This window comes from Magnolia sinica, chromosome 12 (assembly GCF_029962835.1).
Source record: "Magnolia sinica isolate HGM2019 chromosome 12, MsV1, whole genome shotgun sequence".
Taxonomy (NCBI): Eukaryota; Viridiplantae; Streptophyta; class Magnoliopsida; order Magnoliales; family Magnoliaceae; genus Magnolia; species Magnolia sinica.
In genome coordinates this window covers 1,633,402-1,705,490 of record NC_080584.1, presented here as the reverse complement: position 1 = coordinate 1,705,490, position 72,089 = coordinate 1,633,402, and the positions used below count along the sequence as shown (strand labels likewise).

Genomic DNA, 72,089 nt, shown 5'->3' with positions numbered 1-72,089 from the left:
ATGATTCAACGCTTGAAGGTGATTTTCATCCACACCGTTCATTTTCCTTGAGTTTTTACTTCCCCATCTACTTTTGCCGACCGCACTCACATGCCAACCCTCTACATCTATTGGACATCTGAGCCGTTCATCAGGCGGGACACATGGTTGAAATCATCAGGCAAAGAACTCGGTCTATCTAGTTTACGGACACATGTTCTTTGCCTACACCATAATTCAATGGTCTGATTTTTTGCCCAGATCATCTACAGGACGTGTCCCACCTGATACACGGTTCGGATGTCCCACCCAAGCCTAGTTTGGCAGATATCTCCACGTGTAGATGTGTGCATGGAGAGGTAAGTGCAGATCACCACTAGCAAACCTTTCATTTCTTTTAATTGAGTTTTTGATTCATATGACATGGAAATGTTAGATACGATAATTCCTTTTGGTTTCTTTTATAGTTCTAAATACTCATCCAATCAAACACCTAAAATGGTCAGATTTCTTCAATTTTTGAGCCACGGCTCATCCATTCAAGAAGATGTTTTACAATATGCAATAGTGATGTATTAACTCGTCGCTAATTAGCTATACTTTATAATAAGTTATTAGGCCGTCGCAAATAATTAACTCATTGATGATGGTCGTATTTACGACGCAATTAGCAACGAGCAGAACTCGTCATAGAAAGATTTTTGCGATGAGTTCAAAAATTTTAATGACAATTTGACGAGCAGAACTCGTCATAGAAAGATTTTTGCTATGAGTTCAAAAATTTTAATGACAATTTGACTCGTCCGAAAAAGTGTGAATTGTTGTAGTGATTGATTAACCTAATATTACTTTCAGGAGTGGCAGCCAGTGTCAAGCTATTACTAAAACTAGTCCAAGAACACAACGATGCGGCCGCATCCAACAAAGACATCGATGGCCGAAAAACCCAAAGGGTGGCCAGCATGATCGGTGTTCTCGATGACATTAGGTCTCGCATCGAGAAATCTCAGCCATCCGGCCGGAAATTAAAAAGAGAAGCCGAGCTGCGGCGGTGCAACACTGATCTAAGGCGGACCCAAAATCCACAGAAGGAGAGGAAATTGCAGGAGCCTATCCATGAAGAGAATCAACGGCTACGAAAGGAGCTGTCCACAAACTTGGCGGCCCGCAAGAGCCTGGAGAGGATGTTCTCGAGCTTAGGCAAGGAAAAAGAGATCATGGCCACTGAACTTGCAAGGAAGGCCCAAGAACTGAATGGGATGGAAGAGCACATCAATGATCTAAAGGCCCAGAACGAGATGTTGCTGGCCAAGGTGAAATGCTGTGCGTCCGAACACAAGGAGAAGAAGATCAACGGTGGAGGAGATCTCCATGGGAATGTGGCCCTCCAAGAACGTAACAAGGCGTTATCAGATCAGCTCCTTAAGTCTCTTGAAGGATACAGATCGTTGAAATGGAAATTGAAAGATTCTCAGGAAGAGAATGCTGGGATTCGTGCCAAGTTGGTGGAGATCAGGAAGGAGGCCTTGGTGGGGCTTGATAGAATTCATGATCTACGGCAGAGGGTTGCGGAGAGGGATGATCCAACGGTGGATATTGAAGAGGAGCTATCAGCGGTGGAGAGCATGTTCAAGTGCTTTGAAGCGAAGGTTGTGATTGGTGGGCCCAAGAGGAGCGAGGGCACGAAGGCAAAGGCCGCAGATGTGGTGGCTGAGAAGTCTCCGGTTCTTGCATGAGTGGGAGAGGTGGGCCACAAATCCAACGGTTGGATTTCTTTTTTCTTGGACTGAGGGTCGACACAAATTTTCTTTGCTTTTGGACATCTTATTAATAAAAATTCAAACAGTTTGTTGTACAGAGAAACTTTCACATACAACGCCTTCTTTTCTGAGTGTTACTTCGGTATAATTGCATCTGAGCCGTGTAAAAGGTGGGCCACGCCATAAAGATCACTTGAGAGAAAATGGGTCCGAATATCGAACTTTGGACCCATGAAAATCATCGGGTATGGGTACCCGTTGATGGGTGTATATTTTGTTTTCCACCGTCGATTCTACGGCCACTGATCAGAGACCATGTCATCTTGGAGAACTGATTAGGTGCGGCCCTTACAGTGGGGCCCACCTTGATGTATTTATTCTCAATCCACGCCGTCCATTCGTTTTTCCAGATCATTTTAGTGCATGGGAGTAAAAATGAAGCAGATCCAATTTTCAGATGGACAATAACATAGGAAACAGTGGTGATTGACCGTTAGTGGGCCACAAAAGTTTTGGATCAAGCTAATATTTGTTTTTTTCCCTTCATTCAAGCTTATATGACCTTATCAACAGGTTGGATGGAACATAAACCTCACCAAAACATTACGGTGGGTCGCAGAAAGTTTTTTAATGGTAGATGTTCATCACCACTGTGTCCTATAGTATGGTCCACCTGAGATTTCTATCTTCTTAATTTTTTGAGCTCATTCTTAGAGTGATATGGAAAAACGGATAGACGGTGTGGATATAGACTAAATACATCAGGGTGGGCCCCACGGCAAAAGCCCGACAAGCTTGACCAATGGCTATGAAAACATCACCGTTCTTGACCAGATGATATCATGGGCCCACCCACAACACACTAGAAATACCCACTTGGGTTCTTCTCAAAACACACACATATAGCATACGTGCAACAATCTTGACCGTCTAGCTAGAAGTGGACCCCACTTCAACGTCCGACGATCACTGCTCATCTCATCCGCATGTTCTGGCCCCACATGCATGCTCACCTACCATGCATGCAAAGATTGTGATCGTTAATTCGGTATTATTCTTTAAACATGCACAAATCATGACCTTTTTGTAGTTAAATATCAATATCATCTGATTATCCTTCAACAGCCCACCATCGCCTTCTGATAGAGCTCCGAGTTCTGGACGGCCAGGATTGGATGATTTGATGGGCCACATGGATTCAATCACATCAGCCCTTCCAGTCATTTGTGTCATCCTTTGTACCATGATCATATACTGGAGGCTCACCATCAAGCCCAGTAAGAATGAAAGGAGGCTCCCACCAGGCCCACCAAGATGGCCCATCTTCGGCAATCTTCTCCAACTGGGCTCACTCCCACACAGGGACATGGCCACCTTCTGTGCCAAATATGGACCGTTGGTTTATCTCCGTCTCGGCAGCGTAGATGCGATCACGACCGACGATCCGGAAGTCATCCGCGAGATCCTTTTCCGGCAAGACGATGTGTTCGCATCTCGCCCGCGGACCCTCGCTGCGGCCCACCTGGCATACGGTTGCGGCGACGTGGCGATGGCCCCACTGGGCCCACAATGGAAACGGATGAGGCGGATATGTATGGAACACCTACTGACCACCAAACGGCTAGATTCGTTCATGAACCAACGGGCTGATGAGGCCCACCATATGGTCAGAGATGTGTGGGCCCAGGCCCAGTATGGGGAGGCTATCAACCTGAGGCAGGTGTTGGGTGCATTTTCTATGAATAATGTGACTAGGATGTTGTTAGGGAAGCAGTATTTTGGGGTGGGGCCAGGTGGGCCCCAGGAGGCGATGGAGTTCATGGATATCACACATGAGCTGTTCTGGCTACTGGGCCTGATCTATCTGGGTGATTACTGGCCCATCTGGAGGTGGGTGGACCCGTTTGGGTGTGAGAGGAAAATGAGGGATGTGGAGAGAAGGGTGGATGATTTTCATGAGAAGATACTTGAGGAGCATAGGAAGGCAAGGAACAGAAAAATGGACGGTAGAGATGATGTTGATGATAAGATGGACTTTGTTGATGTTTTGTTGTCACTGCCTGGTGAAGATGGAAAGGAGCATATGGATGATGTGGAGATCAAAGCTCTAGTTCAGGTAGATTTATTTCATTACCATAAGATCCTATCCGTTCATTCTGTGGGGCCTATTTCAGATGGGCCATGACTAAAAAATCATGCTGATTAGGAAATCCTAACCGTTAGATGGCAGAATTCCTCCAATCAAACGGTTAGGATTGTCCATGGTCCCATCCGAGATGGAGTTTACCAGAGATTGGCCTGGATCTCCATTCATTTATGCCACGTGTATGAAAATAAAATCATTGACAAGCATTTTACCTGGCCCCCACCATCAAAGGTATGTTTGGAGCCAGGAATATCACAAGCTACACCTATTTTACCTGGGGGCCACCAGTGCATCAGAGCCGTTAAAAAGGTGGTCCGCACCATGAAGATTACCTAGCATGAAAATCAGGCTAATCCATCTGCACATCAGCCCAACATTGACCGTCTATTGATTTCGATGGTGTATACCGGGAACGGATTGGCTACTCCCACTCCCACCAGCCCGGTGGCTGCTGGTCGGTGCTCTGTGGGCCCCACTATGATGTATGTTTTTCATCCATGCCCTTCATCCATTTTTAAAGATCATTTTAAGAATTTTTCCAAAATTGAGAGGGATATAAATCTCAGATGGACCACACTAAAGGAAAACAATAGTGATTGGATATCCACCATTAAAATCCTCCTAAGGCCCACTGTACTGTTTATTTGAAATCCAATATTTTAATAGGTCATACAGACCTAGATGAAGGGAAAAAACAAATATCAGCTTGATCCAAAACTTTTATGGGCCCAAAAAAGTTTTTAATAATTGACGTTCATTCAACACTCTTTCCTGTAACGTGGTCCACTTGAGATTTTTATATAACTCATTTTTGGTATAATATCCTAAAATGATCTATAAAAATATATGGACGGCTTGGATGAAACACATACATCATGGTGGGGCCCACATATCACCGACAACCAGCCATCGGCTGGTGGCAGGGGTAGTAGCCAATCCGTTTCCGTGTATCCCGCCTGATTAGCGGACTAACCTGATTTCACGTATCAGGCAATTTTCTTAGTGGGGCCCACCTTTTGGATGGGACAGATGTCCCACAGACGTTGCTCATTAGTGTGAGAAAACGTGCAACAATCCAACGGTTGCTAACTTCCTATTTCCTGACTTGTATGGACAGGATATGATAGCTGCGGCCACAGACACTTCTGCAGTGACAAACGAGTGGGCCATGGCGGAGGTGATCAAGCACCCACACGTGCAACGTAAAATCCAAGATGAGCTGGACGAAGTTGTGGGCCCGGATCGAATGGTCACCGAATCGGATCTGGCCCACCTAAACTACCTACGATGTGTGGTCCGAGAAACCTTTCGGATGCACCCGGCGGGTCCGTTCCTGATCCCACACGAGTCTGTACGGCCCACCCAGCTCTTCGGCTACCACATTCCAGCCAAGACACGTGTTTTCATCAACACGCACGCTTTGGGAAGGAACACACGTGTGTGGGACAGCACCGATGAATTCCGTCCGGAGCGGCACATAACATCGGACGGTAGCCGTGTGGAGATTAGCCACGGGTCTGATTTCCGGATCCTGCCCTTCAGTGCTGGGAAAAGGAAGTGTCCTGGTGCACCCCTGGGTCTGGTCTTCGTTCTTATGGGCCTGGCTCGTTTATTTCATTGCTTTGAATGGGCCCCACCAAATGGGCTGAGGCCCGAAGACATTGATACCACTGAAGTTTATGGTATGACCATGCCCATGGCTAAGCCGTTGATCGCCGTCGGTAGGCCACGTCTGCCACATCATATGTACTGCTGACGTGGACGGATTGATGGTTAAGATGATATTTGTGTTGTTGGTGTGGACAGTGATGTATGGTTATGATGCTGTTTTGGTTGGTAATTAAGTCAATGGGAGTTGTTTATATAAATGTTTTATTCATGCGATTAACGATAATAGTACGTTACAGGTTTGGACCATCTCTGAAAGTGAGATCTCACTGAGATCGGGACGAACGGCACCGTACATGGCTAGATAATGTAAGCCTACAAAATGCCGTGGGGATGGATCATTGGCTGATTGGATATGATGATGAGTAGGATGAACGGTTGATATTTCACGGTGTGTAAGTAGAGCGGTACATTTTGTGGGACCATTAACCTACAAGCAATGAATCGATTCCAAACCCATAGGAGTGCAAGTATAGGAGATGGAAGCTTTGTGGGGCCACGATGATTCTGTGTTTTATCCACACCGTCTATCTGTTTTGCCAGCTCATTTCAGGCGGATAACTAAAAATGAGGAAGATACAGAGCTCAAATGGACCACACCACATGAAACAGTAAACATTGAATGCCTACGGTTGAAAACTTCTTAGGGGCCATGGAAGGTTTGGATGAAGCTGATATTTGTGGTTTCCCTTCATCCACGTCTGTGTAATCTTATCAACAGGGTGGATGGCAAATAAACATCATGATGGACCTAGGAGGTTTTCAACCGTTGGTCATTGTCCCTACAGACTTGGATAAAGGGATATATATATATATATATATATATATATATATATATATATATATATATATATATATATATATGGTGGGCCCCACAGATCTTGGTCTGAGGGTCAGGAAAAGCAGCTGAGTCAAGATCGGGTCACTGTAACAGGTTAGAGGAAGACCTTGTGATGGAATGTATGATACATAATTATCTAAGTCGTCAGATCGAATGGACGGTTGAATTTTGTTGGCTGTGAATCCAACCTAATAGGGCCCACCTAGTGAGGTGACATTTACAGAACTATCATTAAGGATAAAAACTACAAAAATGGCCGGGTATAAAATGAGCAGATCTGCTAATATTCCACACGTGTGTACAAGGGACACCAAGTGGGGCTGGCTGTTCAGTTCTCACGCAAAAATAAATCTAGTCCATTCAGTATCAGGATGTTGAAATGGACGGTTAAAAACTTCAGATGGATTTATGGGTACATTTGTTTCATAAACTGCAGCCCACTTGATGAATGGGCTGTGCCGTATCATCTGAATGAACGGATTGGATCTTGTGCCAACATGCCACGGTGGCACATGTTGCGTCTAGATGAGTTCCCTTGGGCGCAAGCGCGAAAAGCAAGCGCGGAAATGGGCCCAGTAGCTCATGAGTCCAACCGGGATTTGGGCTGGGCTTGGACCTACTAGCTAGTCATTTGGGTGGGCTTGGTCCGGGCTTGAGCTTTACCACTTGCTAGTAGGTCCAAGCCCAGACCAAATCCTGGTTGGGCTTTACCGAGTTCGAGCTGGGGCCAGCAAGTGACTCGGCTTGGCCACATGCTGACCCTAGCTCGAACTCAGCTCCGCTCGGTCCTCGAGCTTGATTGGCCAGCACGGCTCGGTTCAGTGAATAGATTGGGCCAATTTGAGCTAAGATCGAGCCGAGTTTGCTTGGGCAATATTTTCACAAACATAGACCGCACCTTCAAAATCTCATTATATGTGAAACAACAATAGTAGTTTTACATGTATTTCATTGAACATCTTATAAGCAATATAAAAATCAAGAAAAAAAATAGTATTTATTTCATATATGTACCTTCTTTGCCACCAACCACACTTCGCTGAGTCATTTCATCAAAGCCAGACTTCGTTGAGTCATTTCATCAAACACTTGATGAGCAACATCAATATCAATATAACCGAGTCACCAAACTGGTTCGATCCGAGTCAAGTCGAGCTCTAGCAAGATTGGACTCGAAAATTTTTCAAGCTCAAAAAAGCAACTCGACTCAGCTCAAACTCAAATTCGAACAGAGTTGAATTGAGCTTTTCCGAGTGAGCCGAGCTAACTTGGTTCGTGTACAGCCCTAGGCGACATTTTAAGGAGCGGATTAGGTGGGCCCCGGCCTCACCCAAGATGGTGCGGCCCTCATCATCGAGCCCACCATGATGTATTTATACTGTATGCATGCCATCCATCCATTTTAGGCCATTTCAAAACTCAAGTGGGCCACACCATAGATTGAGAGTGGATACCCACCCATTGAAACTTTCTTGATTTATATATGGCCCCAGTGAGATGTTGTTTAGACATCTAGCCATGATTGTGTGTCCTACTCATACAAGGGGCCAAACTGTATTTTAGGCCATTTCAAAACTCAAGTAAGCCCCACCAAGTGATTTTAGATGTATTAGGCATGATTTCCCATGATTTCATATGGTAAGTCCACCTGAGCTTCGAAGTACGGTTGATTTTTGGTACATACACAACCTAGGGGACCTACCAAATGCACAGCATGGATGTCCACCACACATCACGGTGGGGCCCACAGAGCTCGACCTAATGTACCGTTTCCCTATATACACACACACACACACACACAAATGTTAGTGGGCCACACCATTGGAAAAATATTGGTGTATGCTGATTTTATGGGATCAGCTGATGAAAGGATTGGATGGCACATGAACAACACAGCGGCCTGAGAAACGTTTCTAAGGTAGGCATTCCACTCCCACTGTTTAACGTGGTGTGTCCCACTTCATTTTTTGATCGGCCTAAATTTCAAACCCAAGTCCTAAAATGAGGTGCTACAAGTGATGAACGGACTGGATTTGGCACGAACTTTATAGCGGGACCAAATACATCGGCTATTGCACGATCTTCAGAAACAGATGATGCAGATTTTTTTGTTCCATATAAGACGAGTGGCTCAAAACGTTATTCTTCCGTGCACCTTACACATGTAATCGGATAATGCCTGTGAAAAAAAAAAAGAGGAACTCTCTCTCCTCCATGTTAGCTGAATTCATTCTCCAAGGCCACTGTCCATCTAGTCTCAATGATAAGGTAACCATCTCTCTCTCTCTCTCTCTCTCTCTCTCTCTCTCTCTCTCTCTCTCTCTGTAATGTGTAACTCTTGTATAGGTCATCTGATCCATACGAAAGGTGGGCCAGACCATGAACATCACCCAGGGAGAGAATCATCTGGGCCCACTAATTGGGTGGACCACATTGTTGAACCCAATGGACAGCCGTTGGTGTGACTCAATTCACATAGTGACCCACTAAATGAGTGAGCCAAGCTGTTTTTCATGGAAGATGATCTCCATGTTGTTACTCACCTTTTGCACGGCTTGGATGTCATACGCACACAGAAAATTGGCGGGAAAGATGGGTTTGCATGTGAAGGTTTACATACAATGCCTGCAGTTATCATCTCTCTCAGCTCCATCTTTCCCACCAACGTGTCATCTCTGTAGGAAATCTGATCCGTTCAAGTAGTGGACCACAGCATGAACATCACCTAGGATGGGAATCAGGATGGCCCACCAATTGGGTGGCTCGCAATATTGGAATATGGACGACCGATGGTCTGCTCCACATGCAGTAATGGCCCACTAATAACTGGATCTGCCTAATTTTCACATTTTGTGTTTTTTCCGAGTTTTTTGAGTTGACCCTTCTTCAAGTCTTGATAAAATCTGGTCGAGGTGAGTCAACTCAACCACTTCGAGTCATGTTTTTAAACCATGGAAGGTTCAGACTGGGTCTGTGTCACTCTATCTCTGCCGCTCATCAGGTGGGCCCTGCCCAATTTGTACTTGGTCCGAAAAATTAGATTCATCCTGGTCATTGATGGGCCACACTTGTAGAAAAAACGATCAAAGGTCCACATTTGTCATGCAAATGTAGCCCACTTATCCATCAGGCCATCTTATTTTTCTCACCATAGCACATCAAATGCATCTCCCATCTGATGAACGGCCTGGATCACGCAGACGTATCTATCTGGAACATGTGGACAGTAATTCTTTTGTGGGATTTTTGGTGTAGGTGAATGCAATGAAATGTTGGAGTTCTATCACCCCAAATCCCCCCCTACAACTAATCCAAAATCAATAGAAATCCAACCCAAATGTGCTGATTTTTTCAATTCAAGAACATCCCATTCGCCTAAATTCCCACCAAAAAACAACCATTCAATCTCAATCAAACCATCAACAGATTCAAATTTCCCTCCAAAACACATACAATCCCCACAAGAAAACACCCACCTTTTCTCAACAACCAATTCATCAAGCTACATAGATTTCCCGGTGAAAATCGAACATTCAATCCCACCTAACCAATCCACTCATTCGAATTCGCCGCTCAAAATTGCCGGTTCCGTCCCAAGAAAATCATCGGGGAATTTGAAATTCCAATCAAGGCCTACCCATAAAGGATCCAAACATTTTCCACCAAATACCAAACAAATCTCCTCACTAACATTGCAAATCCTCACTCAAATCTATAAACTAGGCCCCACTCCTGACATAATCACATACACAACCTTCATCAAGTACTTAGGTGATTGTGGCCATGCCGACGAAGCATCCGAGCTCTTCGCGATCATGAAAGAAACACACGACCCCGATGTGATTTCATTCACTGTTCTCATCCAAATCCTCTGCAATTGCCGACAGCTCGATCGAGCGCTGGACCTCATTCAAGAAATGCCCTCCCATAACTGCAAACCAGATGTCTTTTGCTACAACACCTTAATCAACAAGCTCGGCGAAGCGGGCCACGAGGATCACATCCGGACCCTCTGGTCAGAAATGCAATTGGATGGAATCCGTCCCAACATCATCACCTACAGCTCATTGGTGAAATCCCTTTGCATTGTGAACAAGATCAATGAGGCCATTTCAGTCATGGCCCACATGGAGACATGTGGAAACATCAAACTGAATACATATGTTTACAACACGATCATGATGGCATATCTTGACCGTGGACAGATCCGTGAAGCTCTAGGAGTTCTTGGGAGGATGGAGATTCGTGGGTGCTGCCCAGATTCGTGTAGTTTCAATCTGTTCATTAGATATTTTAGTGATTTGGGCCATGGTCTAACAGCTTATGTGTTCTTGAAGGAGATGGTTAGAAGGGGAGTTGAAGCCAATGAGATTAGTTACAAGGCATGTGCTCTTGGCCTAATCAAGGAAGGAAAGGTCAGAGAAGTTTTTGAATTGATTGAGGAAACCAGGATTTCATGTGTTTCTCTAAGTGTTGGTTTTTGGAACAATCTCATCTTGTGGTTTGGGAAAATGGGGAAATTGGAGGAGGCTTATGGTGTTTTCATGAGCATCAAAAACCCTAATGAGATTACCATGAATATTGTAATTAACATGTTCTACAAGCATGGAAGGGGTGATATTGCTTGGGATATGTTCAACCTCATGGGAGAGATGGGAATCCGACCATCCATTGTGACTTACAACATATTGGTGCATGGGCTAGGGAGGGAGGGGAGGACCCGCCAGGCGGCCCAGCTGGTGGGCCGGATGGAATTAGACGAATGCCTGTCGCCTGATGTGGTCACGTATAATTGTTTATTGGATGGATTGTGTAGGGCCGGCGAGATCGACGGTGCTTGTCGGCTTGTTTTGGAGATGGTAAGAAGAGGGTGCGGGCCAGATTTGATTAGTTATAATACATTGATCAACGGTTTGATTAGTGTTGGGAGGCTGGATGATGCATGTAGCTTGTTTGAACATATGAGAGGGAAATGGGATGCTCATGTTGTACCTTTGGAGAGATTGATTATGGAAATGGTTGAAAGAAAATTATCCATTTGATTCATTTTTCTTGGTGATTAATAATGATAGAGTTTTGTATTTGAGATAAAAGAAATGATGCAATGCTCTTGGCACTTGGATAGTTCAATTGAATGATCTGGACCATCCATTGGGTCTATCATACATTTCATGGGCATCTAAGCAAAAAAGTCATGTCAATCAAATGATCCGATTCATCAAGTTGGCTGTTTTTTATATAAATGATCTAATTCATCGAAACCATAAGCTTGATGGACTATGATGAATTGATTATTCAAATTGTGAATGGATTTACTTTTATATAAACAATCTATATGTTGTTGATGGGATTGTTAGAAAGGTTGTATTTTGTGATGCTTGCAATGGTAGCTCATGAAGAGGTGATAGACCTAAAACACAACCTATATTAATAAAGCAGTTTTTAAAATTTATTTTTATGCAGAGCTTCTATCTCCTCTTTCATCGACTCTTTCTAGTCATCAGCATCTATAAAAAGATCATACATGAATTTTTATCTCTAGAACTAATTTGAAATTACACGCCTACTTGTAAGAGTATATCTTTCATACACAATCTAGGTGGGGCCATAGAAATTCAAGGGTGAGCATCCATAAAGTTCTTTTTCTTTAAGAGAAGGTATCTGAGTCCAACCAGTTGGACAATAATGAGTTATGGTCCATCTAGTGGATAAATTCCAAACTATTGATCGAATCAACATCGATTCCTTCTGATAGGTTGGCGGATCACCTATGTGAAAAATCAACTCTATCTAATCATCTGGTTGGCCAGGCCAAAGAAAACAATTTTAACTGTTGATAAATAGTAAAATACAAGTGAGGTCTAGTAAATAAGTAGATGTGATTGATTTTTGCAGGAAGAAATCATCATCCTGATTCCAACCTATTGGACGGGTTGGATGTTTCGTCAGAGGTATCTTTTGGATGGCGCATAATTTCTGGTTAGACGTGCAACTTTCTCCTTTTCAAATACACTGAGGGTAATTTATTAAACCAGTAACAGATGGTCTACCACCATTGATATTTTAGGGACCCACTGTAAATATATATTTATGTAAAATTCACTCCAGCCATTAGATGTGATCCTACTTTTGGCTTAGGATATAAAAATATGTGTGATTTCAAGTGGGCTGCACCAAAAGAAATAATTGGGAGAGGCGTCCACTCTTGATTTTTACAGGGCCCACTAATAATGACTGTATGAAATCTACTCTTGTGATGATTGCATGAAATCTACTGGGACCATTAGATTTCAAACCAAAATTTAAGGCTAGGGCAAAAAATCAGACCTATTCATGATTTAAGTGGGCTACACGGGTTTGTTTGGCCAGCTGTATTAGGTAGGATTAAGGTGGAAGGAATTACAAAAGTTAAAATAAATGCATATGTAAGGTATTGTCCTTGGATGGATTGAGTTTATCCCATGTTTTCTAATACTATGTTTGGAATGTATGCATTAAAAAGAAAATCCTAAGATTTACTTTCAAATTGCATTTGGATTGAACATGAATGCAACAAAAATCCATCATCCATGGGATTAGTAATCTCATCTCACACTTTCCAACACAAGGCTCATTTTCCAAAGCCTAAAAAGTTAATTTTAATCCCATCTCACACTTCTTCCAAACATGTCATTCTGAATTTCAAAGTGGGATTAGTAATGCAATCTCATTTAATACAATTTAATACCCTTGTCCTAACTGGCCTATCCGTGATTTAAGTGGCCTACACTAAGGAAACAGTGTAGTGGGTGAGCACCGCCTAATACATTGTTCTGATCATGTGGTCCACCTGAATCCATACATTGTTCTGATCATGTGGTCCACCTGAATCATGGATGGTCTATTTTATTTTATTTTATTTTATTATTATATTATTATTATTATTATTTTTTGGAAGACACGGGGTGTCCCCACCTCTTTCAGAAAGTAGTCAGATGAGAAGACTCAAATTAGTGGGGAAGCTTATTGAAAACTTTTTAAAAAAAAAAAAAATGCACTAGAATGTAAATACCTAATTAACAATGTAGTGATGTGTTAAATTCCCCTTTTCTTACTACTTCCATAGGTTCAGCATTTACCCATGTGGGGTCATGTTTTCTTGACATAGACCATTGAGCTCATGGGCCACACAATGCATTGGGATTGCAAAACTATCTTATAGATTGGAAGATATGTTACCCTTTGATCCTTGACCTATCTTGCGTTTAATTTAGATACAAATTAATTTATTTTATAGGCTGAATTAAAATTTAAATAATTAAAAAAAAAAAAAAAAATCATTTCTTGACTCACCTGGTTAACCCATTGAGTTTCCAATTGAACTGGAACCAGTGACCGATCGAGTCTCGAGCGCCAAATCGGCCTATATGTAGTTCTTAATATATATTAATTTATTTATTTTATAGTTTGAATAATAATTTAAAAAATCATTTCTTGACATACCTGGTTAACACACCGAGTTCTGGGTCGACCTAGAACAGGTGACAGATCGAGTACCGAGCCAAGTCCTAGTAGGCCAACTAGGCCAATGTGACTCAGTAGACCTAGCCAAGTCAAAATAGGCCGGGCGAGTCTTTTTTGCCCTATATGTAGTTTTTAATAGATATTGATTAATTTGTTTTATAGTCAGAACAATAATAAATAAGAAAACAATAAATAAATAAAAACATTTCTTGACCCACCTGGTTAACCCACCGATCTACGGGTCAACCAGAAAGTTGTGATTGATCGAGAGAGATGGAGAGAGATTGTGTACTTAGTAAACACTATGGGGCCACCATGGATGCATGCGTCTTATCCATGCCGTCCATTCGTTTTTCCAAATCATTTCAGGGCATGAGCCCAAAATTGAAGCATATCCAAAGCTATAGTGGACCGCACCACAGGAAACAATGTGAATAATGATGTCCACCCTTGAAACCTAAGGCCCATAGTGATGTTTATTTGTTATCCAACATGTTTATACGATCACACAAACATGGACAAAGGGAAACACAAATATCAGCTTGATCCAAAACTTCTGTTGTCCCTCGAGAAGTTTTCAATGGTAGTCGTTCAATTCACACTGCTTCCGGTGGTGTGGTCCACTTGAGCTTTGGATATGGTTCGATTTTGGGCTCATGCTCTAAAATTATCTGGTAAAATGGATGGACAGGGTGGACTAAAGACAAATCAGTGGACCCCACAGTTTACTCAGTACGCTATCTGCTTCCTCATGAAATTATGTGTTCCTGCAGTAGTGTATTTGGAAAGTTGAAAGAAGATGAGTGCGACTTCAAGGGCCAGCTTATGTAAAGCTTGTTTGAAGCGGCGTATTTAAGAACACCAGGAGATATTGGACGGCTGGCAAGAACCTGAGAGCAATGGTGGCCCACCTTGGACCTCTCCTCTCTACTCAAAGCGGCCCATGCTCTAGAGTTACAACTGCGTAAGGGCATGCCATGCCTAGAAGCGATCCCAGAGCAATGTTCTTGTAGATCTGGCCAAGTTATTAGATTTCAATCTACTACAGTCGTTGCGCCAGATGAGAGATTGGAAAACTCTCCAGGTAAGCTTTGCCGCCTATGTTGTGGATCGTTTGGTTGTACCCCAAAATCATGATTGAATCCGACATCGGTGGAGCGTTTGCGTTGGGCATTTTGCTGTCCAATTTCAAAATTCACTTCCAAGTTGGCCAGGAAGAGTGCATCCTGTCCGCTCAAACAAAGCATAAATCCAAATGTTTTTGGTGCAAAAATGATCTAGGGTTCATGAAAAAAATAAATCCTCAAAAACCTGAATTTATATTAATTAAAAAGGAAAAAAAAGAAATACCCTAACGGGCCACACACCAAATTCATATGATATAACAGAGTGCAATCAAATTCTAATGCAACTGACAACCAATCCAAATTCCAAACAGAACTTCCATGAATTCTGACAGCTAGAATGAAAAGGGAAACAGAAATGGTCCGAACCCATAGTAAAATTTTCTAAACTAAAAGTAACACGGCAGATGAACTCACTAAGCACCCTTCTCTGATTTTGCAGCGGTTGCAGCAGCCTGCCCACGGAGACGACCAGTCCTCCTTGCAGCGATGAGACCAACCTTCTGGCCAGGCGGGGCATCGCGACGGACAGTGCTGGCGTGCCCAATGTGCTGGTGGTTACCACCACCATGGGGATGCTCCACTGGGTTCATGGCCACACCACGGACCTTAGGCCAGCAGTTCCTCTTTACCCTATATTTGTGGTATGCGTTGCCTGCCTTGAGAAGGGGCTTCTCCGTCCGGCCCCCACCTGCAACCTGGCCAATCATGGCACGGCATCCACTTGGAACAATTTTCTTGGCCCCGGAAGGAAGCTTGATCCTGTCAGAAAGAATATAACCATATAAAAAGTTTAATGATGTTAAAATCAGAATCATTTGAAGGTTGAACGTTCACTGCATTTTCATCCCTATGCAACAAACTCCATATGTGTGAGTGTAGAACATTGGTGTGAGAACTGTGTAACTGCCCTGACAGAAGCCAATCCACTGATTGAATGAGCTGCATGCACATGTAAAGTGAGATGTTGCCCTTTCTTTTTTTGTTTTGGAAAAAAGAAAGTTATCATTTTATTAAAATAAGCAAACAAGCAAAACAAGACCTGTAGACGAGTTGACCCTTGGGGGTGGCAATGGGTAGGTTCGTGTCAGGTTCCTGGGGGTGGGGGGGTCGGCCCAAGCCTGACCCATTTACTAAAATGGCTAAGTATTCCAACACGAACCCAGGCCATGACCCATTACCCTGTGGCCCGACCCAACCCACTTAAAATCCATTGAACCCTAACTTGATTGACCCAACCCAGTTAATTCTAACTGGCTCCGGCTCGACCTCCCCATAGGGCCAGGCCCAGCTTTGACCACCCTTGGGTTTAAAAATGTAATACAAGGTTACTGGTTTCCCAACCCTGCCCAGTTAGTGGTTGCATATGAGCATACATACATAATTTGTACGTATCAATTACTCATCATCTATTAATTTGTGATGTGGTGCAGATTTTAGGCCAGAGTCAGGTAGGTCATCTGCCCCAACCCATTGATAAACATTATAGGTACAGCTAGATCCATTTACACAAATGCGCCACATTTTTGGACCCAAGCCCAATCCACTATATATTTAGCTTGACCCAACCTTTTTTTTTTTTGTTAGCTTGTTAGTACACCCACTGTCAGTTCACACTTCACTGTTAGCCACCCCCACTAGGGAATCGATACCAAGACCTCAGTGTTGAAACGAGGTATCTTTCACTCAGTCTACCACTTGAGCTATGGATCAGGGTGTAGCTTGACCCAACCTTGCGTAAGAAGCAGGTTGGGCCAATTGATCTGTTGGGCTGACTCAACCCATTGCCCGCCCTAGTGATCCTATCATCTCTAGGGAGGGAGGGAGGGAGGGAGGGAGACAACAGATGATTTGTCTTTAAAGATCCTAGCATTCCTTTCTTCTAAATCTCCCAAATGATGGCATAGGGAATCAGTGACCAAGTACACCTACTGTGCTTCAAAACGGATCTCTCCTCCACTCACTCGAGACCTTGAAAAGCACAAAATAATAAATAAATAACTGATCCCAATCACTCTGACAGCCTTGTAATGCAAGATGAGATGATCCACTGATTCCTCACTTCTATACATATGACACCTGTTGGCCATCATCATATTCATTTTATTTTATTTTTTCGAAAAGTCACATATCATAATAATAAACGAAAGGGAGCACAAAAACAGTAGACTGCACAGCCGAGGGAGCTACACAGACTACTAAGAGCCTAAAAACAGCAAATTACAGTCCTTCAAATTTACTACATTAACTGCCCATTCAGCAACTAGAAATCTAGCTCTGGAAGCAACAAAATCTGCTGATTTGGAAATCCCGCTAAAAGACCTGCCATTTCTTTCTTCCCAAACAGCCCATCATCATATTCTTTGTAAGAAGAATTGTGATCCATACAAAAAGCTAATGTTAGCACCCATCTCAGCAATGCATCAACATGTGCTTCTTCAACCACTATGAGGCCAACCTTTTCCGCAATGCTTGAAGAACCTAACCAGATCTCCTTCCAGTCATGCTGATGGCCTTCCAAATCCAAAGACCCCATGGGACCCATATTACAACTAGGGAATAAGTTGCCAACTGCAGTCATACTATTTCTTGAAAATGATCTCACTACAATGCTTCCATCTCATCACCAAACCACCACCACCATTTTGTAAGAAGAATCCAATTTTATTCACCAATTCTTCTCAAACCAAGAACCCCCTTCTTTTTTTGGCTTTGAACCACCTTCAAATTGACAAGATGAAATTTGTCACCCTCTTCACGCCCTTCCCGAAGGAAGTCTCTCCGGATCTTCTCAATCCCCTTAGCCACAGCTAGTGGCATCTTATTGAAAAGGCAATGATAATGTCTGGGAAGGCTTGATAAGGCAGCCTTTATGGGGCATATTCTATGTCCAAGGTCTTTTCTCCGTTCCTTCAATAATAGGATCCCAAAAGGTTAAAATTCCCCCCTATAGGAAGGCCAAGGTACTTCATAAGGATATGAGAAGCTTTACTCCCCAATACCTCCGCAAAAGAGTTTACCTCACCATCTTTTCTTTCTTTTTTCTTTTTTTCTTTTTTTGTTGAAGGATACCTCACCATCTTTCTTTCTTTTTCCCCTTTTTTTTAAGGCTACATCACCATCTTCTATAGCCACCCCTACAACGACACCTTGGCTCAAATCAATCCTAAGGCCCGAGTTTGCCTCGAAGCAATGCAAAATTCCATTAATTTGTCTCATCAGGTGACTAGAAGTGTCCCATAAAGATGAGAGTGCGATCGGCAAATTGGAAATGAGAATAGTCATCTCTAATATCCTGATCTCAAAACCTCTCACTAATCCAAGCTTAGATGCTTTCAACACCATCAAACTTAGCCCTTTGGCCACAGTTGTGAATAAAAATGGAGATAAAGTTCAAGTGGTAGACTGAGTGAAAGATACCTCGTTTCAACACTGAGGTCTTGGTATCGATCCCTAGTGGGGGTGGCTAACAGTGAAGTGTCGACTGACAGTGGGGTGTACTAACAAGCTAACCCAAACAAAAAAATAAAAATAAAATAAAATAAATATCCATTAATTAGAATAGATAAGGATTCCACATTAATGCATTCCTTTATCCAAGACCCCCACCTATTGCCAAACCTAGTCCGGTGTAAAAATAGAATAGAAGTCCCCATCAACATGGTCATATGCCTTCTCCACGTCCACCTTGCATAAAATCCCTTTCTCCCCACACTCTTTCTAAAGTCAACTGCTTCATTTATCAATAGAATGCCATCTAGAATTTGCCTTTCTTTACAAAAGTCCATTGAAATGGAGAGAGAGTCAATCCAAAGACTTCTCTCAACCCACGGGATCACATCTTAACAAGAATCTTGTAGACTCTCTAACCAAGCTAATCAGTCTATAGGCCTAGATGTCCAAAGCATCCTCAATTTTGGAGATCAAGGTGATGAATGCAGCAATAAGGCCTTTTACTCAGAACAGATTGATCATGAACTTACTACATAAAACTCGTAAGTCATAAGCTCACTCCTGAAAGAACACAAAAGAGAAGTAGCATTCTACAGGTTATTTCTATAATTTGCTTTTGTGTTGGTTAGTTGTTAGTTGTTAGTCAGGGAGTTACATAGGTTGTTAAAGTTAGTTTTGATTTGTTGAAGGCCAGTTGTGATTAGCATACTAATGACATGTTTAATTAGAACTTGGGAGTTTATTGGAAGTTAGTTAAAAATTATTGTAGGAGATCTATAAATACTTCCAACAAACATTGTAGCGCAGTTCTTTCGAAATTCAGAAATGAAAATGGATTTCTCGTCTTCTAAGTCGAGAGAAATGGACGAAGGAGATTCCTCTTACTATCATTGAGATTGGGTTCAATTGAAGCTCGAGACATTCGCAGATCATAGGATCTTGGAGGATTTTTGACCATCCATGCTAGAGACACTCATGGTATTCCACAATTTCTCGCAGCAAGGGTCTACACCGTGGACTTGGCGCACTCCCTCCCACGTCAAGTGATATCCATACCCCCTCCAAGACCTTGAACACATGCTTTGCTACAAGAACACCCTTCCCACATCTGCAAATCGTTGATGATCAATAGTTGACCCGCTAACACCGCTTCTACAAAGCCTCTACACCTCGTCCAAGAATCCAAACAAGGATATCCATCAAGATTCTTATTACCTAACATGACCACGGATTGACGATCTCAACGGAATCCAGACAACTTCCAAACACACTGGAAAGAACGAGAATTGTGATCTCAAGGTTTTGGATGGGAATTTGCCAACCCAAACACACAAGGGAAAGGATTCTTTGCTCAAAATTTTCTCAAATTCATTATGACCTCCCAAATTACTTTACAATGCTTGTCACAAAGGTAATTAAAGATTTCCTACATCAACTCCGAACTAACTTCCAGCAAACTCGACTAATTTCTAAATATAACTAACATGAGATTTGCATGCCAATCACAACTCACCGTCAACAACTCAAAACTAAATTTGAAAACTTTTGTAACTTTTGACTAACAACTACCTAACCAACGCAAAAGGAAACTATAGAAATACCCCCTAGAAATATTGCCCTTGCTAAAAGAATCAAAAGCATCATCGAGATACTTGTGACGCCCATCATGTGGCCCTTTGCATTGCTCAATCTCCGCCCTCAAGATAATTGAGGCTCACGTGAGCTACATCACCTTACTTCGCACTGATAGCTTCGATCAATCACCACTGTCATCGGATATCCTTTCCATTTACTCTTTTTCAGTTTAGCTTTTGGCTTATTCGGAATGTCCAAAACTACCACTATTGTCCAAGGAATAAGAATCAGTGTTGCCGTGCAACTAGTTGTGGAACTTAAACTACTATAACTCATTCCAACTCAGTAGGATTTGCTTTTATTAGACCCCCAGAACAAACGCAATAATTGGTAACCTATTTTGTTCTGCCCCAAAAGGTACAAAACAGGCAATTTCTCAAGCCATCATATCATCTGTAATATTAATCAAAGGTAGCAGCAATATCTGACATCAGTATTGATGCTGATCCAAGTGGAATTCCAATCATGACAGTAATGTAACAATAACCAACTCCAGATCAATCAGTCCTTTCTACTAAAAATGCTATTGAGGTGTGAGCTGCCAGCAAGCTATTTGGAACCAGTTCCAGTTAAGCACTAGAAGAATATGAACATCATGTATGGACCTATTTTTTAAAACTATTATATATATATAAAAAGTCTCCACTGAGTCAACTCGACATGATCTTCATCATGACTGGGAAAAAATAACTCAATTTGGTAATAACTTGGTCAAGACCTACTCACAACTATTGTCATTATCTTTCAAGAAAGAGACCTAACTCAACTCGACTCACCAAGACTCAACAACATTTATAGTTTTAAATATTAAATAGTCTCGGTGATCAAGACTTGGAAAAATACTCACCCAAGTAACTTGACTAAAAAATAATAATAATAACCAAATAAAATAAAAAACTAACCAGAGTTACTTGGTGTTCAAAAGTCAAGCTGAGCTTTCAAGTATGATATGGAGATGCTCTCTTTCTTCCTATTACTATGAAGTAGTCCTTACTAAGCCAAGTTAACGTGCCCTCTGTTTTTATGTTAAAGGAAAACTTTATCTTGCCATCCTCTTTGCTCTGTGTCCCAGATCGAACAGCTAGCATCCATCACTGTGAAGTGTGAAGTCTATATCACTTGTTCAAGAGTTGCAATTATGATCACAGCATCATCTCTTTCTTTCATATGAAAAAATTATGATCGAAGCTTCACTACAAGCTTCGGAAATAACAGCCCCATATGTAGCTCCAAAACGGCTATTATAGAGATTATTGCTTTAATAACGGGTGCTTTATAGCAAGGTTTTGATGTCCCAGAAGACTATTAAATCCCCACAGTTAAAAGGAAAAACATCTGTGTTTGGATAACCTGTTAATTGTTTAAGCTGGAATTTATTTTATCCAGATTTCAAAATTCTAGCCGTTAAGGTGAATTCGTATGCAGGTAAATGAAATCAGATCTTTTCAGCAGGTTTTCATTTTACAGCTCGTAAATCATTTACAGGCATTGTTCAGCATCCAAACACTCCCTGCAATTCATTTATCACCAGCCCAATTTACAGTCGTCCAAACGACCCCTAAGTCGATCTAAACCGTTCATATTGTAAGTGACATCCAAAATTCTCACCCACCAATTAACACAAACACTCCACAAAATACAAAATCACATGTGAATCATCAACAGTAACTAGTAACTACCAACAGATATAACGGCTAGGGTAAGCCACCAGGGAACATATTCCTGATCGGCTCATCCCACCCCAAATCAGTCCGAACCTAATACATAAAAATCAAAAAATTCAACAAAATTCCCAAAAAAAAAAAAAAAGCATAATTATAATAATAAGAATAAGAATTATACCTGCTAGTGCCGTTATCGGGATTATGACTAATCACAATCGCGTAATCTCCAGACGCCCGAGCGAACACGCCACGATCGCCAACATGGTGCTCGACGTTGCAGACAACGGCACCCTCAGGGATCGAACGAATGGGGAGGACGTTGCCAACGATGAGATTGGCCTTCTTGCCGCAGTACACGAACTGACCGGTGTACATCCCTTCAGCGGCGACGAAGAGCTCCTTCTGGTGCTTGTAGCGGAACGGGTGACGGAACGTGACTCGGGCGAGTGGGGCGCCTCGGCCCGGGTCGTGGACGATTTCCGTCACGACGCCCTTCAGGTAGCCGTTGCGCTCGCCGAAGTCCAGCGACCGGAAGCGGGCCGGACCCTTGCGGTGGTGGGTGTGGGACTTGAAGACGGAGCCGGCACCCTTACGCTGGGCCCGGATCACTCGCCCCATCTGGAATGAACGGTGGCGATCTTAGGGTTTTGGGAAATGAGGAAGGTATAGAAAGAGAGGGAGAACAGCAAGCAGAGGAGCGTTTTATAGGGGGAGGAAGAGCGATGGTAGGGTTTTGGGGGTCGCGGATTTGGTGTTATCCGGGAGCACGTTATTGGATGTTACCCTTACTGTGTGGGGCCCACCTTGATGTTTTTTGTATATCCACGCCGTACATCTGTTTTTTCAGTTTATTTTAGTAAGTATTCTCAAAAATTAAGTACATCAACATCTAAGGTGGACCACACCACAGGAAACAGTGGTTATTGAACGTCCACCATTAACACTTACCAGGGCCTACCTACGCAGATCGGTAATGTTTATTTTTCATCCAAACCGTTGATAAGGTAAAAAACACCTAGATGAAGAAAATGAAGAGATGAGATTGATCCAAAACTTGTATATCCTATAAAAAGTTTTTAATGGTCATTCACCACTTTTTCCAGTGGTGTGGCCACTAGAGATTTGGATCTGCTTAATTTTTTATAGAACGTACTGAAATGATCTGAAAAAAAAAGGATGGGCAGCGTGGATATACAGCATGTTCAACAAGGTGGGCCCGACACGGTAACACCTAATCTGCTCCCATGGATTGCTGCGGCGCTGACCGTGGGGCCCACATAATGTATGCGTTGTATATCTACGCCGTCCATCCGTTTTTCCAGATTACTTTAGGGTATGGTCCTAAAAATGAAGTAGATACACATCTCAAGTGGACCACACCACACTAACCAATGGTCATTGAAGGCCGACCATTAAAAAATTCCTACGATCCACCGTAATTTTCATCCAACCTGTTGATATGGTCACACAGGCCTGGATGAAGGGAAAACATAAATAGAAGCTTGATCCAAAACTTTTTGTAGGCCCGATAAGCTTTTAATGGTGAGAATTCAATCTCCACCGTGTGGTCCGCTGGATATTTATATCTGCTTCAGTTTTGGGACCATGCCCTAAAATGAGCTGAAAAAAGGGATGGACGACGTGGATGTACAGCGCATACATCGAGATGGGCATACGGTCAGGTTCGCTCTCTCTTGGTTGGTGGGTTTACTTGATACTCTGTCTGAGCACCCCGCTTCATACGCAGGCACTTCTCTATTGTATCATAAGCGTATATTAACTCAAATACAACCGACTGAATTGCGGAACACACTTTCCATTTCTACATTTTTATAATCAGATTGTTTGAATGATCTTCACCTCTGATTTGTGGACACTTTGTTGTTAAATAGAACCGTTGGCTTTTTATTATTAGCCGTTCAATGAATGTCTGCCAATTTCGTAGTAAGGTAATCAAATAACCGTGTGCCCACCTTAATGATTTTTTGTTTATCCACGCCATCCATCCGTTTCTCCAACTCATTTTAGGCGAGGGCCCCAAAAATTAAGTAGATCCAAATCTCAGGTGGACCACATGAGTAACTTTTTGGGGCTTTTGTGATGTATTCGTGGCTTGGGACACGGTATACATGACCTGGAGCCGCCACTACTCAACTACTCAAATCCCGGCAGTGGGTTAGACCCTGTATAAATCTTAAGAAAAGGAATCAGGTGGGTTTTCCCATCTTAAAATGACACTCGATTTGCGACCAAAACTTTCAAGGGATCATAATTACAAAAAAAAAACATGTTAAATAACATCTCTTCCCATACAAATATACAATCTTTACTTCACATGCCTGAACAAAGTACTAGGGATTATATTAGTTCTCATGCATGGACATTGCAAATGTTTGTATGATGCAGTGTAATGATGTGATACCTATTGCAAGTGATTGCCCAAGTTAGACAAGTCTACCTAGATGCACCCACTCGAAGAAGCGGTCAAATTCTAGGCAATTTGAGTTTTTTTATGGGCAATATCCAATATGTCGATGAGCCTCATAATATACACTTGGATTGAATAGTGTTGTAGATGTAAGAGTGATGCCAATGCAATGTCTAACTCAAGATGGTAAAAAAGGACAAGATCTACCATATTCAAGTTTTTGATGCGCCAGGATCCGGATAAACCAACAAGCCCCAGAGCATACGCTCGAACATACTAAAAAAGCAGGAGGGGTCGGAGAGAGAATGAGTGTTGCGACTAATTATAAATGAAGTAAAGAAAGCAATAAATGGACTGCATTGGGTGACTGGCAAAACGTATATGCATGAGAAGGAGGAAGAGACATGACACTCTTTGTAAAAGAGATGGTCAGATATCCTCAACCCCAACCATGCTCCGTAAAATATAGAATGTTGAGATGACTTATTTAGGTTGGTTGGTGATTTTAAATAGATTGTATTGGCTTTGATGTGAGCTAGGATTTGGATGAATGGATTGTATTGGATTAACTATACTGGCTTAAAGGGTTTGGATGGTTTGGAAGGCTTGATGGGCTATGTTAGGGTTAGACTATTTAGGCTAGGGTATAGAAGTAGTGACTAGGTGAGAGCCTGCTTCTCCCGCTCTTCTCTTCCCCTCCCTTAAGGATGTGGTGTGAGGTGGCAGATGGGAAGTGAAGGATGTGAGATGTGGGAGATTTGGGATGTGGAAGATAGTTTGGAAATGAAATGGAATGGAGTATCTACAGGGTCCTTGGGTTGGTTTTTTGGTAATTCTTGGAAACTCTCGGGGTAAGAAAGGCTCCAAGGGTTAGGATTGGTTTGTTGGAATGAGATCACCATGTGGTGCAATATGGATGGCTGGATTGGGAGCAAGAAGCGTAATTTTAGGTAAAAGGGAAGGCGGAGAGATCATTGCACCCCGAGAATGTTTGTCAATGCATGCACGTTAATGTCATCACCTCACCTAACATCGCTGTAAAAGATGGTTGGTGTCCACATGGCGGGTGACACATCATACGTCGCTCACCATGCAGATGGGTGCCTTTTTTACAGGGGTCTCTCATTGGGTGGTACTTCTCCTATGATCCATTCAAATCTGCCTTATTTATGGTTCCAAGTTCTAATGGGCTTGGGTTTTTTGCTCGAACTAAGTTTGGACTTGGCTTGGACTTAGACTCGGTTTCGGATGGGTTTTTAGGGTTTTATAGGGTTCTTATGGTGCTCTGATCAAGCTCAACCCTGGATGGGGTGTCTACATTTTTATTTTTGAAAAATGTATTATATGATTGTTACAGTGCATTGTGCTTGTAGGTGATACTTGTGATTCTCGTTCAGATAATATGAACAAAACTGATATTAGTTGATTGTGTTAATATACACATGTACACATGGAATTAAAACTCCCTACATGTGGATGGGATGAATTTGCTTAAAGACAACCTAATGAGCCCCACATAAGATGTGGATAAGTTCAAAACGTGGGGGCCTTCCGCACTAGGGTCATTTGATCATTTCCTTCTTCCTTGGCTTTTTCCACGGAAGGAGATGATGGTGTTTTTTGGCTCCCTTCTTTCATTCTTCCTTCATTTTTTTTTCTTTCTTCCTTGGGTTCCTTGATAGTTATTTTTCTTATTTTTTACTTTTAGTATAAATTGTGAGAGTCTGTGAAAGGGAAGAGGGTATGGAAAATTATTGTAATGGATGGATTTTTATAATGAAATGCTATCGTAATTAATGAATTTTGTAATATAATAATGTTGTAATGCATGAATTTTGTAATGGATGAATATAATAAACATTTGAATGAATGAATGTTGTAATGGATAAGTTTTTATAATGAAAAAAATGTTGAGATAGAAGTATGTTGTATGATAGATCATCGATATTTATTGTAGATCGCCTATCTTCACTATAAATTGCTGATATTTTCATTGCGGATCGTTGATATTCAGTGTAGATTATCGATAATCACTGTAGACCATTGATATTCAATGCAGACCGTTGATATTAAGAGTGGATCAATGATATTCACTGTGGACCATTGATATTTCCATTGTGGATCGCAAATATTCGCTATGAGCCATTGATCTGACGAAAATGGCAATAACTCCCTCATTATATGTCCAATTTGTGTGATTTTGTACTCGTTAGAAAGGTAATCTAATGAAATTTAAATGGATTTGGAATCATATCATTTGGACACCATTTGATTACGTAAAAGTGAGCCCAAAATTCATCAAGATCATTATGGTTCACTGATATTCATTATGGGCCCGTCGATATGATGAAAATGGCCATAACTCCCTTATTACATGTCCGATTTAAGCGATATTATGCTCGTTGAAAATATAATTTGATAAACTTTCAAATAGATTTAGAATCATATTATTTAGAGACCATTTGATTGCCCGAAAGTTGCCCTGAAAGTGGGTCTCGATGAATACTAGTGATTCATAATAAATAATGAACCTTGAGTAATAAAATAGTGTCCAAATGAGATTATTCTAATGTTTTTGAAATATCATCAAATTACTTTTTCAACAAGTATAAAATCGCTTAAATTGGACATATAAAGAGAGAGTTATGGCCATTTTTGTCAAATTGATGGCCCACGATGAATATCAGCGATTCATAGTGATCTTTATGAGCTTTGGGCCCACTGTTAGGTAAATAGATGTTGTTCAAATGAGATGATTCCAATGACATCTAAAATTTCAATAAATTACATTTCCAAAGAGTACAAGATTATCTAAATTAAACATGTAACAAGGGAGTTATGGCTATTTTTATGAGATTGATGGCATATAGTGAATATCAACGATCTATAATGATATTAATAAACTTGGGCCCACTTATACGTAATCAAACGTTGTTAAAATGAGATGATTCCAAATTCATTTGAAATTTCATCAAATTATCTTTCCAACAAGTACAAGATTGCTTAAATTGAACATGTAACAAGGGAGTCATGGTCTTTTTCGTCATATCGATGGCGCACGATGAATATCTGTGATCCATGATGTAAATATCAGCGTCCACAATAAATATCAGTGGTTTACACTTAATATCAGCTGTTCATAATAATATATCAACGGTTCACAATGAATATCGACGGTCCATATTGGATATCAACAAACTGCACTAAATATTGACGATCCATATTGAAAATATCAGCGATCCACATTGAATATGGGTGATTCACAGTAAATATCGATGATCCACTACACAACACTCATCAATTACCACATACTTTCATCTCAACATTCTTCCATTACAAAAATTCATCCATTCCAACATTCATCACATTTATTCATTAAAATATTCTTCTATTATAAAATTTACGCATTACAACATTTTTCTATTACAAAATTCATCAATCACAACATCATTTCATTATAAAAATTCATCCATTACAATATTCTTCCACACCCTATTCATTGTACCCACCATTCATACTAAATTTAAAAAATCCTAAAAAATAATTATAAAAGGATCTAATAAAGGAAGAAGGAAGGAATGGAGAAGGAAGAGAAAAAAAAAACACAATCCTCCCCTCCTACGAAAAAAAAAACCATGGAAGGAAGAAGTAGACAACCAAATGGCCCTCGTGCGAAAGAGCTTCACATTTTAATATGATCAACATCTTATGTGGGGCCCATCGGATTGTCGTGAAGCAAATCCAACTTGTCGACATGTAAGAAGTTTTAATTTAATGTCAACGATATAATTTTGAGGGCAAAACTCATTATAGATGGACCACATAGGAAAAATATAGTTTACAATTAATGCATAACATCAGTGTAGTTGTGGGATATAAAGAACTTCAAACATGAAATATATAAAATCAAAAAAACTATTGTGGCTTTATGATTGTCCACTTAAAATGAATGGATCGTATCAAATAAGTGGTGGGCTGAATTTTAGTTTTAGTAGAGTCATATAAAAAAAGATTTTTCTCTTTTTAAAATGAGAGCAGAAGGGCATTTTTGTCCTCTATAAAATGAAAAAGTAGTTTTATAACTACAAAACTTTAAGTATGGTCAGTACATGCTCCTGCAATGACTACGTCATAGTTAGGGCTGTACATCGAGATGAGTTGAGTCGAGTCGAGTTGAGGTGGGCCAAGCTTGGCTTAACTCATCCATGCTCTCCTCGAGCTTAACATTGGAGCTTGGCTTGTTTGCCAAAGCTTTCGAGGCGAGCTAGTAGATCGAGTGGAGTTGAGCTTATCTTGAGTTGAGTCGAGCCTTCTCCCACCTCAATTTATTATATTTTTTACTACAAAATATAACCCAACCCAACTAGCACCCAACACCCAACCCGACCCAACTCAGTGCCCAACCCAACCAGCACCTAACCCACATCCGACTCAATCCAACATCCGACCTGCACTCGACTCAACCCAGCTGCCCGACCCACCCCCAAATCAAACAAATATTCAATTACATTAAAAAAATTATTAGATGAAGATGATAAATGTACCTTTGTCTGTGCTGGGGAGAGAGAGCTCGGGCGAGTGGCCGAGTGCAGGCCGTACATATGGCTGAGACGATCTGCCGAGTGGCGGTGTGAGAAGAGGAGAGAGAGAGAGAGTCTTGGGCGCAGGTAGCAACGGGTTGGGTAAGGGAAAAGGACGAGCGGCTAAGTATTGTTTTTTAAATTTTAGTTTTAGCTTTTAATTAGTTCTCAACTTTATATATATATATATATATATATATATATATATATATATATATATATATATATATATATATATATAGTTGAACCGAGCTTGAGCTTCGAGTTGAGCTGCAATATGCTCGAACTCGGCTTGTTTTCAAAACAAGCTGGGTCATTCGAAGCTTGACTTGCCTCGAATCGTCTTTCAAACCAAGTCAATTCGAGTTACATTGAGCCAAGTCGAGCGAGCTTTTCGAGCTAGCTCGGCTCATGTACAGCCCTATGACTCATAATACTGGGCCCTTTGGTCAAAAACTATATATTGAAGCTTGTTTGTTATTATTATTTTTTATTTTTACTATATCTCGGACATTATGAGCCGCTTATATTACCAGAAATGGCGCATGCTATTGCTCGGAAGATGATTAGTAGAGTTATACACGAGTTGAACTGAGTCGAGCTTAGCACAACTTGGCTCAACTCGGCCAAATGCTAACCCTAGCTCGAATTTGACTCGTCTCGGTCCTCAAGCTTGTCTTGCTAGCTCGGCTCGGTTCAGTTAGCAACTTAGGCTGGTTCGAGCCGAGTTTCAGCCTATTTGACATTTTTTCAAATAGGTAGAATACATATTCAATTTCTCACATAATGTAAAACAGTAATAATATTTTACAAATATTTCATCAAACAAACACCAGGCTAGCAGCATCAATATCAAAGAGCCCACGTATCCATTCCTTTATCGCCAATACTTCATTGAGTCATTTCACCAAACACTCGACGGGCAGCATTCATATCAAAATAATCGAGTCATTGAGCTGATTCGATCCGAGTTGATTTGAGTTGAGTTGTGCTTGCACAAGCTCGAACTTGACTCGAAAATTTTCCGAACTCCGAAAACCAGCTCTGTCCGAATCCAATTTCGAATCGATGCAAGTCGAGCTTTTCCTAGTCCAATTGAGTGAGCTGACCGAGCTAACTCGACTCCGATTGGGTGGAGAACTTGAATATGGTATAGTCGTCTATTTACAATATTTTGTACGAAAATTCAATCATCAATCTAGGCCTTCCATCTAGTGCACTCTACTGTTGATGTCAAGTATTTGGAGGTGCAGATGAATTGGTTTTTCTATCCATCAAATTAGTGGCCCTTAAAACATTGGTTGTAAATAAAAATGGTTAATGGTCAAGATTAAGAGCTTCTTTCTGATGAGTGCGAATTTCGAAATACGTACTTACCCTTATTAGAAAAAATATTTGGACGGTCCCGATTAGTATTAAATCCTGCCACGTGTACGGAAGAGAGATGGATTTACAATATTCCGATCTCCTGTCTCCACCGTATCATCTTCCCAAATGTTATCTCCATCTGTAACTTTGTGGGTTCTTTCGGAAATGGATTGGGTGTTTCCGTGAACGTGGGCCTTATCTTGATGTATGTGTTATATATCGACTCCGTTCATCAGTTTTTTCAGATCATTTTAGAGTATGTTTTTAAAAATAAAAGAGATCAAAATCTCTGTGGGCCACACGACCACATCATAGGAAGCAATGGTGACTGAATCCTTATCATTAAAAACTTCATAGGAAGCAATGGTGACTGAATCCTTATCATTAAAAACTTCATAGGACCCACCATAATGTATTTTACATCTGATCACATGGACATGGATGAAGGTAAAAAGCAAATATCAGCTTGATCCAGAACTTTTGTCGCCCCCAAGAAGTTTTTAAAGGTGATAATTTAATTTCTACTGTGTGGTCCACCTTAGATTTGGATTCGTTTCATTTTTTGTACAATTTCCTAAAAGTATCCGGAAAAACTGATGGACGGCGTGGATATGAAGAAAATGTATCAATATGGGCCCCACATTATGAAAAACACGCACTAACGTATTACATGGGCAACACCTAATCTGCAATCTTCCACGTCAACTTACCGCCATGTTTTTCATTTATCCTACGTGTCGAAGTTAGAGACTTACACGTTTTTTCTTCTCATTGGCTGTCGTGTAAGCTTGAAACAGATATTCTGCCAGCGTATGATGGATGATACACAGGCGCTTATATATTATTTAAGAAATTGATTACTCGTTATATTTTTACTAAAAATAAACCGTTCAAATTATGTTATCTGATTTATATTTATATATTTAAAAAATAATAATCTTATTTAATTGCATGACTATCTGATTGGTGAAATTTATTGAACGGTTAAAATGTAAATATCCAACTGTCATTTTTCGACAAATAAGTGTCCACAAATCAACCGTTGTAATTATTTAAAAAATCTTATATTACCCTTTTGACTTAAATAAAGTAGTTGTACATAATCTAGACGGTCTCATTTGAATTAATATATTCTATTTATATATTTTCTTAGTGCCTGAGTATCAAGCTTCGTACGTTGCCTGACTATTATATAACTCCCCGTCAAATAAAGTAACGGAACGGTTGGCTTGAAAGAGACAAAAGCGCATTTAGATCTCAACGTCAGAACCGTCGAAACGCCCTGACGTCTGGGGCGGATTAGGTGCGGTCGCACCCTCACCCAACACGGTACGGCCCTGAAATTTGGGCCAATATTGATGTATTTATTTCATATCTACGCCGTCTATCCTTTTTTTACAGATCATTTTAATGTATTTGGTAAAAATTTAAATATATTTAAATATCAGGTGGATCACACCATAAGAAACAGTGGTGATTGAATATATACTATTAATAATATACTAGGGTCCACATTAATTCCATCTTTAGTTTTTTTCTTTCAATCCAACCTGTTGATAATGTTCAGTCACCATTGTTTCATGTTGTGTAGTCTGCATAAGATTTTTAATTTATTTTTGGTTATTTGACCTAAAATGATGTAAAAAAACAGATGGACGGAGTGGATATATAATAAACACATCATGGTGGGTCCCACGATCAAGATCGTACCATATTATGTGACGTCCGGGCCACACCTAATCTGCTCCCAGTCGGCACGGTGCCTAATGCAGCTACGTGTCCACTTACTTGCCGCGTAGATACTCTCGACGCACTTGGAACGGTTGAACTGCATCATGTACAAATTTAAAATCTGACACTTTGACAGAGTACGATGGATAACACTTGTTTACTTAAAAAGATTACTTAGAAATTATATAAGTGGCATGATAGGATGTCAGTTCAAACTATCCAAGATTATGATTTTAAGTTTGGATGTTTAATTAATTAAAATATTATAGTTGGGATGGAAAGATAAAAAATTAATCATTTAAAGATAGGCTTAAGTCGGGTTACAACGTTATTATCTTTAAAGTAATATTTATATTGTATTGGTGATTAAATAAATTTGTAAGAGGGTTATAACAAATCCGCCTCAAGGATACAATAAGTTTTTTCTTCAAGTTTGAAGAAATGTAAGTTTAGGCTTACAAAACTGAAAAATTGCACGCCGAGCACACTTTTACAGTGTACACTCCTAACTTCTATGTTATTATAATTTACCTTTTGAAAACTGTTTACAATATACTGTTTGAAAAACTTTTCATAGTTTACCATTTGAAAACTGTAACTTTTCAAAAAAGAAAATAAAGAAGAAGAGGAAGAAGATTGGGAGGAGATTGTTGGAATTGTGTTTTCGGATTGACCCAAAGATCAGTTCATATAGAATTACAAGAGATGCTTTAAGACTATTTTCATGAAAAGACATCTTTTTATACGATGTGTTTTCAATAATGGTGGTGTGTAATAATGGCATCTCTTCATTTCAAATTCAAATGATGTTCCATTTAACAAGAGACACCACCATTTACAAATATCACTGAAAGTAATAACCTTTTTTCCAATATTTTTTTATAAATTAAAAATCATTTCCTTTTTATTTTGAAAAAAACTAACATAAAATACTCTAAATTAATAATCCAATGACGGTGACTTACAGATAGTAGTTGCAATAGATTCATTGGTTTAAATGAGTTAATTATTCCATGTGTACGAATTCTAGCTACCTGTGTATCAAGTGTTCGTACGCTTGCTTCCTGAGTATTATATCTCCCTATATAGTGCTCTGGTAGAGTGATGGATGATAATCAGGTGTTTCCAAACTACTTAGAAATTAAACATGTGGCATTAAATGAGTCAAATTAAACTGTCCCAATTATGAGCCATCGTTTATATGGATTGTGAATAAAAACTACATTTATTTGAATAAATGAAAACTTTCAATGGTTTCGTTTAAAATACAAGCGTCCACCGAAGTAGAGGTTAAAAAAAAAAACCTCTGATACATTGGGCGCAGTTTTGGAAGATCCGTAATTGTGGGGCCCACTGCGATGTATATGGCTCACATCCATACTGTCCATCCGTTTTAAAAGCTCATTTTAGTGCATGATGCAAAAAATAAGCAGATCAAAATCTTAGGTGGACCATGCCACAAGAAACAGTCGTAATTGAATCCCCACCATTAAAAAATTAATGTGGGCCACCGGAATGTTTATTTGCCATCCAACCTGTTGATAAGGTCACGAAGACCTGGATGAAGAGACCATTTAAATATCAGCTTGATACAAAACTTTCGTGGTCCACTAGAAGTTTTTAATGGCTGATTACCACTTTTCCTGTATGTTGGCCCACCTGAGATTTGAATCTGCTTATTTTTTGAATCATGCCCTAAAATTAGTTTTTAAAATGGATGGACGGAATGGATGTAATGAACATACATCACGGTATATCCCACACTCAGGGATCCCACCCACCTCGGTGGATCCAGAGATCCACCCCTCCACATTAGGTTTCACGATCTAATCAGTTTAAATTCAGTTATTCTTTAATGCATACCACGTGTACATTTAAATGCCTGTGTGTTACGACTCATGCTCTGCCGAGTATAAAAAGCTTCATGCTCTGCTTGAATATAAAATAAAGTTTTATATAGAGAAATTCCGGTAAATTCAAAATTTAACAAAAGCTTGGTGTATATATTATGTGTGTATGTTTTTATTTTAAGTAATAAACTTGAAAATTTTAGAACCCACATCATATGCGTATAACATCCAACTTTTGAAACATGAGACTAGCTTAAGTGAGGGAGGGTAATATGTTAGTGGGTGAAGTAGATTTGGTATTTTTATGAAATTATATGTGGCGTAATTTCATTGGCCCATGTATGCATTTTAGAAAGGGTTCACCAACTTTCAAAATGTTCTTATATGGAATTCTGGTACAATTTGAGTGGATCCCTAATTGCGGGGCCATCTTGATATATGTGTCTTACATGTATACTATCCATCTATTTTCCATCTCATTTGAAGGCATGAGCCAAAAAATGCAATAGATCTTCAAGTCAAGTGGACCACGCTATAGAAAATAGTGGCGATTGAATGCCCATTTTAAAAATTACTTGAGGCTACTAAAATGTTTAATAGCCATCTAACTCGTCAATAAGGTCGCAAGGGTTGTATGAAGGGATATGTCTTGAGTTTTGGATTTATTGCATTTTCATCTCATGCATTAAATTAAATGAGTTATCAAATGGATAAACGGCATGGATGTATGACATATATCTCGAGTTGAGCCCTACCACAAGCATTCACTCACCTTGTGGAAGTTGCCCCATGTAATACATACTTAACCCGTTGCCAAGTGTATGCAAGCCAATGAAATGACACCACATCACTGTTAGCCACTGTCAAATCACACTTCACTGTTAGCCACCCCCACTAGGAACCGATGCCAAGACCTCAGTGTTGAAACGAGGTATCTTTCACTCAGTCTACCACTTGTGCTATGGATCAGGGTTTCGGGGCTTTATGAACAGCTATCTACTCTCAACGAGGCCCTAATTGTGGGCCCCACCTTGATGTATGTGTTATACAATTTTGTTGTTTATTCATTTTGCTAAAATGTGTTATACATTTTTGTTGTTTATTCATTTTGCTAAATCATTTTAAGATATGGTCTAAAAAAATGAGACATCCAAATATTACGTGGACCCAACAATATAAATTGAATTCCCACCATTAAAAACTTTTTAGGTGTTAAATAAGTTTTGGACCGAGTTCATATTTGCATTTTCCCTTTATCCAAATCTGTGTAACCTAGTAAATAAGCCTGATAGCAAATAAACATTACAATGAGTCGTAAGAAAATTTTAATGGTTGGCATGTAATTACTACTATTTTCTGTGGAGTGGTATACTAGAGTTCTGGATCTATCTCTTTTTTTAAACCATGCCTTAAAATGATATGAGAAAATAAATGTACCACATAGATACAACACATACATGGAGATGGGCCCCATGGTTAGGGCCTACCTAATTTGCAGTGGATTTTAATAATCTTAAATGATTTTTATTATTTTTAATGGTGTGGCTCACCTTGTGCTTTGATGGACCAAACTTTTTTATTCTTTTAAATATGAGGGCAGTTTAATCTATAATAGGGGTTGGATATGATATAAATATAACTTGGACGGCTGGCATACGGTACTTTCAATGCTCAGCGATGGGGGTGTTATTGGGCCTGGATCGGGCCCAAAAATAGAATTTTATATAGGGTTAGCCCGACGGCCCAACGTGAAACAGTTCAAAATCCAGGCAGAGACCTACCCCAGGCCCGGCCCGTTGACCACTACTCGTGTATCGCTTCTCGTTTCAGTTATACTGCATTATTTGGGAAAAGAAAGCTGATTTTGTCCTGCGTGTCCTGCTACCGCCTATGGGTTCTATCCACGCCGTTCATCCATTTTTAAAAGATGATTTGAGGGTATGGACCCAAAAATGAGACAGATCTAAGGCTCACATGGACTATAAATAGGGGATTGAACTCCCACCACTAAAAACTTCCTGGGGCCATGGAATCTTTGGATCATGCTGAAATTTGTTTTTTCCCTTCATCCATGTCAATGTGACCTTATGAATAGGTTGGATAGTAAATAAAGATCACGATAGGCCTTAGTAAGTTTTCAACCGTAAGAGTCATTATCAACACTACTTTAGGTGGTGTGGTCCATTTAATATTTGGATCACACTTATTGTCTTTTTATACCTTAAAAGCATATGAAAAAAATGGATGAACGGCGTGGATTAAACCCATGCATCACGATGTGCCCCAAGGATCCCCTGCCTGGACCGATTTCCGTCCAGGCGGGGGAAGGACGCAGTTCGCTTCCTTGATAAAATACTAATTTCTGAAGAATTTTGCGGTACAAATTCTAATAAAAAAGCTGGCGTGACTTGCGTAGTTTAGGGTTACTGCAAGGGGAATGATTTTATATAATATCCATTCCGTTCATCATTTGATATAACTAGTATTTATAACACCCTTTAGAAATCAAACCAATGTAAATTTCCAGTGGGCCACACAAAAGGAAAATTCTTGATAACGTCCACCATTAAAAACTTCTAAATTGTGTATGGACCCGAAAGTAGTGTCTATATTGTATCCAATCCATTCATATGACGCAATAAATCAGTATGAGAAACTTCCAAAAAATAAGTCCTTATGAAAATCATGTGGGACCCACAAGTGAATTTACATGTTTTAGGCAAGATTTTAAATTTTTTCTTATGGTGTTTCCCACCTGAGCATTGGATCTTCATGATTTTTCGATTCCATGGTGAAAATGAGGCGTTACACATGATGGACAGGGTGGATATTATTATTATTATTATTATAATTATAACCACGTGGCGTTTGATTAGCGCAAGTCACGACCCCGTATGTCTATGCGAGTCACGCAAGTGCGGTTGTTTGAGATCCGCTGAAAGCGATTTCTCCCAGGCGTGCAGGTGCGGCAGATGCCTTCTATTCTCTGTTTTATAAATCCAATTTCGGGAGCGGATTAGCTGTTACCCGGGTAACACCTTAGTGGGTGTTACATAACCGTGTGGGGCCCACCTTGATGTATTTATTTTATATCCATACCGTCCATATGTTTTTAAATATTTTTTTAAGAAGAATAAGAATATGAAAACGACAAATATTTCAAATAGACCTCACAACTATAAATAGTGATGAATGCCCACTGAAAATTTTTGGTGGGCCACAATAGTTTTGGATCAAGATGATATTTGTATTTTCCTTTCATCGATGTCTTTTTTACATTATCAAGAGGTTGGATGGAAAATAAAATTTATGAAAACCTTACGATGGGCACTTTGGAATTTTTATTGGTGAGGCACTCAATCACCATTTTTTCCTGTGGTGTGTTCCACCTGATATTTGGATTTGCTTAATTGTTTGGAAATACATCTAAAATGATCTGGAGGAACGGATGGACGGTGTGGATATACAGTACATAAGAAAAGGTAGGCTCCACGGTCGGTGTTACCTCGGTAACACCTAATCCGCTCCCACAACAACGGCTGTCTTTCCTGTCCCCACTTACATCGACGGTTATCTTTTCATCTTCTGGTTCTATCCGTCAGAGAGAGAGAGAGAGAGAGAGACGGGTTTCCAGAGAAGAACAGGTTTCTAGAGACGCATTTGAAGAAGGGGAGAGAGAGACGCATTTGAAGAAGGGGAGAGAGAGAGAGAGAGAGAGAGAGAGAGAGAGAGAGAGAGAGAGAGAGAGAGAGAGAGAGAGAGAGAGAGAGAGAGAGAGAGAGAGATGGATCTGAGCTCTTTCCTTACATCCCTTGTAACCTCATTCATCATATTCATGGTACTGGTATTCGTATTCACATGGCTGTCGAGGAAGCCTTCCAACGCAGTCATCTACTATCCAAACCGTATTTTGAAGGGTTTGAATCCTTGTGAAAGTGGGAGGAGAACCAGGAACCCTTTCGCTTGGATTGGAGAGGCGTTGAGATCGTCTGAGGAAGACATTATCGCCATGTCCGGCGTTGACACCGCCGTTTATTTCGTCTTCTTAAGCTCTGGTATGTTGGTTTTTTTATAATATTTTTTGTACCATTTTTTTTTTTTCAAAAATTTCTGTAATTTTTTAGGTTTCTTTTATTTTATTTTATTTTATTTTAATTTGGAGATTTTATTTTATTTTAATTTGGAGATTTTTTTTTAATTTTTTAATTTTTTGTGAATTTTAGGATATTTTCTGGTGATTTTTTTTATTTGCTGAAATTTCAGGGTTTTATTTGTGTTTTCTTAATTTCTAGAATTTGTTATGAGATTTTTTGTACTATTTTTTTAAATTTAAATTTTAATTTCTTTCTTTTTTTTTTTTGGGTTTCTTTTTATTTTTAATTTGGAGATTTTTATTTTTTATTTTTTTGGTGAATGTTAGGATATTTTCTGGTGAATTTTTTATTTTCTGAAATTTCAGGGTTTTATGTTTTCTTAATTTCTAGAATTAAATTTTTTTTAAAAAATATAGTTTTCGATTAGAATGGTTATTTAAAAAAAAAAAAAGATTTATGGCATTTTTGGGATTTTTTTAGTATTTGTGAAATTACCATAATGCCACACCATAGGAAGTGGCAAAGTGTAGAATTTGTGGGGCCCATGTCCAACTGGTCGAATAGATGCAATCGACTATAATGTTCAGATGAATCAAAAATTCGGTCCATCTAAACATAAGATGGGCCACACCAAAAGAAACAATATACACCACTCAAAAATATCAAATTCACATGTAGTTCGTCTGGTAATTCCACTTGGATAATTTTTTGTTGGTTGATTATAATGGTGGGGTGCATACATTGGACGGTTGGATGTTATACAAATATCATGTGGCCCCAAACTTATTACTTAAAAAAATAGTATGGTAGGGTACTTTAGTAACTTCACTCCTCATGCTAAGGAATTTTTCCAGTAAAAGCCCCATTTTTATAACTATGGGGTTTTATTCTTGAGAAATGGTGCAGTGCTCTCAGAGCACTATGAGTTATGGTGCTCCTAGATGTGTTGAGGCACTTATACAGTACGATACATTGATCCGGGCCGTTCATTACATCCAGTGCACATTTCATTGGCTATGATGCAAACATCACACCAACCTTAAAAATATTAACCATTCCATCAATGGATTTTAATATGGCAGTCAAGATCGTTTACACAAAAACAGGTCTATTCAACTATTTGATCAATCTATTTGCTAGGGCTCATCATGGATTGCTTATGATTCTAAAGAATCACTTTTGTTATGCAATCATAACCATCCCATCCATGGCTTGGAAAAGGGGGTGGCTATAGAAAATCAGGACATATCAAGGATGGTGTGGATCTTATAACAAGTGTGATTTTTGCATGGTAGTCCATCAAATGGGCTTTGAAGTTAATGAATTGTTCAGATCGATTGATTGGACTGCCAATGTGAACATATGCAACTAGGAGCACTATAACTTACAGTGCTCTGACAGCATTGTAGCAGTTGCCTTTATTTTCTAATTCTTTTTCTGTATTAGTTTAGTCTATTACACCTTTTATCTTTTGGGTTTTTCCCTAATCTTATGGACATTGTATTTTTGGGATTTTTGCTTTAATTTTTTTTAGTCATCTCTAACTTTAGGGTGTGTTTGGTTGCACCAAATATAATGAAATTAATGAATTTCATGATATTTGGTGCAACCAAACCCAACCTTAATTCGAGAATTTCTTTCTGATTTTCATGAAAATTTACATTTGTTTTCTTTGCATTGATTTTGTGTGATTGTGTAAAAATTCCAATAAATTATAATTTTTAATGTAAGTGTGAGAAAACTAGTTTTAAGTCTGTGTTGACAGTAATGAGAGACGGATAATCTAAGCTCATGTGAGAAATTCCCTTTGATCGGATATGCTAACGTCCACCAGGGTGTCCGTGGTTTGGATGTGTGCTCATGACCTCTCCCATTCATCCAATGGATGGATTTTGTGTGGTTGTAGAAATTTCAGATAAATTCTGATTTTCAATGTTAGTATGGTGAAACTAATGTACATTTATATTTCCTGATGGACCTCTAAGCTTGATCAAGCTAGAATTCTCCTTTGATGGGTTATGCTAACATGCACCGGGGCGTCCGTGATTTGGATGTGTGCACCCATGTGGCGTTCGTGATTTGGATGTGTGACCATGAGCGCTCCCCCATTCATCCAACGGACATATATTGGGTGGTTTTATAAAATTTCTGATTTTTGATGTTACTATGGTGAAACTAATGGTCGAACCCCTCCTCGTGGGCCCCACTTCACATGGGTTCCACTTTCCACGAGCCACCCACCTCACACGGGCCGCCCACCCCGATTCTGCCCCTGCATATTACAAGCCACCCCACTCGAGCCCTGTGTGAAAATGCCCCTGCATTAGAGATAAGCTTGCTCATGTTAGAATTCCTGTTTAATGGCATTTGCTAGCGTACACGGGGGTATCTATGATTTAGGTGCATGCCCATGACTTCTCTCTATTCATCCAATGTCCAGGTTTATGTGATTATGTAAAAAAAATTCAACGAAATTCTGATTTTGAATTTTTCTACGGCGAAAGAGTCTTGCACATACTAGAATTTCCCCTTTTTATAGGATATGCTAACGTGCACTGGGATGTCTGTGAAAGATGGTCTTGCACATATTGATTTCGAATTTCTTAATACGGGCTTAAGGGTGCGTTTGGTTGCACTAAATATCATGAAATGTCATTATTCATCAGTCTAATTTGGTGCAGAATTAATGAAAATTCGTGATATTTAGTGCAACCAAACACACCCAACTTAATGGTTGTCCCCTGTTGATGATCATGTGAATACACCTCTATCACATATTCTAGAATGCACTGTTGCGTGCCTTGTGAATTCTTCCCATGAATCAATGCTAACCTCAAAATGCTAGAATTTCGATTCTTCAACATCATGAGCCAGAGAGCCTGTGATCAAGCTGTGGGCCCTGCAATTTCTTCCCATGGATCGATCAGCTACAAGCAATTACTTTCTTTATTTTCCTCTTGTTTGATGTTTCAGTACTGGGGATATTCACTCTATCCGGCATCGTGCTGCTGCCGGTTCTTCTTCCGGTTGCTGGAACTGACAAGGGCATGAAATCAAAATCTGAAGGCAACAACAACGAGGCCATGACCAGCCTTGACAAGCTATTGATGGGAAACGTCACGGTAAGCCTTATGAATTTCTCGTTGATTTTGCATTGTTGTCTTTCTATAAATGAAGAAACATGCTTTGAAGGAAAAATGCATTAAGGACTCCAAAAAAATCATAGACTAATGCGGGGGCATTTTCACATCAGGCTCGAGTGGGGTGGCCTGTGTGAAGCGGGGGCACACTCAGGGTGGGCGGCCCGTATGAGGCGAGGCCCACGAGGGGGTTTGGTTGAGGGCCTAACATGCGCTATGAGATAAAGGGATTGATTAGCCACACTCTATTAGTTCGAGCTTTTACAGTAAGTGGTTAGTTGTCCTGCATCACATACAATGCATTCAAAATAAACGGTTTGGTTTGTTGGCCTTTTGAGTTTATTAAAAAGCTGGTTTTACACAATGCTCGAGCTGAATGTTGGTACGATACGCCATATTGAAAACCCATGGTTTTGTGTTCCAAACTCATTGATGAGGAATTGCTATCCTTTACCGAAGCTTTGCGCTATGTACTTGGGTTTTTTACTTTTGACAAGTAGGGCCCGTGTCCTAGTAATCCAGACCACTAGTACGTTGTCCCATTGTGGATGGACATGAACCGCCTTCAATTGGGGTTTATAGGAATTCCCTGTAACTCTTGTTGTGGCTTAATGACAAAGTGTCATATATTCTTGTTAGATGCAGGGCTCATCAATCACTTTGGAGACTCCAAAGGATGAAGTTTTGCCTTTTTTACTTCGTCCCTAACAAGCGCACATGATACTTTTTCCTTGAGAGGCATTACAAGCAATTCACATCCATCATGGATGGAGCATGCCCTGAAACTCTACTAGTTATGGGCTTCTATATTCGCACATTTTGATGTGGCGGGCCTCAACGTGAATGGTTCATGCACCAAAAATCCCCCTATTAGAAGATCCCAGTGTCTGAATATTTGCCTTTTTTAACTTCCTGGCCGCCTCTTGAATGCTCAGTATATTTTTCCTATTTGGGGGATTTTTCGTGAATGGGCCATGGATGGCTGGATCACTGAACCATGGCCCACTTCACCCTTATTATTGAAGTTGTGGTGTCTCAGTAATCCTAAAGATCACCTAGGTTGAGCAATCCTAACCCCCCAATTGGGGCTATCAAATCGGAGATTGAAAATAAAAAGGTCCTGGGCCCAAATTTAATAAGTGAGATCACATGGTTAAGATCATTTCATCAATGTGAATTCGAGGCCATGCCCACCCCAAGTGTGTCCCCGCATCCCACAGGCTACCCCACTCGAGCCCGGTGTGAAAATGCCCCTGCATTAATCACCCCTGGTGAGGAGTCCTGAACACTAGACCTCCGGCTCGGATACATCCACAAGGGGCCCATGATGTACAAGGACCCTTGTTTTTGTTTAACTGCGCTTAATGAGTATGTTTCAGGAAAACAGTCCAAGGTTGTGGGCATTTCTACTAGGGACATACTGGGTTTCTTTTGTTACGTTTTACGTGTTATGGAAAGCTTACAAACACTGTTCGGAGCTGAGAGCAGCTGCAGAAATGGATCCGGGGTTGAAACCTGAGCAATTCACAGTATTGGTTAGAGACATCCCGCCAGTCCCAGAAGGCCAAACGCGGAAAGAACAGATCGATTCGTATTTCAAAAGTCTCCATCCGGAGACATTCTACAGATCGATGGTGATCACGAACAACAAAGAGGTATTATCATTATCCGGTTGCTGTCATCTTAATGCCTGTTTGGATTGAGAGAAATGCAGATGTAGATGCCCCTTCGGAATCCATGTTTGGGTCGACATTGAGAGAATTCAATTTCGATGTATTTTGAGGATTTCAGTTTCCACAGCTACTTTTTAAAATTGGTGAAATGGGAAGGATGGATTTCAAGTTCTGAGATATGCAAAGGCTCTGGATGTGTGGTGTGTGTATAAGAAATCTGGGTTGTTTTCATCAGGTGGTCCTTTGGCATATGTCCATGGCTCAAAAATCAGGCTGGTCAATTCTTCAGGTGGGTCACATGTCTATTAGAAAATGTTCATATTTGATGGACATGTGTAGAGCACCTGATGATCGGACTGGCCTGAATTAAGGGCCATAGAGCATATATGGTGGGGCCCACTTGTGATTGGCCTCGATGCCCACAATCTATGTGATGTGGCTAGAAAGCCAGGCCTATCTGCTATTACATTGTGGCCTACCACCATGACCATATCTGAGTTTCATGATCTGCTGCCTACCATCTATCAACCTCCCTCCAAGAAGTAAGGCATGCTCCGACTCTGTTTGGAAAATGGACGGTTAAAGAGAATCGACCAACTGTCCATATTTGATGTACACATGCTGGCCCACTTCATGAACCGCCTCAATCTCACGAAATAGCCCTTAGAATTCGATGCATGTCTTATTTTGCCTTGATTTTCCTTTCATTTTCAGGCCAATAAGATCTGGGAAGAGTTGGAGAGCTACAAGAAGAAGCTTGAACGTGCGGAATTGACATTTTCAGAGTCGAAAACCGCAAGCAACCCCGATGGAACAAGGCCTACAAACCGAACTGGCCTCCTTGGCCTGATCGGACAGCAAGTCGACACGATCAACCACTGCAATGACAAGATCAAAGACCTCAGTCAGCAACTAGAGGTCGAGCAGAAGATCACTGTTAAAGAGAAGCAACAAGCGTCTGCTCTAGTCTTCTTCAACAGCAAGCCGGCTGCGGCCACAGCTGCCCAGACCCTCCACGCACAGATAATTGACACATGGACGGTGATGGAAGCTCCCGAGCCCCGCCAGCTGATATGGACCAACATAACAATGAAATTCTATGAGAGGCAGATAAGGAAGTATGTGATCTACACCATTGCATTCTTGGCCATAGTCTTTTACATGGTCCCAATTGCATTTGTATCGGCCTTCACGACACTAAGGAATCTTAGAAATCTTCTACCATTCTTGAAGTCGATTGTCGATCAGCCCGCGATCAAGACTATCCTGGAAGCTTATCTACCGCAGATTGCGTTGATTGTGTTCTTGGCTTTGCTGCCGAGCTTCCTACTGTTTCTATCGAAGTCTGAGGGGATACCATCTGAAAGCCATGTTGTGAGAGCGGCCTCTGGGAAGTATTTCTACTTCATTGTATTCAATGTCTTTCTTGGAGTTACATTGAGTGGGACGTTGTTCAGCTCTTTGAAGACGATCGAGAAGAATCCGAACCAGATCATAACAATTCTTGGCCATAGCTTGCCTACAAATGCGTCATTCTTCCTCACATTTGTTGCTCTGAAGTAAGTATTCTTGGGACTTATGTTTGTAAGAGTGGGCCCACGGTGGTGATCGCCAATGAAAAATGTCGTCGAGGGGATAATCCTAATTCATTCTCTCATTGGTGGGACATTGCTTGTTTCTTGTGGGGGCCATTTTTACAATGTGTACATGCAGCTTGCCTGTTGACTGGCCTTATTTTCGAGCCACAATAACACAAGTGGTGAGGTGGGCCACACATGGACAGAAATTGGACTAGCAGAATAAATGAGCAGTGTTCCACATTCACCACACACATGGCTCACCAGATGCCAAGTCCAGCCTGACTGTTGCATAAATAGTGGGGGTCCACCTGATGAACATTGGAGATCTTGCACCCGCCAGTGATTTAAATATCGGTATTGATGCACATATCACACCCTTTTTGGATATGGAAACACATTGGTACCGTATGTATCTGCAATGTACCTCTTTTAGAGGGAAACATTGGATATGATGGAATTTTTCAATAAAAATTTAGGATATCGAAAGAGACGTTAATACATACCTAGAACTCGAAACATCACAAAAAACAAGTGTAAGAAATGAACTAATGCAATAAAGAAAACCAGTAGACAAATCACAATAGATTTATGTGGTTCGGGTTATGCCTTCTCCACATATGAGACCCTGTCGAAATTACTATCTTCTCGAAAAAGGACTACCGTCCTGAAACTTTCAAGCACCCAAAGAATCGAAAAAAAAAGCTTCTTTTTACGTAACCCTAATTCGATTCCCATAGAGAATATTTATACCCCGTATATAGAAATACCTATTTGGTTACGTCAGGTCTTCGGATCGGGTCTCACACACTGGGGCAACTCTCCTACACTGTTCTGCCGAATGCGAGACATGTGCCATAAACAACAAGTATGAAAGTTTCCTGGTATAGGGTCCTAAACTATGCATTGTTTGATAGAAATGATGTAATTATAATTGAAAATGGGTTCATATAATTCATAAATCATAAAATGCAAGTATGACAAAATTCCCTCAAACAATTTTAGAAAAAAAAGATTTTTGTGTGGTTCGCTCCGATTGCTTTTTACGAACTTCCAATTAGGGAATGTATCACAATGTATTGGCTATAAATATTACAATGTATCATATGTATCAACTATAAGATGGAATTTTATGAAGGCTAATTGGCAAAATATCACAATATATAAATATATTGCAATATATCGGCAATACATTGTGATATTTTGTACAATACAAGGAATGAGGGAATTTTTTAAGGCTATTTGGCAAAATATCATGATGAGTCATTATATCGTAATGTATCCACGGTACATTGCGATATTTCATGTGATATAGGAAAATTTGATAACTCCTCTATTATCTTATTGGCCAAATGTGATATCAAGCCTATCGGCCGATACTATTGATATTTAAATCTGTGCGTCCAACACTCCTTACATGAGTAAGATTCTAAATCTTACTCTATCACACTTTTCTTAAAAGGTTTATGTTTCACCTTAATTGGATAAGGGGTAGAGATTTCTATCGTTTGGGATGCGTTTGGATGTTCAATTGAACTGAATTGCAATAAATTCTAGATGGCTGAAGATAATTGGAGTGGATTTATCATAGCCTCCAAATTGCAATTTCTACCAGTTGAATCCAACTCCCAAACGCATGCAATTGCATTAGGGTTTCGGTCATCATCATAATCAAATGATGTGGCACCCACATTGCTCATTTGCATTATGATGAACTGAATGGATTGCAATTCAGTTCATTTGTGTTTCCAAACATGCCATTATTCATGAAAACATATTTTCTTAACCACATGTCAGGTTCTTTGTTGGCTATGGGCTCGAGCTGTCGCGTTTGATTCCTCTGATAATTTACCATCTAAAAAAGAAGTATATGTGCAAAACCGAAGCCGAGGTGAAAGAAGCATGGGCCCCAGGAGATCTTGGTTTTGCCACTAGAGTTCCCAACGACATGCTGATTGTAACCATCGTCCTCTGCTACTCCGTCATCGCTCCTCTGATCATTCCCTTTGGTGTCATGTACTTCGGCCTTGGATGGCTCATCCTTCGGAACCAGGTCAGTTTATGCAACCATAAGGAAATTATGATTTGGTCATTTCGTAATTGCAATTCAATAAGATAGAGCATCCCAAACAAACCATCAATTGTATTTCAATTCGATGGTGCATCCAAACACTACATCACTAGTGGCATTTTCAGAACTAAGTTGTAGTGACTGTGAGTTTGTTGCGGCAATGGGTTGGGTTTGGGTTGGATCAAGATCAACCCGAGTCGGATCTGTTAACCAAACGGGCCAAGAATCCAGCCTGAACCCGACCCATGATCCACAACCATGTAACCCAGCTATCCCACTTTAATTTCAGCAGGCCCTATCCCAAGCCAACCTGACCCACTTAATCATAACCGTGTTGGGCTCGACCATCCCAACCTGACCAGCACAGCCAAACTTGGGTTTATGACTGGAACACAGGGCTAAAGGTATGTGGGCCCAGCCCAATTAGTTACTAAATATAAAACACAGATACATTGTGTGTATGCGCCTATATCCATTGTCCATCAATTTGTTTTGGGTTTTGGGTCAGGTCGGGTCGGGTCATCTGGCTCAACCCATTGATAAGCTATATGGGCAGATCGTGTCATCCGGCCCAACCCATTGATAAGCTATATGGGCAGATCGGGTCATCTGGCCCGACTCAGGTCGGGTTTGGTTGGGTAAAGGTTCAATCGAAGCCCGTCCTTTCTAACCTGAGCCTAACCCACTACCCATTTAGCTTGGTCCAAACCCACCCCAGAAGTGGAGTGGATTAAGTGCTGCACCGGCCTCACCCAAGATAGTGCGACCCTTACTGTGAGGCCCTCCTTGATATATACATTTTATATCCATGCCGTCCATCTGTTTTTCTAGGTCATTTTAGGGAGTGAGCCCCATTAAAAACTTCCTAGGGCCCACTATAATATTTCTGTAATGTTTATTTGCCATCCAACCTGTTGATAAGGTCACATAAACCTGGATGAAAGGAAAAAACAAATATCAGCTTGATCCAAAACTTATGTGACTCATTAATGGTCAATTACCACTTTTTCATATGGTATGGTACCCTCGAGAATAGGACCTGCTTCAATTTTGGGATCATGCCCTAAAATGGTATGGAAAACGGATGGACGACATGGATATAGAATATATACATCAAGGTGGGCCCCATGGTATGGTCCACCTAAGAATAGGATCTGTTTCAATTTTGGGATCATGCCCTAAAATGATCTGGAAAACGAATGGACAGCATGGATATAGAATAACCAAACTAGTTGGACTGTGTCGGGTCCAATCAGGCCAGTCGAGCTGGACCCAATTACAGGTTAATGGGTTGGGTTAGGTTGGGCTTGAGCTTGATAAATTTTAAGTGGGTCAAGTCTGGCCATAGGGTAACAGGTCATGGGTTAGGTTTGGGCTAGAATTCTTGGTCTATTTAGTGAACAGGTCGGGATTAGGTGACCCCCACCTGTCCTAAACTGACACACTGTGGCCTCTAAGTATAACCTAGAGATACTTCTAGACATAATCTCTCTCTAAGCTTCTTTTGGTGGCCTACCAAATGAACGGTTCAGATCACTGAGTGGATCCCACCTGTGGATTTGCTAGGCCAAACAGAAGTTGCATTTCATCCCCCAGCTTATCCCCCTTGTTTTGAAGAATTACATTGATAAAAAGTGTATAAATACATAGCTTTGGGAGCAGATTAGGTGCAACCTTACCTTTGGGCCCACATTAATGTATTTATTCTATATCCACACCGTTCATCTGATTTGCCAGATTATTTTAGGGCACGACCCTAAAAATGAAGATCTGAATCTCAGGTGGACCGTACTGTTGGAAACAGTGGTGATTGAACTCCCTATCATTAAAAAGTTCCTAGGGCCCACCGTAATGTCTTTGTAACGTTTATTTGTCATCCAACCTGTTGATAATGTCAAATAAACATGGGTGAAGGGAAAAAACAAATATCAGCTTGATCCAAAAGTTTTGTGGCCTATTGATGGTCAATCACCACTATTTCCTATGGTATGGTCTTCCTAAGAATTGGATCTACTTTAATTTTGAGATCTTGCCCTAAAATGATTTGACAAAACAGATGGATGGTGTGGATATAGAATACATAAGTGAAGGTGGGCCCCCTGTTAAGGTCCGCACCCTCTTGGGTGAGGCCGCAGTGGGTAAGAGTTTAGTATAGGTCCGACGGAGCCCCACCTTTTTTTTACGAACCTGAACAAAACCTATACAACCAAAGTAGACCTCTACTCATACGAACGAACTTATAAAGATGAAAATGCCCCCACTTTTTTCAGCTGCTTTACCCTAAAATGAAGGGTATTTTTGTCCAAAACCTTATTTCAGTAGCCTAAAAATATGCTTTGGTAGCATAAGTTTTCTAGCGTCTAAAAAAAAAGGCATCATGCGGAAGAGTCTACGGTGCTAATTTTTTCCTTCACAAGGTGTGTGAGGCAGCCATTCTATACACAAACGCAGGTGTATGTAAATTGTGTGGGTCCCACTCGCACAGAAGATGCAGCGGCCCTTCACATGTTGTGTGAGGTGGCCATTCTATACACCACAACAGGTGCGAGCGTGTCCATTGTGTGGGTCCCACTCCCACAGAAGATGCAGTGGCCCAAACTGAGGCTGGTCCATTAATTAGGTGGGACGTTACGATGGACGGCTTAGGAAAACTTAGACGTTGTGACCCATTGGATGGGTGGAAACATGTGGTTTTTTGGGCCAATGAAAATCCTGAGTGGGACCCATGTGATGGTCGGTTTGGATGCTTCATCCATGTGGCTGCCCTACAAACACGTCTGCCCATGTTCTAGGGTCCGCATTTTAGCGGTCCGAAACTGTAGATCTGATGAGCCCCACCATAGATGGACAACACCCACCAATAACCCTCCCTGATTGGAAGATCCTAACCAATCAGATCTGTGGCCTCTCTTCTTAAGTTGGACGGTTGCTGTATACAGTTTCTTCTCCTAGCCGTCAATTGCCAAGCCACTAATTGAACGGTCATGAATCTTCCATCATCGAAAATATTGGTTCCCACAAGATCAATGGTCTGGATCTAACCCAACATACATATTTCATCTTCTCTAATCTTTTCCCAATCAGGCATTGAAAGTCTACGTCCCTTCTTTCGAAAGCAACGGTCGGATGTGGCCCCACATGCATTCCCGGATATTAGCGGCCCTGATCCTCTATCAGATCACCATGACCGGCTTCTTTGGTGTGAAGAAATTCTACTACACCCCGTTCTTGATACCCCTCCCTATACTCTCACTCATCTTCGCCTATGTGTGTAACAAACGTTACTATCTCGCCTTTCGATCCACACCGTTGGAAGTCGTGGCCCACTCCGCGAAGGACGTCCCGAACATGGAGATGGTCTTTGCTGCGTATGTCCCACCTTGTATGAGCTTGGACAAGTTCAACGATGCAGATCAGTTCGGAGAAGCTCGATCTCAGCCGTAGAGAGTGTGACCATCTTTTCCTTGATGTACATACATTTGTTTTGGATGATTTTTTTTGTTGATGTTCTTTGTATTGGATTGGGCCCACCATCGATGGGCCATGCTGAAATGGGCCGTATTGATGTGTGGTTGGATGCAGATCTTCCATCTCTAGTGGGTCCCAACGGTTGTGCATGTGTGCATGAACCAGTTGAAGGGATACCCCACATCAATGTCTGATGGACGGTGTAGACTTTCCGTTGTTGATGTATGGGCGGGATCGGGCCCAGATGAATGGGTGATTGAAGATTCAAACTATCCATATCTAGTAGGCCCCACAGTTTATAGGCATTGTTGGGAGTGGATTAGGTGTTATCCACGCCGTCCATCTATTTTCCCATATCATTTTAGGACGTGATCCCGAAAATTAAGTAAATCCAAATCTCAGGTGGACCACACAACTGGAAACAGTGGTGAATGGCCATTAAAAGCTTTTTTGTGATGGTATGTATAATACATCATTAAGGTGGGCCTCACGGTAAATAAATGGGATATATAATCCATCTAGTGGGCCCAGGATCATGCGGAGTAGATGGCCAGGGTTAGCAATCGGTGTAATCTTTAGGGTGGGCCATTTGCAGGATGACCGTCCATATGATCCAATCAATGCTGTTTTGTGGGCCCGATTCTGGTTGTAAGCAATTGAAAGGCTAGCAGTAGCTGGGCCAGGGCCGATTTGGATTTATCTCAAGGCCCAGACCCGGCCCAATAAGCCTAATCAGACCCATTAGGCCCATTAACACCATAAATGATCATGGCCTCTCTAGAGCTGTGTACCTCAATCCAAGCCGTCTAAATCATAGAACCCAGGATTTGATGAATTTTAAGTGGATCAGATCCGGTCGTTTGAGGTGGGGCTGGATGAATTGTAAGTGGGCTTGATGCATTTTAAGTGGGTCGAGTTGGGTTGCACGAACCCTGACCCAATTACAATAAGTCGGTTGGTTCGGTTGGACTTGGGTTTAATGAATTCTACGTGGGTCCGATCGGACGATATGGTAATGGGCCGTCGATGGGTTTGAGCCGGTATTGTTGGCCTATTTACCACATAGGTTGGATCAGGAGCCCTACCGATGTGTGGTACTTGAGAGTGAAGGTCTAGAAAGTTATGGAGCTAGAGCTGGGCACGGATGGCCTGACATGTTCGGCTTGTTTAGACCTAACTCGATCCGAACCAAATGCGTGAGTTGTTCCGAACCGAGTAGGATTCGCCCAATCCAAACTCAAACAGGTTGAGTCCAAGTTACCGTAACTCGACCCAAAACTTGATCTAGTCATACTCGATCCAAAACCTCACTCGACTCTGATTGGAATATATATATATATATATATATATATATATATATATATATATAAACTCTAATTTCTAAGTATCTCTCGATGTGATTAGGTGCCGACTCGGTCCGGATTATTCCAGGCCAGACCCGGAATCGGCTCCGGTCAGGCATGCTGGACTTGGTCCTAAGTTGGGTTGAGTTCGGGTCAAGCTTATTTCAAAACCATATTGAGTCGGATCAGCTCTAACTCAGGTCCGACTCGACTTGATGCCTAGATCTACACGGAGTCCTATTCGTCAGCTATAACGGAATATCATGCACTGGGCCACGTTATAATGGAATTTGATGGGCCTAAGTTGAATGGGCCAGAGAAAGGCCCATGGAACTGGGCCCACCTTGATCTATTTCCGTGATCATAATGTCCTCTTCAACATGAGTTGTCCACTTGATGATGGGCCAAAGTAGACACGTGGTGTGTCCCACCTAATGACTGGCTCAGATATTGCACGTGTGCCACATCAGCTCGTGTGGGCGACTGAGTTTCTTGCAATAAATCGAAGCTGTTCATTTGGTTTCTGGCACAAATGTTTACTTAACCAGGGCCTACCTTAGCTGTATCACAAATGGTCACTTAGCCATCCATACCGTCGAATTGATGGGCCCCATCTTAGATGTATCACAGCCGGAATATTGCATTTACAGACGATCCTAACCGTCCAAACGGTGACCATCAAAAGGATGGTCAAAGGTTCAAAATCAATGGGTGAGATTGGATGGTCAGCGAATCAGTGCATTTTTCTGGATACGATCTATCGACAGTGGGACCCACAATCTGGACGGTCCAAAGTCCGCGTGCATCTAGACGTGGGTCTTTGAAAAATATAATCAACTACAAAATTCTGTAGGGAGCATGCCAGCACGCAGACTTCTTAAATTGACCAGAATGCCCCTGTGGGTGGAAAAATACACTCACCTTCCCACGTGCGTCTAGTCTCGTCCCACGTGTATATCAAAGATTCCTCGAGGGCAAGATGGTCATTACACAAGAGACGGCTAGAAAAATCATCGCCGTTGGATTACGATGGAAGCAAATGCTACGATATCTTATTGCATCGCTAACAACCATAAATAAATAAATAAAATAGTAGTTTTTGGATTTTGTCTTTGCTACAGCGCGACTCTGGTTTGTCGCGTTGGATTGAGAGTGGATATTCACCGTCCAATTCCTGAAACGTGGCAAGTAGTGGTTTACATCCGGACGGTCCAACTTGTGGGGTCCTCTATATAGATGGATTTTAGTTGAAATCATATTGATACGATGATCCTATCCGTTGGTTTCACCTGCCTGATCGGTCTTCATTCACACAGTCTATTTGAAGGATGCCATGATCGTTTGTTTGGTGTACCTGCTTCATGTGAGGCCCAACACCATCAATTGGATCAATCGAGACCGTCCATTTGGTCAATTTCGTTCATGTTTGGACAGTCTAGATTGATTCACAAGTATTGTTTCGTGGATGAGATGTTTATTAGGTTGGGGCATGTGCATTGTTTGGTGCGATTCTATGGCGTTTCGTTACGGGAGAGATGGAAGAGGTGAGGAGTGGCACATTCTCCGAGATATAAGTCAATGATTCGGTGGGCCCCCTCAGGTAAGAAGCTTAGGTGGGACAGTTCTCATCTATTTTGCCGGCTAATGTTAGGCAGGAGTCCAGATACAATGTAAAACAAATACGTGAGTATCTTGATATATATTGGTCCATTAATTATTAAGTGTTTTAGTTTTTATATTAGATGATGATTTTACATAATATTAGAGCAGAATGTTTTAAATTTAAATTCTGAAAGTAATAAATATATCGCAATGTTATATTTTCTTATAGGTGAGTCTTAAAAATCAAATCTAACTTAGAGATGAAGAAATCAAGCCAGGTCTATTTATAATATGAGTGTCTCTCTACTATTGTCCAATATATTCCCATGCAAGGGAGTGTGTCCTTTTATATATATTGATGCACCATTCTCTACTAGCCCTTGATATATATATTGATACACCATTCTCTAATGGCTTGGGATTTTGGATAACATGGTGATTTAATAGGGTCTTTTAAGGTTAAAACTTTACATCATTCTCAACAAGATGAATTAAAAATATAAAAATATTTGTGTAATAAAAAAACTTATGTGGTCATATTGAATATTCCAACTATAGCCATCTCCCTCCCACTTTTTCTATCATGTGGCTTGCTTTTGGATTTATTTTATTTTGGGCTCATGTCTTGGCATGAGATGGCATAATGGATGAAAGGAGTGAATTTTTCAAAAACTTTAAAGTGGGCCACCTAGTTTGTGGCCCGCAGGAACCTGCTCCGGAAGGTTGCTGCAGTTGAAAGCTAGGTAGGGCTACTATGATATTTGTGAGAAATCTACTCTACTCGTTCATTTTGCCAACTCATGTCAGGATATGTGCCTACAAATGAAGTAATTCAAAACTCCAGTAAGACGCATGGTAGAAAAAAGTAAGGAAAGAAATGCTTATGGTTCACAGCTTATCATAGTACACTAATATTATATGCCAACCAAATTGTTCATTAGGTTATTCCAGAAATACAAATATGCCAATCTACATTGCTTTGTGCTGTGTGACCCACTTGAGTTTTAGATTTGCTTAACTTTCGGGCTCATATAACATAAGCTAGCAAAATGGACAGGCTGAATAGATTTCTCACAAATATCATGGTGAGCCCTCTCTCGTTCCTAACTGCTAGAGTCACCTGCGTATTGTGTTTAGTTAAGTCCACATCATACGTAATGTAGATGATGGGTCTTATAATGATTTTATTTTATTTGTATCATAGGTCTCATGTCGTACGTACACAACGCAAATAAATAATTTTTTTTATCACTAAACGCATTGTAATCTACGTCCACACTTGAAACATGAATTAAGTCGTCCACGTGAAACATGAATTAGGTCAATTAATAAATTAGGTTGGTAGTAATAACTGGTACAAGCAAAATGAATGAACCGTCAGGATAGTCAACAACGACCTTACAATATTGTTTCTATAGGTGTAGCCCAACTGATGAATTAATCAGCCACGTCACGTACACAGCTCCACCTGTTACATGCACGTGACGGAAAAAATCCTCGCGTAACTTTAGCTGACGTGGACGGAACAACTTCACGTGGATAAAATCCACCCGTCCATCAAGTGGGCCACCCTTTGTTTGGATTGGCCACGGTGGGGTGTATATATCATCCAATCCATTCATTTGACACTCCACACCAGGAAGAATAGATTCCCAGTAAATCAGGACATTACAAAACTTACGTGGACCACACCACGTGAATTCGTAGTTGTAGGCATGATTTTACACCGTTCTCTATGGTTTGGCCCACCTATGACTTGGGTTCGACTGTATTATAGTATCAATGGTGAAAATATAACGTTGGACCAGGTGGACGGTGTGGATTATACATATGACGTCCAAGTCAGGCGTGTGTACGGTGTCCTTCGTTAGATATAAAAGGCCCATGCAAAGCGCGTGGGCATTATCACGTGTGAAGGACAATGAAAGAAAGGGAGACTCCGAGGGCAGACGTCTTCACATACAATGCATGCAACGTTGTTTGTGAGCTTTCTCAAACCTGGTTTTCTTTCCTGCCAACGTGGCACTTGGGTGTAAACAATCTGAGCCGTTCGAAAAGTGGGGTCCACCATAGAGATCACCTTGGATGAAAATCAATATGGTCCACTCAATGGATGGTAAGAGTCATGATTGGGTGTGGCCCACCTAAGAGGGAGAAAGAAATCAAGAGATTAAGAGAAAGATCCCATGTATGGCCCACCTGACAATTTGTTGACTCGGAGATCAAGTCATCACAAGTTAATATTAGAAAAGTGTCCCACACCGTACTAACTACATGAATATAAAATATATAATAATATTTATATTTATTTTATTTTTGGAATTTTTTAACTATAAAATTCCTCATAAATTTATATTTTACTAAATAATGCCTCTACAAATTAAAATGCAATAAAAGTACTTCTCAGTAAAAGGAATTACCTGCTACTCACCGTACACTTTATTCTTTAAAAAATTATAACGTCATATAATTGTGGGGCCCACATGATATTATATGAATTCCAACCTGTCAGTGGATGCAATTCCCATGATGTTGGGAATAACCAAAAATTTGGTGGATCTAAGCATTAAGTGGGCCACACTAGAAATTAAAAAAATAAGATACACCATCTAATAAAATAAAAAATTAAGATACTGAATCTGCTATTTTATTTTTAGATTTTTTTTTACCTTAAAAATACTCAGAAATATATATTTTACCAAATAATGACTCTACAAACTAAAATGATGGGAAGGTGGTTTTCGAGGCGAGAAATTACCATACTATCTACTACATATTTTATTCTCAAAAATGTTGTAAGGTCTAGAATCGTGGGGCCCACATGATATTATATGAATTCCAACATGTCAGTAGATGCAATCCCCCTATTGTTGGGAATAAAAAAAACATTGGTGGATCTAAACATTAGGTGGGCCACACCATCTAATAATATCAAAATTCACGTGCAACTCATATGTTGTCCATGACACATCCATGTGGACTTGAAATTCTCTTATTTTATTGTGTAAAAAATAAAAATAATACATGAAGATACTTTGGTGACAGCAGTCCTAAAAAAACAGATTTATAGAGGTTTTTTTTATTTTTTTATTTTTATTTAAAATTTTTAATTTTAAATTTTAAATTCATGGGGATTTTTATGTAAAAATATATTTATTTTATTTTATTTTATTTCAAGCAAAAATCATTTTGATGTGTGACTACCTGTATGTATGCACCACTAATTTATGGCCTATCAGCGGATAATTTCCGTCATATAATGGCAATGGAACATTATAAAAAATTCACTAGTACCATGGTAAAATAAATAAGTAGGAAAAAATTATTTTAAAATGTAATAAATGGGAGATAAACATTTAAAATCTATCTTATATTTAGAAGCCAAATAATTCCTTGAAAGACACATTTATGAGGTATTCATGCATGTTGTGTGTGTGTGTGCAGAAAATGATATTACGAGGCCGACCTAAAGGGAACTTCCCATGAGGTCAAGCTTTATGGACGCCACCATGATGCGTCGTGGAAATCCACTCCATTCATTTGATAGGTCCCCTTTAGGTCATGGGACGTGCCAATAATCAACCATATCTAAAATTTAGGTAGGCCACATTATTTGAAATCATGAAAAATCACGCCTAAAATATCTAAAAGCACTTAGTGGGGAGCTCACGTGAGTTTTGAAATGGCCTAAAATTTGGTGTGACCCCTCATCCAAGTGGAACACACATAATGGATGAATTGAATATTTAAACCACATCTCACTCGCCCTTATATATAATTAGGAATGTTTCAATGGGCGAGCATCCACTCTCAACTTTTGTTGTAGTGTGGCAACCTTAGTAATGGATTGGCATGAATTTCTAACCCATAGACACACATATCACTCATTAAGTAGGCCTCATGTGTTTTTTTATTACCAACAACCATCAATTGTTTTCCACATTTGAGTAGAGGTGGGCATTAGACTGAGTCGGACCGGATTGGGTCTAACCCGATCCACTCCTATATCTCAACGGCTTGACACAAATTCGATCTGATTCGAGACCGAGTACCGGTCACCTGACCCGAACAGATTCGAAGTATATATGGCCTGATCCGATCCGGGTCCAACTCGGTTAGAAAAATCGATCGGATCGGATTGGGCAAGGTTCGGATATCCTCGCTACTATTGTTGGTGTGGTCCATTTAAGCTTTAGATGTAATTAATTTTTTCTTCAAATGCTCTAAAATGATCTCTAAAAATATATGAACGGTGTAGATTAAACATATACATCAAGGTGAGCCCCAAATGGCTCTGAAAGCACTCCCCATTTTGGTATATATATATTTTTACTGGATATGTATTTACGTGCACTGCAAGAATTCCGATGAATTACATTTCACAAGAATCACAGCGATATACTTGCTATAACCACGTTAGCAAGTTCCGTGGGTCTGATCATGGGGTATGTGTTATATCCAAACTGTCCATCCTTTTAGCAAGCTCGTCATAAAGCTTGAGATGAAAAATAAGACAGATTTAACTATCAAGTGGACCACACGAAATGTTAAACGGTGAAAATAATTCTCTGCTGCTATTTGCGGTGTGGTCCAGATGATCTTTAGATATTATTCATTTTTATAATAATGCTCTCCAATGATCTCTAAAAATATATGAACGTTATAGATATACTAAATACATTATTGTGGGGCCCATATAACTTTGATCTCCTTTAAACCGTTTGTACAACTCGGAGCTTGAGGAGCGTCAGTCTCATCTTCGCACGCAATGTTACAACGTACTTGCTGTAATGTTGTTAGCAAGTTCCGTACGTGTGATCATGTGGTATGTGTTATATACAAACCGTCCATCCTTTTTGCGAGCTCGTCATAGGGCTTGAGACAAAAAATAAGACAGATATAACTATCAAGTGGACCACACAAAATGTTTAATGGCGAAAATCATTTTCTGTTGCTATTTGTGGTGAGGTTCAGATGATCTTTTAATATTATTCATTTTTTGGATAATGCTCTCCAATTATCTCTAAAAATATATGAACGGTGTTGATATAATAAATACATCACCGTGGGGTCCATATAACTTTGATCTCCTTTGAACCGTTCGTACAACTCGGAGCTCGAGGGAGCGTCAGTGCTTGTCTTCGCACGACACACACCCCAGCTATGTCGTATAGCCTGCATCAGCTATCCCATCTTATAGCGGCTGTATAGCTGTGTATGGTACTCTAGCAAACCTCTTAATATTATACTAAGTAAACTCTGTTGGGGCCCACTGTGAATGCATGTGCTTTATCCAGGCCGTCCATTCGTTTTTCCATATCATTTCAGTGGTTGAACCCAAAATTGATGGGTATCCAAAGCTCTAAGTGGACCATACTACTGAAAAAAGTAAAATTACTAATATGAACCACCCCGGATCGGGTGTGGTCAGGTCAGTCTGAATCCATTCGGATCGGGTTGTCGGATTGGGTCGGTCCGGATTGACCATGACTCGATCCTGTTCCGAAAAAACATCGGATCTGAATGGTCCTACCCGATCCGCACCGATCCAGGCCGTCGGTTCGGTTTGAAACGGGTCGGATTGGGTCTGATCAGGTCAGATTTGCCCACCTCTACATTTGAGTGATTGATGACACATTTTTGCATAAGGTCATTTTCATAACATTTTTTTTTTCTATTTAAAAAAAGGCAAGTAAAAATTTATTAATCCAAACGGCCCCAAAATGACTAAAAAATCATTTTCATGACAAGTTTTATTATCAAGTTAGGATGCCAGTTGAATATTGATCCCAATAGTAATGAAGCTGGTATACATAAGATATAACGGGATTTGATTGGATGGCAGGCTACAGCTATAGATGGAGCTTGGTAATTGAATAACTTTCATATATACTTAGATGGCCTCGTGAACACTACATAGATCAGTGGTGTTGGGATGTGATCAAATTTGCTTAGGCCACATGTTGTTTATGCCAAATTTGATAATATTAAATCTAACGATTTGGATGATGCCACATGGCAGCAAGATTTTTGCAAGAGACAAATCAAATGTTTCTTTAACCTACTATGATGACCAAGAGAAATTAGAATTCGAAAAGTCATGAGTGGTTTGAAAAGGGTAAGCCTAGCTAACTATTATGAAGATACACGTGTCGCATATCCAGTACACATGACAATTGTAAGGCCCCATAATTCAAATTGAGTTTCATCTGAAACAGGGTCATGACCAACAACAAGTTCGGCTAATCCACCATGATGGCTTGTACGGTTCCTACGGTTGAAGATATCTAGAGCATGGAGTAGTGATTGCACTAATATGACCTAATATCATGGTACATTATTCATGATTGTGTGAAGCAATAGATGATTATCATCATATGTGGTGACTCATGAGAAACTATTGTCTACATAGCAGAGATATATACGACCTATGTGCAATCAATGACCAACCTATGACAAACAACAACTCTACATGTCGTTGCTTAGTAGGTCGCGACTGTTTATGGGTCCAAACGGTAATCTCCATATCAATGTATATGAGAAGTGGCTACAAAGATCTCTCCTTACCATTGTTCTCAGGATACGTATGAGGAAGATAGAAGATTTCTACACCCTTACTAACCCAACACATATCAAATTAAATTTATAGTGCAATGTTGCTTATCAATTTTATCTTTTTTTATTTTATCTTCTCATAGCATAACCTGTCTATGTTGCTATGTCGGACTAATTTTAAGCTAGAAATAGTGTACTTTCATCCTTTTACACTACTATGATGGACTGACTTAGACTATGATTAGTATAATTCCCTTACATATATGTCGAGCGATTGATCATAAGCAATACCTTTTATTTTTCTCTTTCTAGTAGTGCAATTCTTTTCATCTATGCCCTATTAGCTGGTCCAAAAAAGACTTAGATCTAGAACCTCACCATCCATGTCGTCGCAAATATTATATCGCAAAGAAATCATCTTTTGTACATTCTCTTTTATTTTATCAATATAATTGAATTCCTTTCATTCACACATTATACTTATTTGTTCATCTTTACTATCACAATGATAAAGTCTTTTTACCTGAAATCTAAAAAGTACTCATCAAATGTCGAACGCTCTCCTCTACAAATCACTTGATTACAAATGACTAAATATATAACCAAATTGCTTTAATTCTAGATCATAAATAACTGCTCAATCTCTCATGAGGGCGGTTGGAATCAAATTAAAGGTTCGGTTTGAACCTAGCAGTAAAAGGCTTCATCATGACAATGAATCTAGCTGTAAAAGGCTTCATCAAGACAACACTACCAATCACAAGCTAGTTAATGGAGTAAGAAATGCTTTAATTTTCAATCATAAAGAACTACTTAATTCCTCTTTGAGTGGGTGGTTGGAATAAACAACTTTAGTTTGAATTTAGTAAAAAAAAAAGGCTTTATCATTTTTAATACTATATGCATGAGATTTGACCGGCACATGCTAATTAATATGACCCACGCAGAAAATGTTTGAAAGATGTAATCTCTGGCACCGTGGGCCATGAAATCATACTACATCCCAACGTCTCAAATCTCCCCAACTCGTCTCCCTTTCAAACCTGCTTTGGGTGGGTGGGCCGCATCCCTGACATAGCCTTTCATGCGATCAAAATCCTGTCACGTCAGTACCAACATTGGTACAGCAGGGGGCACGGTGGGAAACGGATTGGCTACTCCCCCTGCTGGTCAGTGGTCTGTGGGCCCCATCATGATGTATGTGTTTCATCCATTCTGTTAATCCATTTTAACAGATCATTTTACTGTTTGAACCCAAAAATTAGAGGGATATATATCTCAAATGGACCACACCACAGGAAAACAATAGTGATTGGATATCCACCATTAAAATCTTTCTAATGCCCGCTGTACTGTTTATTTGACATCCAATCTGTTGATAAGGTCATACAGACCCAGATGAAGGGACAAAGCAAAGATACGCTTGATCCAAAACTTTTATGGCCCCAAAAGGTTTTTAATGGTCGAAGTTAATTTAACACTTTTTCCTCTAACATGGTTCATTTTTTATTGGGATATACCTCATTTTTGGTCTCACACTATAAAATGATCTAGAAAAATAGATGGACGGCATGGATGAAACACATACATCATGGTGGGTCCACAGAGCACTGACCATCAGCCATTGGCTGGTGGCAGGGGGAGTGGACAATCCATTTCCGGCACGGTGCCCAGTCTAATATCAGGCAAAAGTACCCGTGCAGGTATCTTCCTACCAACGACAAAGCTCTCTTTGGATGTTGTGACGTTAAAAAAATAAAAAATAAAATTTAGGGATTGAATATTACAACTATTAATCTGGACCGGTCGTCTTCAAAGCAAAAGAGTAAATCAAAGGGTCGAAATGATCCAATCGAAATTTTTATTTGTTGATTTTCAACCATACAAAGAGTGACTCATCTCATAAACGGCTCAGATCATTAGAACATGACCCAAATACAAGGGATAAAGCTCCAACGGATAGTATTTCAGTACGTCATCATGTATACCATCATACCTCTCAAAATAAAACAGAGGGGCACGAAATAACTTACTGTTAATCGAATGGATAACTTCAAAGATGTCATGTAAGTGAAAAATCCAAGCCGTCCAGTAAGTTGTCCCCATACTAATATCATCTTGCACACTCTCAGATGGACTACAATTTTATTTTATTATTTATTAATGGATATACATTATATTTTATAATGATGGGTGGATGAGGATGATTTTTGTACAAATAGATCCTCACGATGGGTTCAACCTATTGAAAGGCTCAGATGTTACACGTACATAACATATTGGAAATTATCTGATGGATGGATTGTAACTTATGGTCCAACAAGTTGAACTTGAGACGTTACCATGATTTTGTCGGGTATGAATTAATGCTCGTTTTGTACGCGGATTGCGTCCTACCCCAGCCGCCTCGACCCACGAGCGGGCAATTGTGTGGGTGGGCCCACCGTGATGTATTGGTTCATCCACGCCGTTCACCCCTTTTCTCAAATCATTTTAAAGTATGCATCCGTTTATCCAAGCCGTTCATCTCCTTTCTCAGGAAAAAAAAAAAGAAGTTACATTGAACACTAAAGTAGGCTGTACTGAATAATAAGCTTAGTTGCATTAAATGCAAGTTACCTTGGCGTTGACCACTTCAAGTATCCAACTCTGCGTGTCTCTAGCTATTAGTTTGGTGGGCGTGCATATCACAATTTATCTATTTATCCATGCTTCCATCTCTTTTCTAATATCAATTTAAGATGTGAGCAGAAGAACGAGGTATATCAAACACTTAAAAGACAACATCATATATGATTATTAAATTCAATATAACTTGCATTCTTGTGTACATATGTTAAAATAATACGAGAGAAAGGATGAATAGCGTGGATAAATAAATACTTCGGCCAGCCTACAAAGCTACCCATTCATGACTAGAGATGAGCGGAGGCAGGATGCATGTCCCAATTTTGCCCTCAATTATATGAGAAAAGGGATGGACGACATGGATAAATTGACACATGACGGTTGACCACCCTCAGAACTGCTTGTTCGTAGCCTAACAGTAGAGTTAGACGCAATCGGACACGAATTTCTTGCCAAAGTCTATGACAAATAAGTTATGGTGCTAGGATGCAATTGCAAGGTGGGGTACACTGTCATGTTTATAAGAAATTCAGTTCATTCACCAATTTTTCTCGTTCATTTTAAAACATGAGACAAAAAATGAAGAGTATCCAAAACTAAACTAGACAATACAACACAAAGGGAAGGGAAATCCTGTCATTGAAACCTTCTTAAGCTCCACATTAATGTTTATATGCCATCGAAGCCGTTGTTTATAACGTCATTGTCACTGGGATGAAATGAAAACGCCGAAAACTTATACCGTTACAAAACTTTTGTGGCCATATAAATATTTCAATGGTTGTCATAAAATCCCCACTGTTTCCTCGTGTGTGGCCCATTTGAGTTTTGGATACATCTTATTTTTTATCATACCTCTTAAAATGAGCTCGAAAAACGGATGAACTAGTTGGATTTCTCAAAAATATCACAGTGACCCCACCGGGAATCCTCGTGTAAGATCTTTCTCGAAAAGGCTTTAGCAGTAAGTCCGCGTCCGCTCGTTTCGAGTATGATACTTCCACAGCTCGTGAATAATGAATAGAATGGCCGTAAGGCCCGGGATTCCATCGACCATGAGGGATTTTTCAATGAATGGTAGACATTTGCCAGCTGCTCAACTTACAAGCTTTCAATGGTTGGATCCAAACCATTGATACTATGGGCCACACTATGAATTATCCACCCACAAAAAAGATAGTTATCCAAGGTGGAAAAATTCTTAAGCTTTTGGATAGGTTGCCAACAGACTAGAATAATCTACAACACTTGCTTTAAATCTACTCCGTACATCAGGTGAAAATCCTTATTTGAACCGTTAGTATAAAAGATCATCCTCACATAAAGCTAGAATGGGCCATATCAATGGGATCAATGCAAAATCGTGCTTAAAAATTTGTAAGTTCACGTGGTGCGGCCCACTTATGATAGGATGGTTTTTTGTATCTTCACTTGAACCTGGTGAATTACTTGATTAACGGTTGTGATGAAAGATACATGCCATGTGGGCCACCATAAAAAGCCTCTGGCATCCCATCATTATTGTTACCTGTGGTGTGGCCCACCTCAGCAGTGGATCTGGGTAAATTTTTTAAAAAATACTCTAACATCGAATATAGAACCTGACAGACGGAATGGATTTTTTATATACGACATGGTGGACCCCACATAGCTCATTATTGTAGACAATTGTACTTTGGGAAAAATTAAAAAATAAACTGTCAGGAACGAAGATAACATGGACTGGTTTCCCATGCACAAGGTTAAAAGACTCGGCGACTTACATCACATGGGATGGACTCCTTCCTTGAGTCAACCCGTTCGATCGAGTCTTTAAAAAATAGGCCCATGCATGTGATATCTGGACCATTTGTGCCACGTGGACGGTGATGGACGTGTACACGGTGGTAATGGGATGCCGCTTGGCTAGTGGTAGGTGCTAAGTGGACCCCACCATGATGTATGTGTTTTATCCCCGCCGTTCATCCATTTTTAAAGATAATTTTAGTTATTGATCCCAAATATTAGGTAGATCTAAATTTCAGTTCGACCACACCATGGGAAAACAGTAGTGATTGAATGTCCACCATTAAAAAACTCCTAAGGCCTACTGTAATGGTTATTTGACATCTATAGCCTGTTGATTAGGTCACACAGACTTGGATGAAGGGACAAAAAATATATATCAGCTTGTTCCAAAACTTCTCTGGCCCTAAGAAGTTTTTAATGGTGAGCGTTTAATCAACACTCTGCGGTCCACCTGTGATTTGGATCAACCTCATTTTTGGCCTCATACCATAAAATGATCTGGAAGAATGGCTGGACGGCACGGATGAAACACATACATCACGGTGGGTCCCATAGAGTACCGACCACTAACCATTGGCCATTGTCAGGGTCAGCATCCAATCCGTTTCCGTAGTAGCAGGCGGACGCGGATATCCTGCATGGGAAGTTCCTTGCGTTGGGAACTTAAGTGGGGTCCACCTTGATGTTTGTGAGAAATCCACTCCGTCCATTAGTTTTATGAGCTCATTTTACAATAAGCGGCCAAAAATGAGCATGATCCAATACTCAAGTGGGCCAAAAACGTGAGGATTGAACTTCCATAGTTGAAATATTCAAGGGTCCACAGAAGTTTTGAATCATGCTAATATTTGTATTTTCAGTTCATCACATTAGTAATAACGTTATGAACGGTACGGATGACATGTAAACATCATTGCCGACCCCATACAGGTTTCAACGGTAGTAATTTCCCTACCCACCTTCTCTTCCAGTGCGGCCCACTTGACTATTGTATCCTTCTCGCTTTTGGTCTCATGCCCTAAAATAATCTCACAAAAAGGATGAACGGGTGGATTTCTCACAAACATCACGGTGGACCCCACCCACGTCCGTACTGGGCCATCTCCTCATCACCATCATATATATATATACACGTAAAAACGTGTAATTACTTCCAACAAAATTCATTCATTCCAAAAATGAAATCGTTGCCAACAAAGGTTATTACACTATAAACAAATCCACCATAATTTAAAATAACGATTAGATACTTATAATTACGAGTACTTTCCTTGATCTTTATCACCCTCATCAGATATCATCTCCACCGTCGATCAATGCTTCAGATCTCCACCATCCATCGCACCCACCAGCGCATCCGCATGCTCCTGCACCACCTTCCACGCCAAATTCACGTGCCGTTCCTCAGTAAGCGTCGCACCAACGGCGAACCTTATCATATAAATCCCACCCACCACAGCATGAGTCATGTACAGACGGCCCGCCGCGTTCATACCCTCCAACAACTTCCGATTCAGCTCATTCGCACGGTCCAACTCCGACCCATTGTCAATCGCGGCATCACGACCGTCCATCGATGCTGGCAGTAGACGGAAACAGACCATCGCGAATGTTCTAGGGACCACTATCTCAAATCTCGGGTCCATCGCTACAAACCCTTCAAATGTCTTAGCCATCTTGACATGGCTCCTTAAGAAATTACGTAGATTGGCCACACCATAGCTACGAAGTACCATCCATAGCTTCATGGATCGGAATCGACGGCTGAGAGCGATCTGCCAATCTTTATAATCCACCACCTGTTTTGAATCAGTAGCCTTGTTTTTCAAATACTCTGGGTTTGTAGAAAGAGCTTTGACAAGGGCATTTGGGTCTTTTACCCAAAGGCAACAGCAATCAAGGGTTGTAAAGAACCATTTGTGTGCATTGAGACTGAATGAATCTGCACCGTCCACTCCATCAATGAAGTGCCGGAATTCCGGGCAGATACACGCGCTGCCGGCGTACGCCGCATCGACATGGACCCATATCCCGAAATCTCTCGCGACATCCGATAACGGCCCGATCGGGTCCGTAGCAGTCGATGAGGTGGTCCCCACCGTCGCGCAGAGGAAAAGTGGAACTAATCCATTTGCAATATCGTCTGCGATCGCAGATCGGAGCGCGTCGGGGGAGAGAGCGAAGGACGTAGATCTTGAAGTCCGTACGGCGCGGAAATTGGCTGGGTGGATTCCGGCGATCTGAGCTGCTTTTTGAAGTGCGCAATGGGTTTGATCTGAACCGTACACTACAAGCCGTCCGATGTGATCTCTACCGATTTTGTTAAGCATTCGATCACGAGCGGCGGTGACAGTGCATAAGATCGCCTCGCAGGTGGTGCCTTGTAACACGCCACCACCGTTGCCGGAGAAGAGGAATGGTTTTGGGAGTTTGAGCATTTTGCCGAGCCAGTCCATTACAATGCTTTCGAGTTCGGTGGCGGCGGGGGAGGACATCCAGTTAAAGCCGACGATGTTGAAACCGGTGCTGAGCATTTCGCCAAGAAAACCGGCGGTGCTGCCGCTGGAAGGGAAGTAGGCGAAGTAGTTGGGGCTTTGCCAGTGGGTGAGGCCGGGGATAATGGAGGTTTGGATGTCTTGGAGAATGGAATCGAGGGGTTCGGGATTGTTGGGAGCGGAGTCGGGGAGGAGTTTGTGGAGGTAGCCGGGTTCGACTTGGCTGCGGACGGGGTATTTTTCGATGTCGCGGTAGTAGTCGGCAAGGAAATCGATTATCATGTGGCCTTGTTTGCGGAATTCGTCGGGGTCGAGTGGGTTGAGTGCGGATGTTGAGTTGTTGGTTTCGAGAGCGTCGGTGTGGAGGCTGCCCATCTTGTGTTTGTGGTTTGGTCTGCGAGAGAGAGAGAGAGAGAGGGAGAGAGGGAGAGCCGAGAGGGCTGCTTCTACTCTTCTGTGAGAGAGAGAGAGAGATAGAGAGAGAGAGAGAGAGAGAGAGAGAGAGAGAGAGAGAGAGAGAGAGAGAGCCGAGAGGGCTGCTTCTACTCTTCTGTGAGAGAGAGAGAGAGAGATAGAGAGAGAGAGAGAGAGAGCCTAGAGGGCTGCTTCTACTCTTCTTTCTTTCTTTCTTTCTTTCTTCAGAACCCAAAACCCAAATGAAGATTGGGTTTGTAGAGAGAGAGAAAGAGAGGTGGTGAATGTGGAAGTGGAGGGAACGAGGGGCTTAAATAAGGAAATGAGGTGGGAATGATTGTGGGAGGGTGGAAGGAGGGAAGTGGGGCCCACGGAAAGTGGTCTGAGAGTGGATCTTGACCAAAGACCTCAGCTTTGCAAGTGTAAATACAAGTGGGGTAGGTAGGCCTTTTTTTACTGGATTAATCGGAGACGTGTAAAAGGAGTCGGTAATTCGTCGGCTACTTCTGGGATGTTTGATTTTTAATTTTCTTACTGAATACGTATAAATATTAATAATTATAACCAACTTCACCCGACGCGGATTAGCTACATACGGACGCGGATTGCGTCCTACCCCGCCCGGACGGTAATCCATCTGGGCAGGGATCTGTGGGGCCCACCGTGATGTAAGTATTTTATCCACGCCGTTCATCACTTTTATTAGATCATTTTAAGATAGCATCTTAAAGATGAGTCAGGTCCACATCTTCAGTGGACCACATCAAAGGAAGTTGCACTGATAATGACACTTGAAACCTTTCTAAGGGCCAACGTGATCTTTTTTTTTTTTTTTTTTAAATACCATCCAACCTATTAATAACGTTTTTTAGACGTGGATGAAGTGAAAACACAAATATCAGCTTGATCCGAAACTTCTCCAGCTCCGAAGAAGTTTTTCACGGTGTACGTTAAATCCCCATTTTGTGGTCCACTTAAGCCTTGTTTCTACCTAATTTTCTTGTTATTACCTTAAAATGATCTGATAAAAGTGTTGAACGGCATGGATAACATACTTTCATCACGATGGGCCCCACAGATTCCTGCCTGAACGGATAACTGTTCGGGCAGGGGTAAGACGCAATCCGCGTCCCAACTTATAGGTTGAGTAGCGAGAGTCAATACTGATGTGGCGTTACCAAGTTATGTGGCCCAACCATGATGTATGTTTTGTATCCACACTATCCATACATTTTGATAGATCATTTTAGAGCGTGATACAAAGAATTGAGGCAGATCCAAGGCTGGAGTGGACCCCACGATAGAAAAAAGTGGATAGAGTGACACCCACCGTTGAAACCATCTGAAGGTCAACCATGATGTTTATTTGAGATCCAACCTGTTCATATGTTAAAGAAGACATGAAATAAGGGAAAACACAAATATCAACTTGATCGAAAACTTTTGTGGCCCGTAAAACTTTTTAACGGTGGGCGTCACTCTCCCCACTGTGTTTTCTGTTGTAGGGTCACTCGAGCTTTGGATCTTACTCATTCTTTGGATTATGCCCTAATATAATCTCTCCAAATGGATGGTGTAACATCCTGAATTTTCACTATTTTGGATTTTTTTTTAAAAACCTTAATTTTTTTTTAAAAAATTAACTTATGATATCACTTAATGACCATTAGCACTCAATGTTAGTTTATACATGAGTGGTACCAGTAAAGAACCGTACAAGTCCAATTAATCAACCGTAGGAAGCCAACGAATCTGCCCAATCATTTGAACATCAGGTGTAGCCCCATGATTTACTCACATAGGACCCAAATCTAACCGACCCATCACTAACTAATCAAGACAAACATGAATAAATTAAAAATCTAACCGGGGCCGAGTCAGATAAGGCCCGAATCTTGAATAATAGACTAAATCAACCCCGTTACTCTTTTAGCATAAAACCGACGGTTTAGAGTAATTATGACCAAATCTCAACTTTCACTAGTTATAAATAGGCCACATTAGGAACATAGTTAATCCAAATCCTAATCATTGCCCACGAGAAATCTTAATACCTAATTCATTCCAAAAATGCCCCGATTTTTCGAACAAGCTCTAGATCGCTCATTGGTGGGCCACTAGTTCCAAAACTATAGAATAATATCCGTCTTACTGGGCTTGACGTCCATCACGGGGGTCATACCTGGGTGCTGTCTAAAACCACTTAACTTGAACTAAAGGACGAGTGCATGAGAAGTGCAAATACCTTAAAAGAATAAATTGAAACTTAAGTGAATTGGGTTGTCCACTCTTATGCAAAGTTGAGAATTTCGGACCGCAGTTTACGACCAAACTTTACCCATGGAGTAAGGATATTTCCCTGCTCATATCCGTATAGCCGCAGCCCCGATCAACCATCGGTGATCGTTAAACAGACTTCTAATCATATCTGTCGATCGGCAGATCCAAATGGTGGGCTGATCATATACATACGTAGATCATCATTAGGGCTAACTATCCTATAGTGTATATAAATATGTACACCCCATAGTGGGCCCTAAAGCTTAGAAAGACCCTCCCATAAGTCTAGTATAGTAAAAACCTAGCCCTTGGGGCCATTTATATCAAATTTGGCATTATAAAATGGCCTCATTTAGGCATCCCTTCTTCCTATACGATTTTGCCCTAGAGAAAAGGAAGAGAGAAAGAGAGAGAGAGGAAGAGAAGAAGAGAGAGAGAGAGTAGGGGGGAGGGCTTTAGTGCTCCCCTTCATAGGTCTCCTCCAATCAAGCCCTAGCATTGATCATGTCCCTTCGCCGAATTCGCCTCATTCGCGATTGGAAGGTAAAAAACAAAACCTAAGGTAAAAAACAAAACCTACTCCCCAACATAGGTTTTTCTAAAATAAATTAAATGAATCTTATCTAATTGCTTTTAAATTGATATAGGAATCATTTTTCCCAATCTTCTAACTTAAGGAACGCCATGAGTTGGGCGAAACGTCACAAGGTGTTGACTATTATTCTTAAGTGGCCTAGCACCAATTTCAATATGAATCTAATAATTTTGCTTGTTGGGTGATGTATGTGAGAAATCTAGCAAAACCTCGACAAGACCTTACACTTTAGATTCCCCAAATCAACGTGGAATGATGATGGATTGCTTGTTGTTTCTCAACATGAATGGGTATGCTAATGATGATTGCTAGTACATTCCTTGTTCGATTCATGTATGATGTTTTTCCCATAACATGTTTGATGCAATGATCCTTGTGTATGTTTCGATATTAGAAGATATATGAAATGCTTAACTTCCTCCCTAACACACACAAACACATGCACTTTTGTTTCCTGATATTGTTAGCTTTGCATGTTAGGAAAATCTGAATTGTATGTTGGGAATATATGAACACATGATATTGTTTATGCTAATTGATAACCTTGTTAGTTGGCATGCCATAGATTATCATTAAACCCTTAGGTTAGTCAGGACTATGAGGAGAGTGAAGGTGGTTCTGTTGGTAGGACTATCCTGAGGCTAAACTCATGGATTTAGGCAGGTACGTGTGGCGACAGTAGTTAGACTACATGGGTCGCTCGTACCCGATATCGTTTGTCACGTGCTTGCATGAACTCATGCGGTCTAGTCTACTTAATGACCAAGCTTATTTATTAACCCCGTTTACTCATATATGTATAAAACCTAGGGCACCCTTCAACTGTTGTAGCCCATTGATAACGAATTGATACCGATCTACCAACTCGTGAGCCAGACATGGTGGAATGGGACACTGCCCGAGCTGTCAGCCTACGCTGGGGTGATGAGCCTCCCCGTAGTGATTACGACCGATCCCTTTTCCTAGCACTTCTCATGTGCTTGAAGTCGGGGATGGGGAACCCGACGGGATTATAGACCGCAGAGCCCTGTCCTCGCACGTTGAGGAGCTTAGGCTTCGCAACTTGATAAGGGTATTGATATGTGGGGTGTATGAGTTTCCCCAACCTGTTGGATGAATGGAATTAACTAAGAACTTGGCTAATATTATCATCGCATCGCACTAGCTAGGGTGGCGACTCGGCAATCGAGGTTGTAATGAGGGAGTGTTGTTATATGCGATCGTGAGATGGTGTCACTCGAGGGAGTATTGTTGTGAGGGCATAAATCATACCATTTATCATGCACCTGTATTAATAAGAATTGTTAGGCATTTTTGAATGCTTGCCTTTCATTAAATGCATAATATAATTGATGTCTGTTACAACTTAAGACTAATAGCACTCACTGAGTTGATCACTCACTCTCACTCTGGGACAGTTTTTTAAAATACCAACTAGACCCTCCCATAGTTACAGGTGACGAAGAGTACGAGGAGCCTAGCGGCACGAGCCTTGATGAGGAGGACGAGTTGTCCTATTTTCAGTTGATGGGTGGCTCTCCATCGGCTTGATAGGTGGGATTCTGGATCGCTGAGTTATGGACTCAGCTCTATTCTTTTAGACTTGTCATTGTTTTGTGATTTTGTTGGGCAACGCCTTGTGTGACCCATTTATATTCTTTTGGACTTGTATATATATAACCTCTTTTATTTCAATAGACCAGTTGTCATTGTGTTTCATGTTCCAAATAATTCCATCCTGCGCATTTAGACCAGATTAAATGTAAAATAGTAAAAAATGACTATAAGTGATATCTGGGAACTTGGGAGCCAAGTGTATACACGACCCCCAATTTTCAAGGCGTTACAGATGGACAACATGGATACAAAACATACATCATGGTGGAGGCCACAGAAGTTGGTGACGTCACTTCAATAGCGAGTCTCCCTACTCAACCTGTCAGTATGTAATCCGCATCATGTAATCCGCATCCAAGATTGGCTGGTGTACCACACACCAGCTATATATTTGGTGTATTGACGTCAGCAAGTTCTGTGGGTCCCATCATAAGGTATGTGTTATATCCAAACCGTCTATGCATTTTGCGAGTTTGTCATAAGGTTTGAGACAAAAAATAAAATAGATCTAACGATCGACTGGACCACACTGAAAAAATCTGTGGGGTATTGAACATTTGCCATTGAAACCCTTTTGGGGTTAATAGAAGTTTTGGATCAATATGAAATTTGTTTACCTCTTCATCCATGTCTTGGTGACGTTATGAACAGATTAGATGGAAAATAAACGTTATTGTGGGCCCTAAGAAGTTTTTAATGGTGAAAATCATTATCTCAGCTGCTATTTGTGGTGTGGTCCACTGGATCTTTGGATATGATTAAGTTTTTAGGTAGTATTCTAAAATGATCTTGAAAAATGGATGAACGGTGTGGATATAATTAATACATTATTGTGGGGCCCATGTAACTTTGATTTCCTTTGAACCGTTCGTATAACTCGGAGCTCGAGCAGCGTCAGCTCTCGTCTTCGCACGACACACGACACGTACCTCCACCAACTATATGGGTGGTGTGTGGTACACCAGCCAATCCGCTTCCGTTCGAAATCGGCGAGAAATTACGTGTTGAAAATCGGGTCT

At 40.7% G+C, this 72,089-nt stretch overlaps 6 protein-coding genes and 1 long non-coding RNA gene across 7 annotated transcripts in view; 4 read left to right on the top strand and 3 right to left on the bottom strand.

Annotated features, from left to right (window-relative positions):
- Positions 1 to 2,032, top strand: part of LOC131219893 (uncharacterized) — a 2,186-nt gene extending 154 nt beyond the window's left edge. The window contains exons 1-2 of the mRNA XM_058214893.1: positions 1 to 18; positions 835 to 2,032. The exon at positions 1 to 18 is cut by the window's left edge and continues 154 nt beyond it. Of these exons, the coding sequence (XP_058070876.1) occupies positions 1 to 18; positions 835 to 1,715 (899 nt within the window). The 3' untranslated portion in view covers positions 1,716 to 2,032. The remainder of the gene's footprint in view (positions 19 to 834) is intronic.
- Positions 2,033 to 2,846: 814 nt separating this feature from the next.
- LOC131221718 (cytochrome P450 703A2) lies at positions 2,847 to 5,641 on the top strand. Its single transcript, XM_058217015.1, has 2 exons — positions 2,847 to 3,855; positions 5,003 to 5,641. Exons 1-2 carry the CDS (start codon positions 2,923 to 2,925, stop codon positions 5,639 to 5,641), a joined length of 1,572 nt encoding a protein of 523 aa, XP_058072998.1. The 5' UTR covers positions 2,847 to 2,922.
- A 3,035-nt stretch (positions 5,642 to 8,676) lies between these two features.
- Positions 8,677 to 11,440, top strand: LOC131220756 (pentatricopeptide repeat-containing protein At4g31850, chloroplastic-like). The gene has a single exon (XM_058215582.1). It carries the CDS (start codon positions 9,664 to 9,666, stop codon positions 11,434 to 11,436), a length of 1,773 nt encoding a protein of 590 aa, XP_058071565.1. The 5' UTR covers positions 8,677 to 9,663; the 3' UTR covers positions 11,437 to 11,440.
- A 3,804-nt stretch (positions 11,441 to 15,244) lies between these two features.
- On the bottom strand, positions 15,245 to 22,460 carry LOC131220754 (large ribosomal subunit protein uL2-like). Its single transcript, XM_058215580.1, has 2 exons — positions 21,952 to 22,460; positions 15,245 to 15,783 (listed from the first exon to the last, which is right to left on the bottom strand). The coding sequence occupies exons 1-2, from the start codon at positions 22,389 to 22,391 to the stop codon at positions 15,438 to 15,440; spliced, it is 786 nt and encodes a 261-aa protein (XP_058071563.1). The 5' UTR covers positions 22,392 to 22,460; the 3' UTR covers positions 15,245 to 15,437.
- LOC131220755 (uncharacterized) lies at positions 15,995 to 17,911 on the bottom strand. Its single transcript, XR_009158819.1, has 2 exons — positions 16,754 to 17,911; positions 15,995 to 16,590 (listed from the first exon to the last, which is right to left on the bottom strand). It is a non-coding gene; the product is annotated as an uncharacterized LOC131220755 (long non-coding RNA).
- A 14,994-nt stretch (positions 22,461 to 37,454) lies between the features above and the next one.
- LOC131219892 (CSC1-like protein ERD4) lies at positions 37,455 to 49,998 on the top strand. Its single transcript, XM_058214892.1, has 6 exons — positions 37,455 to 37,785; positions 40,798 to 40,946; positions 42,344 to 42,619; positions 43,352 to 44,196; positions 46,012 to 46,267; positions 49,370 to 49,998. Exons 1-6 carry the CDS (start codon positions 37,515 to 37,517, stop codon positions 49,727 to 49,729), a joined length of 2,157 nt encoding a protein of 718 aa, XP_058070875.1. The 5' UTR covers positions 37,455 to 37,514; the 3' UTR covers positions 49,730 to 49,998.
- Positions 49,999 to 64,816: 14,818 nt separating this feature from the next.
- Positions 64,817 to 66,589, bottom strand: LOC131220753 (tyrosine decarboxylase-like). Its single transcript, XM_058215579.1, has one exon. The coding sequence runs from the start codon at positions 66,537 to 66,539 to the stop codon at positions 64,983 to 64,985; it is 1,557 nt and encodes a 518-aa protein (XP_058071562.1). The 5' UTR covers positions 66,540 to 66,589; the 3' UTR covers positions 64,817 to 64,982.
- Positions 66,590 to 72,089: the final 5,500 nt, after the last annotated feature.

What these genes read in the sequence shown, in the direction of transcription:
- LOC131221718 (XM_058217015.1), top strand. Translation starts at nt 2,923, where the DNA reads ATGGGCCACATGGATTCAATCACATCAGCCCTTCCAGTCATTTGTGTC. An exon ending in AGATCAAAGCTCTAGTTCAG is followed by an intron (nt 3,856 to 5,002) that starts GTAGATTTATTT and finishes TTGTATGGACAG; the next exon opens with GATATGATAGCTGCGGCCAC.
- LOC131220756 (XM_058215582.1), top strand. Translation starts at nt 9,664, where the DNA reads ATGTTGGAGTTCTATCACCCCAAATCCCCCCCTACAACTAATCCAAAA.
- LOC131219892 (XM_058214892.1), top strand. Translation starts at nt 37,515, where the DNA reads ATGGATCTGAGCTCTTTCCTTACATCCCTTGTAACCTCATTCATCATA. An exon ending in TATTGATGGGAAACGTCACG is followed by an intron (nt 40,947 to 42,343) that starts GTAAGCCTTATG and finishes AGTATGTTTCAG; the next exon opens with GAAAACAGTCCAAGGTTGTG. An exon ending in CTCACATTTGTTGCTCTGAA is followed by an intron (nt 44,197 to 46,011) that starts GTAAGTATTCTT and finishes ACCACATGTCAG; the next exon opens with GTTCTTTGTTGGCTATGGGC.
- LOC131220754 (XM_058215580.1), bottom strand. Translation starts at nt 22,391, where the DNA reads ATGGGGCGAGTGATCCGGGCCCAGCGTAAGGGTGCCGGCTCCGTCTTC. An exon ending in CCCGATAACGGCACTAGCAG is followed by an intron (nt 15,784 to 21,951) that starts GTATAATTCTTA and finishes TCTTTCTGACAG; the next exon opens with GATCAAGCTTCCTTCCGGGG.
- LOC131220753 (XM_058215579.1), bottom strand. Translation starts at nt 66,539, where the DNA reads ATGGGCAGCCTCCACACCGACGCTCTCGAAACCAACAACTCAACATCC.